The 71933-nt window shown below is 43.2% G+C and overlaps 1 protein-coding gene across 1 annotated transcript; it reads right to left on the reverse strand.

The window, feature by feature from the left end:
- Positions 1–427: 427 nt before the first annotated feature.
- F9 (coagulation factor IX) lies at positions 428–31948 on the reverse strand. The gene is made up of 8 exons (XM_081793575.1): positions 31687–31948; positions 25471–25634; positions 25245–25269; positions 20629–20742; positions 13770–13898; positions 10946–11184; positions 2053–2167; positions 428–1396 (listed from the first exon to the last, which is right to left on the reverse strand). Exons 1-8 carry the CDS (start codon positions 31772–31774, stop codon positions 849–851), a joined length of 1422 nt encoding a protein of 473 aa, XP_081649701.1. The 5' UTR covers positions 31775–31948; the 3' UTR covers positions 428–848.
- Positions 31949–71933: the final 39985 nt, after the last annotated feature.

A 71933-nucleotide genomic window follows, 5' to 3' on the forward strand; every position in this document is an offset into this window, starting at 1 on the left:
GCCCATGTAGGGAAAAGGAGAAAGGGAGGGGGCTGATTTGGGGATTAGGAAATGGAAGAGATAAAGGAAGCGGGAATAAGGGTACAGAAAAGGAATGGTGTTTCTGGTGAGTTTCACCCTGTCACCTGCTCCTGTGTTCTTCCTTCATGAGTGTGATGCTGGTCTTATCGTGAACTAGACCAAATATCCTGGATACAGATCTAATAAATTGTGACGTTTTGGTGGGAGAGGTAAGAATGCTCTGGAACATGGAATGCTGCCAAGGTGGAGAATCAGAGAGTTGCCCCAATGGAGGATGAAGAACTTAACTTTACAATGTTGTCAAGGGTTGGACCTGTAGAAATGGTCACAATTTCCTATCAAAGTATATTTCTGTAGTGATTACATTTTCTTTTTTTAAAAAAATGTTTAATGTTTATTTTTGAGAGAGAGAGAGAGAGAGAGAGAGACACTTTTTTAATGTTTATTTTTGAGAGAGAGAAAGAGAGCATGAGCAGCAGAGGGGCAGAGAAAGAGGGAGACACAGAACTCAAAGCAGGCTCCAGGCTCTGAGCTGTCAGCATGCAGCCCAACATGGGTCTTGAACTTGTGAACCATGAGATCATGACCTGAGCCGGAGTCGGAGGCTTAACCGACTGAGCCGCCCAGGTCCCCCTAGTGATTACATTTTCTAATTGACTTACTCTAGTAAAATAGGAATTCTAGTTAGATTTCTCCCCATAAAGAGAGACAGCAGTAGTCATAGAATGTATACAGTCAAATCTAAAGAGATAGGAAAGTGATTCATTAGTAAAGGACCCTGACCATTTTCAACCCCCAATATGTCAACCTTGGAAATACATTTTACTTTAAGTGAGTTTTGTCTTTTCTTTAATCCAGTTGACATACCGGGACACCTTGGTATATATTCCATATTTTCCTTTCATTGCACACTCTTCACCCCAGCTAATAATTCCAGTTAAGAAATTAATGCCTTCCACTTCGGTAACATGGGGTCCCCCGCTATCTCCCTGGCACGAATCTTTACCTCCCTCATGGAAGCCAGCACAGAACATGTTATTATAGATGGTGAACTTGGTGGACCTAAGGCATGTGGCTCGGTCAACAAGGGGGACTTTAAGGTACTGAAGAATGGTGGCCTGTCGCCCTTTGTTGAAGACTTTCCCCCAGCCACTCACGTAGCCATATCCAAATTTGAGGAAGGTGTTCGTGTATTCCCTGTCAGCAACGCAAATAGGTGTTACGTAGCTGTTTAGCGTTAAGGGCTCGTCCAGTTCCAGAAGGGCAATGTCATGGCTGTACTTATTAACAGATGCATTGTAGCTGTGGTGAAGAATAGTGCGAATCACGTTTCGCTTTTGCTCTGTATATTCCGTCTCCTCGGTGTTATGTTCACCTACGGAAAAGAAATTTCTCTTCAATCACAAAGAGTCTCTCCCGTAAAGAAGCAGATTTTCCAAGATTTTCGGCATCACTGAATTCACTGGTAGCCAAGTGTCAAAGATCCCAATCTTACATCGTTAGGATTTTGGTAACACGTAACGAGGGCCGATGCATACTTTCCAGACCCAGAACCCATTCAGGACCATCGTGGGCTTGTTAGTTGACCCAGGCTGATACAACTCTTACATCGTTCACGGATGATCAGGAATCTGCGTGTCACGAATTATCCTAGACCCTCCTACTTTCAAGTATTTTGACCCCCTGTTTGAGCACAGATAATATATTCATTTGCTCATTCGTTCAGATGTTAGCTGAAGGCTCGCTACATACAGGCTCCAAGATGAGTGATATGACGTGACTTTTGGGGAGGCTCAGTGAGCTGGAGAAATGCGCACCTCAATAAATAATTCTACACCTGTGAGGCGGGCGCTAACATAGGCACACCCAAGGAACAGTGGGGGGCTTGGTGGATGCAACAAGTTGGGTTCTGGAAATGTGTCTCCTCTAGCACTAGCCCAACTTATTTAGGAAAGCTCTTCTTAGACCTTAGGAAAGTACGATGCCGCATACAGTGATACCACAGATTGCTATCCTGTTTTGTTCATTTACCTGCAACAACAGTAATTTTAACATCCGGATTAATACAGTGGGCTGCGGTTACCACCCATTTTTCATTGATGATGGAACCTCCACAGAACGCATCAATTTTCCCTTTCAAAAGGACCTGTGGAAACAAAATTGTGAAACTCACTACATCATGTGCTTGATCTAGAACAAAATAAATTCAGGTGCTGTTTATAGGAGTGGGCGAAACGTTGGATTCTAGGTGCTGGCAGAACTGGAGCGTTTCTGGAAAGTGTCAGCTTTGCAGATGAGTGTTTCCAGAGCACGATCAAAAAAGCCATTTCTGCAACGGTCTCAAAGAGAATGTGCAATGAGAGCCGGGGGGAGCTCTAGACGAGGCAAATATGAGGGAACAGCTTCGGTGATTTGTGGCCCTTGGATGCCTTTTCCAGGTGAGTCAGATGCTCTGATGGCACACACATCGTTTCATGGGGATATGGCAGGTAAATTCAGAGATGCGCTGACTTGACTCCTCCAGATCCATTGTCGTTATTGGGTCTTCTGTCCCTGCGTGAGGAGCTCTTGCTAGAGGGTGGTTTGCAAGAGAAGAACTACTGATATTTCCATGAGGTCCTTTTTTTTTTTTAATGTTTATTTTTGAGAGAGAGGGAGAGAGAGACAGAACAGAGTGTGAGCAGGGGAGGGGCAGAGAGGGAGGAGACACAGAATCCGAAGCAGGCTCCAGGCTGCGAGCTGTCTGCACAGAGCCCAACGTGGGGCTCCAACGTACCAACCGCGAGATCATGACCTGAGATGAAGTCGGACGCTTAACCGACTGAGCCACCCGGGCGCCCCTCTGTGAGGTCTCTTTAAGTATGAATTGAGACCACTGGGCTCCATAACGGCAGTGCTTACAGCCATCCAGGCAGTGAGACACAGCAGGACACATGCACTCCTTCCCTTGTCCCCCTAGCCATATTCCACACCCCTTGGCTAGATATGCAAGCTGCCTCTGTCCTGAAAAGGTCTACTTAGCTGTGCTTGGGCAAAGTGGACAGAGGTGTTTGGGTGCCTGGTTTGAGCCTGGGCGTTATTAGACAAGAGGCCGATCCATTCTTTCATCTGTACGTTTATTGTATAATCAGAGTGGACAATGAATGTTTTTACCACCTCAATATCTAGATCAACTTGAAAAATTTCACTTCCATTGCACCCTGAGCCACCTGCTCAGGAAAAAAAAAAAAAAGCCGAGCAGTACAGACACTAGAGGGCGCACTGAACATTTGGAAAACCTTGTGCAAGTTGCTGAGTAACTCCTATGAACTCCTGCCCTTTTTCCTAAAGCACGTATTGTCCCAGGCATAAATCCGTTTCTAGACTAGAGAAAGGGAGTGGTCAGTCCCCTTAAGTGGGAGTCTGAGAAGGTCCTTGGCGCATGTTCTAGTGAAGATTCTTTTTGTCCCGAATTCAATTTACTGAACACCTACTAAGTCCTAGACACTGAAGCATTGGCCTCCCCCCCCCCCCCCCCACAGAGACCTATGGGGCTGACCCACTGCAAGCCTCTGACCCCTTTTACCATATTTTAGCTTTCTCTCTCATTCTAGCTGTTGCTTTTTAAACATTTATTTTATTTTAAATTCATTCATTTTGAGAGAGAGAAAGAGAGCGCATGGATGAGTGGGGGAGGGGCAGAGAGAGAGGGAATGAGAGAGAATCCCAGGCAGACTCCACACTGCAGGCCTGGAGCCCAACCCAGGGCTCGGCGGGGCTCAACGCAGGACTCAAACTCATGAACCATGAGATGATGACCTGAAGCCGAAATCAAGAGTTGGTGGATCAACTGACTGAGCTCAGTGGGGGGAGACGGACAGAGGGAGAGAGAGAATCTCAAACAGGTTCCACACTCAGCGTGGAGCCTGACGTGGGGCTGGATCCATGACCTGAGCCGAAATCAAGGGTGGGACGCTCAACAGACAGAGCCACCCAGGCAGGCCTAGCTGTTGCTTTTTATTTTGAAAAGTTGTAAAATATAGGAAAACTCACAGAATAATATAATAAACACCAGTGTAGCCACCACTCAGACTTAACCGTCTCCTTAATTTTTTTGAACATTTATCCATCGCTTCCTGTGGACGAATCATTGTGCTAAGTGTTTTACGTACGTTTAAAACAACACTTTATGGAGTGATATTAACATATCCATTTACAGATGACCTCACTCCCCTAAGGTTACTTAGGTTAGTTAGTGGTGAAGCTAGGATATAAACCCTAGTCTTCCTGGCTTTGTAATCGATGCTCCTAAGCACACAGTATGTCTCCAAGTGGGGTTAGTGGGCCAGTTGCAGTAGAATCACCTGGGATGTTTGTAAAATGCAGAATTTATTTTATTTTAAAAGTGCTCAGGGGCCCCTGGGTGGCTCAGTCGGTTGAGCGTCCGACTTCGGCTCAGGTCACGATCTCCCGGTTTGTGAGTTCGAGCCCCGCGTTGGACTCTGTGCTGACAGCTCAGAGCCTGGAGCCTGCTTCGGATTCTGCCTCCCTTTCTCTCTGCCCCTCTCCTGCTCACACTCTCTCACTCTCTCTCTCTCTCTCTCTCAAAAATAAATAAACATTAAAAACATTTTTTTAAGTGCTCAGTTCACCCCAGAGCTGACTACATAATTTGTGGGGCTCAGTGCAAAATGAAAATGTGGGGCCCCTTGTTCAAAGACCAGGAAAAAACATGCCATTGAAAACACTAACATACAAAACTCTTCTCTTTCTTCTGTGGTCTCTTGAGAGCTATCGTGGTGTTTTTAGTTTATTACTTAATGTCACACTTTCTCAGGTGTGGGGGATATTTGTTGGGAGAGTGCAGACACTAATGGGTGCCCAGGAGCCACACCCTGTGATTTAGCATGCAAGCACAAATGTCCCTGGCCGTCAGGTCCCCTCTCCCACCAGCCCCAAGGGAAGATAAGTCAATCTTCCCTTCTCACTGGCCCACTGCAGCGACCAGCAGCGGAGGGGGGATTCCCAAGGGATTACAGCTTCCATGCCAGGATGTGCTCGGTACCGGGAATGGAGGTGGGCAAGAAGCTTGCTCCCACCATTCACCCTCCAAATGTGCTGTGACAAACATCTGGTCCTCAGATGCTCTGTGGCCCTGACCCGTCCCCAAATGGCATAGAATGCGTGCACCCAACCTCAAGCCTCCCTGCGCCTGTGCAAGAGGAGGGTGACAATGGTAGCTGTTGGAGACGAGGACGGAAGTGTGCCAGCGTGCCACGGGTTGAGGGGTGGCAGTGGTCACTGGGCAGGGGGGACAGGGAGTGGGAGGGTCAAGAATCCATCCCCGGGAGGTGGGGAGAGGTTCCAAGTTCTCAGCGCAGGGCTGCTCCACTGTCTCATCAGACTTAAGTTACAAAATACAAAGCATTAAACTCCAAATTCAGGACCTTTCCAAAAGCAAGGCCCCACGCAAGTACACTGGTCACAAGCTCATGAAGCTGGCCCTGACCCCAAGGGATATTTTATCACTAAGCAAATTTGGGCAACACTGTCCTACACGGATCTGAATGGTCACATCTGAAGACACCTGTCTAGTAACTGGAGTTCTTTTCCTTTTTCTTTCTTTCTTTCTTTCTTTCTTCTTCTTCTTCTTCTTTTTTTTTTTTTTTTTTTTTTGCCAATCGCTAATTGGTATTAAAAATTTTAGCAAATATCTTTGCCAAGAAAAAGCCCTAAAATATATTTGCATTTAAAGATATTACATTGGTTTTGGAATGTTTACTTGGCTACCTCAGGATCACACTATCTAAATATGAGCTATTTGGGGATGAGCTGTCTGCTTGGCCAAGGACAAGTTCTAGTAAGACATCCCTTTGGCAAATGAAGGGGAAAATGGGAGAGCATGTGCTCTGAGCAAAGCATCCAAGTTCTGATCTGTCAAACATTTTCATGTTTGTCCAATCCTAAGAGGAGCCTGTTTTCTCTCTTTGTGACACATGCACAGAGGCACGCCCAACACCCCCACCTCCAGCCACAAAATACACATACACAGAATAATAGTCTAAATGTTCTGTCTAAAATAGTTTTGTGGGGCCAGGTGAGATTACATATGTCATCATCTTATTTCTCTTAACTGACACTTGAGCTAGGAAAACTAGAGGGTTACTTTTTCCAGGTGAAGATATGTCTATAGTCTTAGGACCTTCTTCTGAAACCTTTTCCCCAACCCTCCCCTCTTCCAATAAAAAAAAGAAAGAAAGAAAGAAAGAGAAAGTTCTGATTCATGCGTATGGTAACTGCATGCTGTCACGGGCGTGTGTCCTAATCAAATGGAAAGCATTGGGTGCGTGTAGGTAGCTGCACAGGTCAAGAGCTCGGGTACCTTTAAGGAAAGCTTCAGGTTAAGCTGAGGAAAGCCGAGACTGGGGAAAATGCAAAGACGGTTTAAAGATCGTTTAGGCCAAGAGCAGAAGAAAGAAAAGACAGAGTGTTTCTAAGACATTTTGCTGGTTGAAACGGTTGAATATTGGCAATTGCATATGAGACAACCTACTACAAAGGTCACTTGGTGCCCACTGTATTCCATTTTTTTTCAGTTTGGTAGAAAGATTTCCCAATTATTAAATGTCGAATAAATATGGCTCGGGTGCCCGGGTGGCTCAGTTGGTTGGGCGACAGACTCTTGGTTTCGGCTCAGGTCATCATCTCAGTTCATGAGTTGGAGCCCTCCGGGGCTCTGAGCACTGACAGCACAGAGCCTGCTTGGGATTCTCTCTCTCCCTCTCTCTCTCTCTCTTCCCCTCCCCATCTTGCTCTCTCTCTCAAAATAAATAAATGATCTTTAAAAAAGGGAATAAATATGACTACTACAGAGCTGAGGCCCATGATAAAACAGGAAATAGACCAGGTACTTCACATTCAAGGCCCAAAGCGGAAGAGGTGGGAGGAGCTCTTGGGGCAATTTTGCTCGGGCTCAGACTTGGCTGACAGGGTCAAGGGCGTGGGACCCAAACCAAAGTAAAGCTTTAGAAAGCAGAAACGTAGTGTTGCTTTCTCTCAAATCTCTCTTTTAAGCTGTTGATGAAGGTGATCTCGTAGTATTTCCCCTTTTTTCTCTAACGTTCAAAGGTTTTCATGGCTTCCCTCTGCAGCTGTAGGAAATTGGAGTCTTGTTTTAGTTCTCCACTCTAAGGATACAGTGACGCTAGGAAACATCCTTTCTGTTCCCATATAATGCACTTGACCCTCTAGCTTCCTCTCCGAGCTCACGGCCTCGCGTCTCCCACCGCAGCGAGTTTAGAGGTCCCGCACTCAGTCTGCGCCATTGGCCTTGGGTGGGGGCGGGGCTGGCTGCGCCGCCGGAGCCGGAGGGGCTTCTGGGAAGCGCCAGGCGCAGGGGGCACGTTCCGTGCAGCTTCGCCTCTCGCTCGGAAGCTGAAGTGAAAGCCCTCGAATAAAGGTAAGAACCCGACGCGGCCCCGCACGAGCTACGGGGAAGGTGAAGCTCACCTCTTAGGGTCTCAAGCCTGGATGGGGTGGCAGCGGTCCCCTGTCCTGCTCTAATCCCCCCACCGGGCGAGCCAAGGCCCTCAACGCTCTCCCCGCCGGTTTAGCAGGCCGGGGCCGTCCCCAGCGACGGAACAGCTCTTCCAGTTGACAATTCAACAAACATTTGTTCAACCGACGTTTCCTCCCAGAGCTGCTCAGCCCACGGCACCGACACTGGTTGGAAAGGGCTTTCTTAACCCAGCGTCAGAATCTGCCTGTCTGCCTGCCTGCCTGCCTGCCTGGGAGATTCACCCGTAAGCCCTCAAAGAAAAAGCCGTCTTCCCCTTTCCTCTGTGGTCCCTTAGCTCTCTCTTGCCGACCGCCAGCTTAAACCTTTTCCTTAGCCAACGAAACCTTTCCAGCTTGTTCGCACCATTCGTTACTCCAGATGAAAGCGACCTCCCTACGTTCTTCTTTGTGCGATGCGTTCACCCAAGTGGTCGTTTGTATCTCCCCCAGCCCCCTTTTCTGAAGCATGGGAATGTTGAATCCTGTCTAGGTGAGATCGCGAAACCGTTTCGTATCTCAGAGCCCTAGATCTACTGTTGTGGCCACTGAAACCCCAGCTGTGGCTTGCTTTCTCCTGATGCCTCGGCTGCAGCAGGTGTGTTTGCGGTCTTGCGTGCAAGCAAGTCAAGCGTTTCCACCTTGCAGATTAGCCGCGCCGTGGAGCTGGCGCGTCCGCACACGAGAGAGTCCGATTCGTTGCCTTTTCTGCTTAGTCTTTGTCTGCAAGTGACTTTTGGACCCTCAGTTTACCTCCTGGTTTTGAAAACCGGTAGCCTTTTGTGAGAAACTGGGTGGAGGTGGGTGTGGCGAGAGTGCTCTCGGGTGAAAAGGAACCAACGCAGGGGGGTTTTGGGGTCTTCTTTGGCTATGCTGCAGAGTAGCTCGGTTTTTCACCTTTGGAAAAGACTGAAACTTCGTGCTTTGTGCCTCTCCGGTCTGCAGTCCTACTTCATATGGATGACATAGGGAGTGACCATGTGCATGAGTGATCTTGAACTTTCCAGATGAGCTTAGCTAGGCTTGATAGGAAAGAGTCAACAGGTATACTAACTATGTAAGTGTGCAATGAGGAGGGTATGAAAAGATTTGAGATGATGTGTATCCTACCTTGTTCCTCACAGCCATCATCTAATAGTTTGTTCTGCTTAAAAGAAAAAAAAAATAGCTAGCGAGAGCAACTAAAATTTCTATTAGGAAAGACTTGCATTGATAAAATATTGGCAAGCATCTGGTTTAAGGGGGGTGGGTGGAGAATGGAGAGATTATGTGACTAAATTGACACTGTGTTACCCCCCCCCCCCCCCAGCTCTTATTTAAACGTGTTTGGCAGTTTCACTTCTGGGTTGACAAGGGGACAATGCTAAGCTCACTCACAATGTGTGCATCCTGAGACATATTTTTTTATCCTTTTTTGAAAATCTTTTTTTTTTTTTTTTTTTTTTTAAGAATAGTCACCTTGGGGGGCACCTGGGTGGCTCAGCCGGTTAAGTGTCTAACTTCAGCTCAGGTCATGATGTCACAGGTCGTGGGTTTGAGCCCCGTGTTGGGATCTTTGCTGATAGCTCAGAGCCTGGAGCCTGCTTTGGATTCTGTGTCTCCCTCTCTCTCTCTCTCTGCCTCTCCCCCACTCACTCTCTGTCTCTCTCAAAAATAAACAATCATTAAAAAAATTGAAAAAAAAAAAAAAAGAATAGTCATCTTGGCACTAACAAAACACCCCTGGGTTTGTGTATCCTCCAGCCTAGGGACGGCCTTATGTCCCACAACCCCAAGGAAGATCATTATTATAAAGTAGGGTCTTTTGTTCCAACCACCTATCCCTGGAAGTTGGATACGTATTGAGAAAGAGAATGCACAAGAGCACAAATAGTAAAATTAGATAGATTTAGATCCATGGACATTAAATAGAATGAAAGCATGATTAGAGTTGCTGGATCCAATAGGGGCTGTTCAAGGAAAGGTCAATGTAGAAGGTCAGTCTTATGAAGAGTCATGAAGGACGGTAAAGGAGTGGATGAGGGAAGAGATACTGGTAGGAGGCCTAAATTGGGGGTAGAGGGGGCGTAAAGGAACATGCGGTGTATTTTATTGACTGTAAGATCAAGTCCAACAGATATTCTTAAAAGCAAAGCCAAGGTAAAAGAACAGAAAATATAGTCTTGGTCGTGATGGTCCACCACCGTTCAGTACCATCGTCTGCAATGTCTGTCCAATACCTGCCTCCCAGGTATATGTTCAATATATTACACCCATCATATTGGAAAATGCTGAAGAATCCTGAATAGATACATAGTCTTAGAAAACTCCAGGGGTGTTAGACCTGGGATGATTACATGATCGTGGCTTAAACTGTTAACCGGTTTGATGATTGAAAAGTCTTTGAAGCTACTGGTTCCTGATGGCAAAAGTTCCAACCTCAGCAGAGAAAATATTTTGGAGTGAAGCATCCTTGAGATAGCCACAGAAGCATATAATTGTGGCTACTAGGGAGTTTTTAGACTATTATAAGCCATGTCCGATAGAACTTTCCATAACGATGGAAATGGTCTGTATCTGTGCTGTCCAGTACAGTCTAGCCACGTGTGGCTGTAGTGCACTTGAAATGTGGCAGTTGTGACTGAGATGAATTTTTAATTTTACTTAATGGTGTTTAGAGTTCAATAGCTACATGTGGTTAGTAGTTATGTTATTGGACAGCACAACTTTATATAAGGGCCAGCCTGGCTCCTTGCTTCTGGGGTGGGGTGGAGGGGGTGGGGTGGGGGGGCCTACTTCTTCTCTCAGATGGAATCACTTAGGCTTTAGCTGTAGGGTCAATTGCAAGTTTTGCTACAAATCTAGCTCTTGGACGTTGCCCCGGAAATGTGCACAGGTGATTCTGTGCTGGCACAGAAAACTGCTAACAAGTTTTCATGTGATTCTGATGCTGGCACACTTTGAGGCTTCGACCAAGCCCCTGTCACATACCCTAGTTCCAGTAACTCAGTTCTTGCCTTACTCCTTCCTACGTCAGTCCTTTTAAAAATGCCTTCGAAATCAGTGTCTCTAGACCTAGAGACTTTGTCTGGCCACTTCTCCCACGAGCGGAAGTAGCACCCTGAACCCCAAGGCGCACGACCTCACTCCCAGACCTTGTTGCATGTCTGGAATGCTGCTATGCTATTTCCGTGATGTCGGACTCTCCTTGACCTTGTGTGGTAGCTGTCCCTGGACTTCGCATTCACCAGCTCCCCACCAGTGAGGGCTTCTTCATATTGCTTAGCGCTGAAACTTGCCCAAACGCTTCCCTCACCCCAGTAGACCTGTCTGGTGTCCTAACGTGAGCCCCCACCTGGCCTGTCCCTTGCCCTCTGGGCTCCAGTTGTGACACACCATTAATATAGAGTACCTGCCAAGGGAATTGACCTGGTTTGGCGGTTTTTCCACCAACAATTCGAGTCAAGTCGTTCAATGGTTGGGTGACGTTATCCACATTTTTTTCAGCTTCGGTAGAGTTTTCATAGTCCGTAGTGGAATTTTCGTAGTCCGTAGTGGAATTTTCATAGTCCGTATTGAGAAAAAGCGTTTCGGCGCGGGTGTGCGTCGTAGAAATGTGTGGGATGGAAACTCTTCCGCATGGAAATGGCACTAGAAAAATGGAAAAAAAAAATTAGTGTTCTGATATTTCTCATTGGCAAGCAGAGCGTGTATTACAGAAATCGAGAATGAGGCCCATCCTTGTCACTTCTGAGAAGCAGGCCCATCAATATTTAAAAAATCTAATCAATGAATATAGTCTCAAACTAAAAGGTTAATTGCATTATTTTCATGGAAAGTTTTCAAACCCTTCATGAAAAGAACATTTGGCTCAGGAATCCATCATCTTTACGGAAATAGAATAGGTGTTCCAGAATCCAATTTTGTGAGAGTTTTATAAAGTCTCATGACTTTCTGTTGTGTTTCTTTTCTAAAAAGTCTCCGTCCCAAGGCCTGTCCCTAAATCGAATTCTGAGTGGTGCCGTGGAACTTTAACTTTAGAATTAGGTACTTGGGACCTCCGCTGCTTTTTGTGAACCAGGATTTCTTTTGTAGACTAGAATGCCTTCTAGACTCCAAGGTGGATTTAAGGATCTGCTGGGAAGAAATCATGATTTAATTATCTGGCTTGGTTAAGCATTAACCAAATAAATTGCTGGGGCACCTGCCTGGCTCAGTCAGAAGGGCATGTGACCCTTGATCTCGGGGTCATGAGCTTGAGCCCACAATGGGTGTAGAGATGACTTAAACTGAAAAAAAAAAAAAAAAAAAAACAAAAAAAAACAAAAAAACCTTTAACCAAAGAAATTGCTAATATGATTATCGCAGCCACATCCACCTGGGACCTAGCCACCCTTTTACCTTGGGTCAGTTTATTTCCTAAAGACAGGAAATCATGTACTGATACGTTGGGGACAACCAGAATGGAAATCTGTAGTCAAGCAAAGTCACCTCACATTTGATTTTCATTTCTCACGTTCCTTCTAGCCACATTCCTTATAACAGACATTTCTATAGCAACCAGCTGTAGCAAAGTATCATGAAGACAGCATGTGGTTGGGAAAACAGGAAATTAGTTCAAAATACTTATGTATAAATATAAATCAACAATGGCTGGAGAAAAAGGACCATTGCTATTGAAAGGCAGAAAAGCTCATTTTAGGTTTGGCCTACTTTGCTAAAGATAAGGCTATAATCAAATATAACACTGAATAGTAAGAGGTGGTTCTCAATTCTCTTTTTCCTTCTAACGTGGAAGGGCTTATGAGGGTTTAGCTACTATGCCATCTGTCTACACTGGAAGTTAGATTTTGAAGGCTTTTTTTTTCCCCCTGAATATAAATCATTTTATTTTTAAAACGACTTCAGATTTGAAGGTTAAAACATAGAGATACTCTCCTCTGGAGGTGAGCTAGCTGTGAAGCACTGTATGTGAAGAACCAGGCAGAAGACAGGTAGGTAGGTCCGTGAAGCATTAGAGACTGCCTTTCGTTTTAGTTGCAACAGCACGTATACCCTTGGCTTCTGGTCGTTTCTTTAATTTCCTCTGCCGGGTGCTTTGGTGAGATAGGTATCGAACCCAGTTACAGAGGATTGGTGCATGATTTAATGTACCAATTTAATATCAGGCTTTGAAAATGCAAAAGAAATTATATCTAGTTTGCTTCAAAAAGGCCCCTCATTTATCAACTATAACTGATCCTGCGGAGCCTACTTTTTTTTTATTTTTTCTTTAATCAAAGTTCCTCTTGCTTTCATGTTCAGAGGATAGCAATATGAGCGTGGAGTGGAGATGTTCTGAGTACCACCAGTCAGCTGTCAGCGTGGTGGCCCGGTCGACATGACTGGGAAACATTGTTTTGTTCACTGCTGTGGAGATGGACCGTGTGAGTCAGCCTGGCACAACTTGAAACAGATGGTCGTCAGAACCGTGCTGATGTCAAGCGCGTAAACTCCGCTCGAGACCCGAGGATGGGAAATGACTTTCTCAGAGTAAGCCAGCCACACCCTGGCAGAGTCCCGCGTTACATTCCCCGTTCCCTGTGCTAGAAGCCTATCGGCCCATCATTTGTGTACCTTTTTGTGGTCTGGGATTACTATATTAATTTGACTTGGTTAATTACAGATCTATAGAAATCATATAAATTGATTGCTTCATGATACAAAAGTCAGGAAAAAAGTGGGCACAGTGAAGAATTCAGACTGAATACAGTCCTAGAATTTCTATTTAAAATGACTATGCAATTTGGAAAATTGTCCCAGCTACTAATCTCTTCTGTGATCTCAAAGGAGAGGGGAGCCTGGGTGGCTCAGTCGGTTGAGCGTCAGACCTTGGCTCAGGTCATGATCTCACGGTTTGTGAGTTCAGGCCCCCACATCGGGCTCTCTGCTGTCAGCGTGGAGCCAGGTTCAGATCTCTCGGTCCCCACTTCTCTCTGCACCTCCCCCCCCCCCCCGCCGCCGCTCATGCGTGCGCGCTCTCTCTCCCTCTCCCACAAATAAAAGTGAACATTAAAAAATATATCAGGAAAAGAGTCCACCTATAATTAACAAAACACCAGAATTATTTAAAAAAAGAAACAAGTAGAGATTATAAAAGTACATAGGCCAGTTAAAATGCTGAAGGTTCAAATAGAGATTTGGAGAATGCATCCCCCTAGCTTACAGACGACAACAACACTTATTTAGATTTTGACCTGCTGGTTCACAGGACTTTTGGTCCTCCGCAAGTTGGTATCCGGTAGTACAGGAACAAACCACCTTGTTATCAGCATCCAATTTACAAAACTGCTTGCACCTGCCATTCTTAATGTTGCACGTTACATCTGAAAGAAAGCCACATCAAAAGTAATAGCGTCAGTTCACATGCATTTCTAAAAAGTACATGAAACTACTCACTCATGTGAAGGTCAGATCTAAGCAGGGGGCATTCATGGAGAGAAGCTTGGGAGCCTCAAGCTAAGCGTAGAAAGCAAGATAAAATTCTTAATAAGGCATCAAAAGGGCAGCAATATATTTGATTTGGCATAAAACTGAAGGTTTGGATATTCTGCTTTCACTAAATCTTGGACTGCAATTAAAAAAAAAATCTGTTTATTAGAGTATAGTCTACATTCAGAGAAATCCCCAAAACCTCGCGGTGAATTTTCACAAAGTGTGTCCACCTGTTTAAACACCCAACGGACCAATGCATAGGACGCGATCCACATCTCAGAAGCTCTCCTAATGCCGCCTTCTACTGCACCATTCCTCCTTTCCAAAGGCGCCATCCCCCCCAAATTCTAACAGTGAATTTTGCCTGTTCGTGAACTTTGTATCAGTAGAAGCTCGCAGTGTGCCCTCCTCTGTGTCTTTTCATTTAATACTTTGTGAGATTCATCCGTGTTCTTTGTACAGCAGTTCATCGACATGCTGTGTCGTATTCCATTGCGCGAATATTACTATCTTCATCCGTTTTACCGTTGATGAATATTCGAGTCGGGTTTCCAGTTTTTGCCCCTTACGTATAATGCCGTAATGAATGTGCTTATACGTATCTTTTGGTAATATGCGCACGAACACTGGATGTATACCTATGAGCGCAGTTATTGGATCATCTGTTCAGGTTTGGTAGACACTGCCAAGTGCGTTTTCTAAAATGTGCAAATTTAAATTCCCACCATCGGTGTGTGAGAGTTCCAGTTCTTAGACGTACGTAATGCAGGTTTCTTCTCCCACTCTGACTTGCGTTTTTGTCTCAGTGTGTTTTGCTGAATAGGAGTTCATGGTTTTAATAGAATCCAATTTATCTGAGCACACTTGAAGCTGGCCAAGGTGGGTATATATTAACACAGGAGAATGAAATTGGGTCCCTTAAGGTGGCTCCATGCCAAAGACATTATGTGTTGGCAAGGACGAGCGTTCTGGTGGCCCGCATTCTCTTGACTTTCCTGTACAGTCTCCCTTATTCATAGGAAGTGTTGTTCTTTGTTTCTTACAAAGCTTTTTGTCTTGGATTCTATTTTGTGTGAGATTAAGATTGCTTCACCGGCTTCTTTTTGTTAGCGTTTACCTAAAAATCTTTTTATATCCCTGTATTTTAGCCTCCTGGTGTAATTTTATTTTAGGTATCTCTCTTGTCAACAGCATACAATTCTATTTTTCACTCCAGCCTGAAAATCTGCCTTTAACCCCACTTCACATTCACGCTGATTTCGGGTATCTTTGGCTTATTCCTGCCATCTTAGTCGGTATTTTTTAATTACTGCGCTTCCCTTGGTTTCTTTTATGCGATCTCGACCACCGGAAGTAGCATGGTTCAGGGCTGGCTAGCCGAAACCCGCTGAGTTCATACACGCGGGCTCTGCCCTTGGGCCTATTTCTGTCTCTAGAGCAGCCCAGGAACACGCTGACTAGGAGATCCCTTCCCCCTTCCCTACCTGCTCAGCCACGTACAACAGAAACGCTCACTTGTGGGTACAGTTAGACCCTGGAAAGTTTGAAGGCGAGGGACTATACTAGACGCCTCCTGTGTACCACCTTCCTTCCTCTCAGCCTCGTGGGTGTCCTTTCCCAGCACTGAGGCCGTCAGCTCTGCCTTGACTTCTCCTGACCTCACACGGGTGCAGCCTTGAATTGCCTGGGCTCATAGCTGCACTACGGGCCTCTCCCTCTTACCTCGGCTCTTCCCTGTTGAGGCCGAGGCACGGGATGCTGTATGACCTCTCCAGGTGCCCCAGCACGTACAGCCTGGAGATGTGGGGGGAGTTAACACCCCCTCGACTAAACTTTTGACCACTGGGAGACAGGTGCTGATGGGCAAACTCCCGTCTTCTCCCCTCTCAGATGGACTAAGCCGAGGCCAGTTCTGTGGCTCCTTGGAAAACTGTCCCAAGAGATCCAGTAATCAGTTGCAGATGAGGAGGGATGACCCTTTCTATTATTGGTTCTCCTTTCCTCCCTGCCTCACCCCCCCACCCCCCATCCCTTACTCTTGTTCTCTAGGATTGCACACCTTAATAAGTAAGCTTGAGTCACAGACTCTTTTTTTTTTTTTTCTGGAAGAATCCAGTCTAGTAGAGTGACTATATGGTTTTGGAGTATATTATGGATTCTTGAGTGACAGATGTAAATTTTCAAATTTATTTTACATGGCTAGCATAGGTTAACGTAATAATTTGCTCGTGTTCCTTCCTGACACTTAAGGAATTAAGGGGAGGCAGGGGCGCCTGGGTGGCTCAGTCGGTTGAGTGTCTGACTCTCGATCTCAGCTTGGGTCTTGATTTCAGGGTCATGAGTTCAAGCCCTGTGTTGGGCTCCACATTGGGTGTGGAGCCTAAACAGGAATTAAGGGGAGGCAAATCAGCTGTTGCCAGGGAGGCAAAGGAACCAGCTTGAGCTTTAACCTTTGCTGCCAATAATCCACTAAGTGCATGATCCAAAAAGATGGCACTTGGTCCTTTGTATTTAGTTTTCAAAGACCTTTCTCCTCACTTGTGGTGATTACATCCCTGGCCCTTTTCATGTTTTTGGCTATCATTTTGTTGCTACAAAGCAATACTAAAGTGTTCAGCCAAGTCAAATACCACCTGTAGAAAGTGTTCAGTCAATATGACATTGGGGTAAGTCAACAGAGGTAGGTGGTAGGTGCTGTGGCCTAGTTTGGTTCGGGCCCCGCACAACGGGAATGAATGAACTCTGTGTGGTTTTCCCAATTCTGCTTCTGTGTCCTTGGCTAAGTGATTAGACCTGTCTACCGTTTTCCTCATCTGCCATTTTTCTTCATGGCTTGGGTTGTATGTGCAGTGGGGAGTGGTGCTGTCCAATCGGCAGTCTTTTGCTCTCAGGTAAAGGACTCAAGATTCTGGAAATAGAATAATAGCTCAAGGAGTTCCAGTGGAGACGTCCCTAGCCCAGGATCTAAGGAACCGTTACTATGGGGCTCATTCATCAGTGCTTTATTGAGCATTTAGATGTCAGGCACTGTGTTGGGTATGGGTTCTCCCTGGTCCCGAGGCTGGTCTCTGTGCCTCTAGACTATCTGTTGAGCCTCTCAACTCATCTGTTCTTTTCACTTCACGGTAGCACGAAGGCCTCTTTCTAATTTTCCTCACGCCTACTGCCAAAGTTATCCTGTTCGGCTTTCTTTTACTCTGCCGCCATCCCCCCTCATATATTCACTCTTGTGAAACCAAAGCTTGGACAAAAGATGTTCTATTTCACAAGGTTACCATAGCATATGCTCTTATTCAGCTAAACTCAAGGTGTTTTCTCCATCCCACAGAAATACTCAGTAAATGAGAGTGTGGTATCTATGATGTGTTCCCAGAGTGAAAAAAGTGTTTATGTTGCTTGTGATTTTGTTTTCCTCTCCATCCTTGCTTACTGTAGGTGGATGCCTCTTACACTCTTTAGGGGGGACAAGAGTGACCCAAGTTCTTACACACCTTGATCTATCTGGAAAGGCCTCAGATGTAATGTGTAAATGGGGACATATGGTGGTCATTATTCTAACCAAAGGGACACAACAGCCAATTAATTGTTACTCTTTTAACTAGAAAGCATGCCCTAAATGTTTGTACTCCTTTCTCTGGAGAGGAGCCTGATGAACAAGGGACAAAGCAAGTAACATGATCTTGACAATGGAAATCTCCCTTTTCCCCCCTCTGGAGACAAGGGTGAGGCAAGAAACTCGGGGCCTCGGTTCTCTTATAAACTGTGCCACTTAGCAGCCTTTGAGGTCAGTCTGTGGATCAGTTTGAAGTGACAGCTTAAATGGGAGTTTGTAAATGCTTTTGCTTTCCTCCGGTGTCTGAGATAAAGAGATTTTTGAGAGGATCCCCACTTTTTTTCTGAACCGACTGCGCCGAGAGGATTTTTCTAGACCTTGATCAGGCACGCTGGGGGAGATCGAGGCTCCCTAGGGGCCAGAGGTGGTGCAGCTGCAGAGCTGTGACCAAAGCAGAATGTGGGGGACCTGAGGCCTGAGACGGTGGCAGCTGTAGACTTAGCACTTCTGCTGTGTGGCCCGTTAGCTTCACGCAGGCGATGGAACGTGTTACGGAAGTTTTGTGCTTACGTTTACATTCCTCGGGGTGATTCTCCTCCACTAAACCGTCTTTGTTTTGTTTTATTTTATTTTTAAGTTTATTATTTATTTTGAGTGAGAGAGAGGGTGAGTGAGTGAGCTTGGGAAAGGGGGAGAGAGAGAATCCCAAGCAGGCTTTGCACCGTCAGCGCAGAGTCCGATATGGGGCTCGGACTCACGAACTGTGAGATCGTGACCGGAGCCGAAACCAAGAGTCGGATGCTCAACCGACTAAGCCACCCAGGCGCCCCCTAAAGTGTCTTTATTTTAAACTAAAGACATTTAGGGACACTTAACGCTAGATGCTATTTTTTTCAAATTGCTCCTTATTTTATTTTATTTTATTTTACTTTCTAAAGTAAGTTCTTGGCCCAACGTGGGGTTGGAACTCAAGACCAAAAGTTGCATGCTCTACTGACGGGGCCAGCCAGGCACCTCACTAACCACTATTTTCAATTATACTTTACTACAGTGTGCCCTTCATTTTTAACAGAGACTAATTGAGTCATTCATTCCCTCAGCTCCAATGGTTATATTATTTAAGCTGATAATGAGTAACTACTGCAAAGATTTCCGTACGTTTCCACAATAGCAGGATCAGATTTATCTAGGTAAGTCTGAATTTGAAATTAGAACCTTCCCAATGAAAGCGCTGCTGAGATCGTGAACCACACCCACAGGGATCGGGAGGCTTTGCCCCCACGCTGGGAAATCTGAGGGGTGGGGGTCCAAGCCAGGGCTGTCCGCCTGCATCCACTCTTTTCTTCTCACATGTTTTTGCCCGGCCACCTTTTCCTTTTCTTATCTTCTTTTCTTTTTTATCTTCTAGCTCTCAAAGGAAGATGATCACTGGAGTTCTCTGTAGTGCTGAAAAGATTCCTAAACGACATTACAGGCGACTTTTTTTTTCTTTCCTTTCTCTGCAGGACAATTGCAGCTGGTGACTTTCATTTTGTTTTATACCTTTTTCATCTGTCTGGCAGGTGGATGGCTAGAAAGTCTTAATAGACTCCTGCTAATTTTCTGCTCTTTGCCCCTAGTCACGTAGGCTGTGCTGTTAAATTCTTTCCTTAGGATTGCATCTCCATTCTTCCAGAGTTTCAGAGTAGAAAGAGGATCTGTCATTAGCGTGGTCTTTCACAACCATAATACCAGTAATCTTGCATCCAGAGATAATAAGCAAGTAGGAGAGGACTTTGGGATTTAATGCTCCAATTGCCAAAACCTCAGCAAAAAAAAAAAAAAAAAAGAAAAAAGAAAAAAATTCTAGACTACAAGGAGGAAAGACGCGCAGTGCTCATAGGTTTGCTATGTAACTCTTTCAGTGTGATCCATGTGGTCAGATTCGGGAGCGAGCTCTGATTTTTGTCAACAAATGTAACATGCGAAGCGGTTCGTATGTGCCAAAAAGCACCTGTTTTAGGGAGAATTGGCCTCCCCGTATCTCAATTCTGTACTTAATTGACTGCCGCGGCCTATGTTGATAACAGTTTAGTCATGAGCGCAAACAATTTTATGGGTTCGGTTTTCTTTGCGTTTTGTGGCCAGTAGTTAGAAGCATGGGTTTTGGTCAAACTGAAGTTCAAGTTCTGGTTCAACCATTTATTGCCTCTATGATTTTGAGCCGTTTGAGCCGTAGTTTCCTCATCTGCATAGAATGGGGATAATAATGGGACTGACCGCATATGGTTGCATTGAGGGATAATAGCAAGGGGGGAGCATCATGACCACATAAGATTAGCTACCAAATATTGCTCTTGCCGTAGTTTCTTGAGCTCATCCGAGAAACTGTGACTACAGACAAACTGAATGTTTATAAGGTTTGGAAGTATATGACTCATACCCTGGAATATTATTCGGCCTTTTTAAAAAAGGAAACCCTGTCCTATGTGACAGCATGGATGAACCCGGAGCACATTATGCTAAATGAAAGAGGCCAGTCACAGAAGGACAAATACTGCCTGATTCTGCTTATCTGAGGTGTCTAAAAATAGTCAAACACAAACAGAGACTACAATTGTGCCTGCCAGGCGCTGAGGGAAGGGGAAAATGGGGAGCTGCTGTTCAGTGGGTATGAAGTTGGAGTTCTGCAAGCTGAGTGAGTTCTAGAGATGTGCTTGCAGTACAGCACGGTGTCTAGTTCTTTACTGCAAAAAGAGCACGTTTTTCAGAGAAACTTCTACATAAATATTACATTTTCCAGTTTCATCTGGTTCCACAGGCAAACATGGAACCATGAGTAATCAAAAAAGAGTTACTTACCGGGGCGCCTGGGTGGCTCAGTCAGTTAAGCGTGTGACTTCGGTTCCGGTCGTGATCTCATAGCTCGTGCGTGGGTTCAAGCCCCGCGCCGGGCTCTGTGCTGCCAGCTCAGAGCCCGGATCCTGCTTCGGATTCTGTGTCTCCCTCTCTCTCTGCCCCTCCCTGCTCGCGTTCTGTCTGTGTGTCTCTCTCAAAAATAAATAAACGTTAAGAAAAAAGTTACTTACCTAACTCACAGTTCTTCCCTTCAAATCCAGTCTGACACCAGCATTCATAGGAATTAATGTCATCCTTGCATATGCCGCCATTCAAACAGGGATTGGACTCACATTGATCTCCATCTTTGAGATAGGTTAAGATAAAGTTGCGTTAGCACATAAACCACTTAGAATGCCTCCTTGCACAGACTCGTGGGGAGGGGAGCCTGATTTTAGGGTCAGGACTGCTGATGCTGCTCCTTGTGGGATGACCCTGTCTTCCTGAGTTTCTAAAAACAACCCAAACAAAGGTTCCCCGGCTAATACCGTCCTAGGAAATTGCTCTGGGGCAGCCATGCTCATAGTTGATGCAACCCAAGGGACGAGGAAGAGGGGGAAGAAGGTCTGAGGTTAGAAACGGACTGTGCGAGCATAGAGAGAGAAGGGTTTTCATTCCTTTCTTGTAGAACGATGGCAAGTGAATTCTAAATCAAGTGACATCACTTCAACCATTATTATCTCTGTGTCATTCAGGGCCCACTATCAAAGGTCTTGCCGAACACGCCGAGCATGGTAGCATATGGTATTTGCACTCAAGGAACCGGCAGCCTAAGCTTGGAGCAAATGCATCTACTTCCTTGTGTTATCATTTCACTTTTTGTAAAAAATTGTAGCAGGCAGTAGTGGTTCAAAACCTTGGAAGAGATGCCGGGAGCATCTCTCGCTGCTTAAAGATATTCTGCTGTCTGTGAAGTGGTCCCAAACGGTCTAGGTCAAGTGAGAAGCAGCTTTTATTTATTTATCTCTTTTTAAGTTTTTTAAAGTGGTAATTCTTTACATTTAAAAACAAATTAAAAAAATATTTTTTATTACGTTTATTTATTTTTGATAGAGACAGAGCACAAGTTAGGGGAGGGACAGAGAGAGAGGGAGACACAGAACCCGAAGCAGTCTCCAGGCTCCGAGCTGTCAGCTCAGAGCCCGACGTGGGGCTCGAACCCACGAGCCGCGAGATCATGACCTGAGCCGAAGTTGGACGCTCGACCGACTGAGCCACCCAGGTGCCCCTAAAACCAAATTTTTAAGTTTCTATTTTCATTTCAGTCAGTCGACATAGAGCATCCTATCGGTTTCAGGTGAGAAACAACTTTTAATACAAAGAATTAAAAACGAAAAGGTCTGAAAAGAGCTGAAGATCTGCTTTATTTATGTTGCGATGGGCTGTGTGTCCTGTCCGCCCTTCCTGAAGTTTGTACCTTCCCAGCGTCCTCGAGAGCCTTTGAAGACACCGGTGGAAAGAAAACAGGAGGAAAGAATCGGCAAGAGGGGAAGGGTCAGGATGAGAAGGGAGCCTTTCAGTCTGGTTTCTGAACGCTCCGGCTCCATCCACACTTCTAAGGAAGCTTCAGGAGAAAGGGATGAATAGAACCAGAGGGGAGACGGGTACACGCTTTGAGCTAAGAGAAACAGCCCGGAAGAAAACAATAGGAGCTAGATCTGCAAGAGGAAGAGGTAAAAGCTGACATCAGAATGAAAGAAGGAAGAAGAGGGCAGCAAAAGAGGCATTTCTCGTTGTCAGTCATACTCAAGAGCCAAACTCCCTGCCACCTAGCCTGTCCGTGTGCCTGCCCTAGGGAGTACGGCGGCGCATCTGTCGTGCTCCCGGTCACTGTGTATCCGGGTCCCGTCGACCCGGGGTTCCTCTCCCTTTCTCAGAAATAGTCCCTTCTCTGGGAAGGCTGCTTGCCGTAAAGATTAGACCTTGTCCCCTCTGCCCCTTGATCCAATGTGCTTTTGCACAGCTAGTTCAATTTGTTCCAATGCTCTGAAAACAAAATACGTTATCTCTGGGTTATTATTATTGATGTTCGAACCGGTCTAAAAAACGAGCTACGTTTGCGCTTTATATTACAGACCAACGGGTCTGAATTATTTAGGATGTTTCACTGAAAGGGTCTGGGCTTGCAGCCAGCGACGCAGCAACTCATTTGCTGAGACATATCTTTAAACCGAGTGTCATTTTATCCTGCATTTAGTCCTCCTTCGGGTGCTGGCCTGCGTGTACCCTGGGCTCGGGCAAAGCCACGGACGGCAGGGGTCAAAGACAACAAGGGACAAGATCTTGCCACGCGAGAGATTCCCGTTTAAGGCTACTAGGTGGTGGTTTAATGAATAACTGCATTCAGAGTTCAAGGCCGGGAGGGGTGATTGCGAAAGAGAAGGGCTTGCACGTTAGGGAATTTGGGTTCTTTTCCGGGCTCTGTGCCCACCCCCGCCCCAGCTGGGTGACCTTTAGGCAAGTCTCTTAGCCTCCCTAAGCCTCAGCGTCCTCCGTAAAATGAGGCGAATACTGCTTTGCTCACAGGGTCGGTGTGAGGCACCCACAGTGCTTGACCCACGCTAGCTAATGTGCTCGGACATCTTTCTGCTCCAACCGGGCCCTGTCCGGGGAGAGTTGATAGCAGAGAATAAAGCAGGCGAGTGAGGGCCCTGCGCCCCGCAGTGTGTAAAAGCCCGCCCGGTGAGAAATAGCATCGGCTGTTTCTTGCTGCAAGTGAAAGACTTAGGCATGGCGTTTTGGTTTTCTTTTTGCTTTTTTGTTCTTGTTTTTGGCGGACAGAGCGGTAGGGACAGAGTCGCGCCTCTGATGTTTCCGAGATAATCTTGGCCCCGGATACAGTAAACAGTGCGGCCTGTGGCCTAGAAGGCAGGGGCCCGGCTTCAAAATGCGGTGTGGTGCTTGCGAGGTTTGGGCCAACCCTGCTGGGGGGTGGGGTGAGCAAAGAAGCGGTTGTGGGGGTTTAAGTACAGCCAGGGGTTGGGGGGGGGGGAAGGGAAGTAGAAATTGATTTGCTTTAAAAATTTCTCACAGGGCACCTGGTGGCTCAGTCGGTGAAGTGTCTGACTCTTGGTTTCGACTCAGATCTCATGGCGTGTGCGTCCAAGCCCCACGTCAGGCTCTGTGCTGACAGCGCAGAGCCTGCTCGGGATTCTCTCTTTCTCCCCCTCTCTCTCTGCCCCTTCAGCGCTCGCTCTGTCTCTCTCAAAATAAATAAATAAATAAACTTAAAAAACTACATGTCCCAAGGGGCACTTGGCTGGCTCAAGTCAGTGGAGCATGCGACTCTTGATCTCCGGGTTGTGGGTTCGAGCCTCACGTTGGGTTGTAGAGATTACTTAAGAATAGAATCTTGAGAAAAATAAAAATGTATCACAAGATTTAAAGTTGTAAATATAATAGAAACGGAGAATAAAAAGACTTCTTTGCGCTAACTGCAGGGGAATTACCTGAGGAGAGAATTGCCACGGTCGCATTCATTACTAACAAGGAAAGGCAAAGCGAATGTAATAGAGTGCACCTCGTCCGTCCTTCCTCACGATTTAAAAACAAAAGTGGACGGGGCACCTGGCTGGCTCAGCCAGTTAGATCACGTGTCCCTTGATCTCAGGGTTGTGGGTTCAAGCCCCATGTCGGGTGTAGAGACTACTTAGAAAATCATCTTAAAAAATAAAAACAAAAGCGGAGACATTATGAGTTACCAGCCTATGAATAAGTCTAATAGTGTCCCCAGAATAGCAACTGGAAAATAGAACTAGATCTCAAAGTGTTGGAAACTCCGCGAATTTGCTCTCTAGGTTTTATCCGTGCAGACAGATACGCCAACCTGTGGGGCTCACGCTACTTCAGAATCCTGCTGCCGGATTCTACGTGAGTTTGCGAAGCTTAGTTGTCACGAAAGTTTGGCTTTTCCTCTTTTTGGTCGACCCATTCAACAAATATTTACTCAGCGCTTCTGTACCGGGAGTACGTCAGTAAACAAAACACTTGGACGCCCCCGCCAACGGGAAGCTTACATTCTCACGAGGTGGGGAAAATAGATAATAAGTGGCACAAATAAGAACATTATATGTTACCTCAGATGGTGAAAAGCACTACGAAAAATAATAGAGCCGGATGCGGTTGCTAGGTGATGGGGTTAGGGGGAGGCAGCTGAAATACTAATAGATGATCAGGGTGGGCTTCATGGAGATGGAGCCGAAAGAGGGGAGGGAGCGCCCCTAGGGGAGCCTGGCGGAAGAGAACCTGGCACCGTAAAGGAACAGCCGCATCAAAGGCCAAAGCCAAAGCATTCCCACAGCATTTCCGGGGTGTGCAGGGAGCCGCAGGGAGGCCAGGATGGCTGGGGAACACCCCCCCTCTCCCCCCTACTTCCCCCTGTGTGTGAGGAGGTGAGCAGGAGGAGAGGGTCCCAGGGCCAGTGGAAAGGGAGGGCCGGGACCATCACGGGGAGCCTTGGGGGCCATCACAAGGAGGAGGACTTGTACTAGACAATACACATCTCAGTCCGTCAGCATTCTCACATTCTCTGCTGAAGACTGCGAACTCTGATTCAGTCCCCAGACACAGGGACCTGAGTTTCCTCCTTCCGGCCGCCATGTTTTGAAAGCCCTGGGGAGGAGTGAGCTTATCTGCCAGCTGATCCCTCCCATGCTGGCACAAACCTGTCACGAATCACCGTTGGGTCTTGAGTAAAAGAGTCGGACCCTTTGGACGGAGTCTAATATACTGTCTGTTTACACAGAGAAAAGAAACGTAGTTCTCAAATGTTTCGTGTCCCAGCCAGAGGAAAAAATTAATTGCTTACCGACATACTGCTTCCAAAATTCAGTCTATAAAGAAAAAGAGGACAAGTTAATGGCAGTACTTAAAATGTTTTGGATTTGATTGCTTCCCTTCTGTAACATTTGTCACACATCTATGTGTGTAGCTATTTAAAAATTTCAGAGAGACGGTTCTTTTTTTTCTTCTTCTTTTTCTTTTTAGGTTTTCTGTTCTTAGCATCTGAAGTATGTTACGTGGAAAATACTCACGGTTTTTTCAGTGTTTTCAAAAACTTCTCGTGCTTCTTCAAAGCTACACTTTTCTTCCATACATTCTCTCTCAAGGTTCCCTTGAACAAACTCTTCCAGTTTGCCTGAATTATACCTCTTGGGCCGGCTCAGAACTTTCGTGGCATCTTCATGATCAAGAAAAACTGCAATTTAAAAGAACTGTTCTTTAGCTTTAGGAAAAAGAAAACATCGTGAAAATTAAATACACCTCTGAAGAAGGGCTTTGTTTTTAATCCAAGGAATCCCAAAGCCAATTTATCTTTGGGGCCTAGAGCCAAAAATCTATGATGTCCTCACAGCACCGTATACACACGGAGCTTTAGGAATTAAAATTCAATTTGGCTTTTAGTCAAGAGAGCTCCAGTAATGAACGGTCAGGTTTTCAATTGTATTTGGATTTACTTTGGATGAAAAAAGGAAGTTCTCAAATAAGCAGTTAACTTCACACTTTGTCATCATTTGAAAATAGCTAATTGCAGATCCGCGCAAGGTGATCCATCACCCTGGCCTGGCTGTGTTTTCAGGATGCGGTTGCCCAAATGACTCTGCAGCAAATTTCTCTGGGAAAAACAGAAGCCTGATTGTGGGCCCGCTGCACGTGCAACCCCAGTGTCTCTCACTAGGTGTTAAAGAAAAACCATTGCACTAATTTGTTTATTTCCAGACTCACAACACCATCGGTTGGCACGTGTTACGGGAATTACAGTGACAAGTCTGTCTCTGGGATTCAGGATGTGCCTGCCTGTGGGGCAGTCCTGAACTCTGGAGGACTGAGGTCTCTAACCTATTTGTCTCCTTCCCTCCCTCCCTCCCCACACTCACTCACTCACTCACTCTCTCTCTGTCTCTTTGTCTCTGTCTCTCTAGATAGATATAGAAAACATATCCATCTCTATCATTTTTTTTAAAGTTTATTTATTTATTTTGAGAGTGAGATAAGGTGCGAGCAGGGGAGGGGCAGGGAGGGAAGGAGAGACAGCATCCCAAGCAGGCTCTGTGCTGTGAGCACGGAGCCCGATGCCGGGCTCCGACTCCCAAACCGTGCCATCACGACCGGAGCTGGAATCGGATGCTTAACCGACTGAGACACCCAGGTGCCCCTCCATGTCTGTTATTAATAACAGGAACTCGAGAAGTTGCCAGAGTTGTTCCTTTCTTCGAGGGACCGATCCCATGTCAACAGGACCAAGTGCTTACAAGATGAACTTTCCAGGCATTTTGGGACTGCTTGCTCATGAATTCAAAGAAAAAAAGAACGAACGAAAGAAAGAGAAAGAAAGAAAAAGAAAGAAACATCAACTAAACCATATTCCCTTAGTTTCCCTGCAGCTGGTCACTTTACGGACACTTCTAGTCGCTCGGCAACCTCGCTTTTTCTGTGGCTCTGCGAGTCCTCTGGGGCGTCGCTTGTTTTCCTGGATGCAGCAGACTCTTCCTCTCCAACCCTTGCCAACTTTCTCGGTTCCCTTCGCTCCCTCTTCCGTGCCGCGGGATCCTGCGGTTCCCCGCCGCCAGATCAGTGCGACCACCTGCCCGTCTTGCCCTCCGAGGCAGCCCGGGCGCCGTGGGAGAAAGCCACGCGCTGCCGCCACCCAGCCTTGCCCAGCGGGCCCTCTTCTCTGCCTGGCGATCCGTTTGCTTGGCCCCGGGCTCCCCTACCATGGCCTCTGGGTCTGCGTCCAATTTCAGCCTGGGCCGGGCGGAGAAACAGGGGTTTGCAGCCAGGTCCGACCCACCCGGATGTGAGTCCTGTGTCGACCACCCGTCGGCCGGGGGGACGCCAGGCGAGTGACGTGAGCGCCGAAGCTTTACCTCGGCCGAGTGCAAAATGGGTACGGCGGTCGTACAATAGGAACATTGAGCTCACGGTGTTGTGGGACCGGGATGGGTGAGCGGATACGCGTGTGCAGCACGTGGCGGACGCGGGCTCTGCCCTCTTTCTCCCCGCTCCTCTCGTGCTGGCCTGCCTTCCTGTTTCTCAATTCCCTTTGTAGCTCCTTGGTGCCCTTTTCTGGGGCTCTTTCCCTTCTTTGCTCCCATGCGTATCCTGAAATGACTCCTGTCGGGATCGGTGGTGACCTCCTGAAGGGTAACTTTGAGTCCACGCATTTCTTGACCGCCCCGTAACATTTCTAATGCTTCGTCTCTCTTACTTCGCGGTTCTCTTTCCACGAGGCCGCCCCATTCTGGTTCTTCTCTTTGCTGTAACTCCTGTTACTCATCCACCACTCGAATCAATTCACTCCCCTTTGCCTGCCTGCCCCTTAATGTCCGAGTTCTCCCAGGTTCCTGCCCTGCGCTTTTCATGCCATTCGACTCTACCAGGTACCCGAGGCATCTGGGGCATAGAACTTAAGGAGACACTCTCTCTCGGTGCGTGCAAGTACATTTATGCTCTGTGTGCCTTGATTGCCTCACCCTAGTCCAGCCCTGACTCTTTCAACACTATTTTCTTTTTCTTTTTTTAAAGTTTATTTCTTTTGAGAGCGAGAGAGAGAGAGACTCCCAAGTAGGTCCCGTGCTTTTAGCGTGGAGCCCGACGTGGGGCTCGAACCTACGAACTATGAGATCATGACCTGAGCTGAAACCGAGAGCCGGCTACTTAGCCGGCTACTTAACCGACTGAGCCCCCCAGGCGCCCCTCAACACCGTTTTCTGAGCACTCACCGCAGTCAGGCACTGTGCTCGATACCACATTATCCGTGCTCCCTCCCTGGATCCTCACACACGGTTGTAAGTGCGGTTTCTACAACGGTGGGCTCCGTTTTTTGGTTTTTTTTTTTGCATTTTAATTTTTTTTGATGTTTTTTTATTATTGAGAAACAGAGCATGAGCCTGAGAGGGGCAGAGAGAAGGGGAGCCACAGAATCCGAAGCAGGCTCCAGGCCCTGAGCCGTCAGCACAGAGCCCGACGCGGGGCTCGAACTCACGGACCGCGAGATCGTGACCTGAGCCGAAGTCGGACGCTTAACCGACTGAGCCACCCAGGCACCCCGGCAACGGTGGGCTCCAAATAGCCATCTCTAGTCAGATATATCTTCTGAATTCCAGATCATCTTCCCAGCTCCCTAACTGTACATTGTCATGCGACGAGTCGGAGCTGATGATTATCTAATGCTTCTGCAGTGCTGGACGTGACGCTCTGTGCTTTGCAGCCATCATTTCATTCCATCGTCACAGCAGCCCCATGAGATTGATCCCGACATCTCATTTTTGTAAAGGAGGAAAATGGAGGTTCACAGAGGTTTAAGTAATTGGCCCCGGGTAACACACTGAAGTGTCAGAACCAGGGTTTAGACTTTGGCAGTCAGACTGCCCGGTCCACGCTCGGAGGTACCGCTCCGTGTCCTGGAATCACATCAGACGCCCCAGATGTGTACTCCACACTTGTCTGAACCTGTTCCCCTTCCACAGCCAGAGGGGTAAAAGCCCTGTCCTTTCTACGTCCTGGATGTCACTTGATTCCCTTTCCTTCTTCTCTGCACAACTAATGTCCAGGCTCCGGCCCCTCATGCCTTCCCAGGATGATTGCAGTGGCCTCAAGACGGTCACCCCATGTCTCGCCACCCCTTCCTCCAACAGTTCACTAGAATGTTGCCAGACTCATGATAGGTGATGGCGCCTAAAGAGTGCCCTTGTCGCGGTGAGCACCAAGTAATGTATAGAATTGCTGAATCACTATATTGTACACCTGAAACTAATGTAACGCTCTATGTTAACTACACGGGAATGAAAATAAAAAATGCAATAAGAAAAAAATGATAAAAATGTTGCCAGACCGAGCATTCTAGATCAGCCATCATCAGCGCCATTCACGTTTCCACGTCCGTTGACCCGACAGTTGGGCTCTGTTGTCCAAACTCCTTAGTTTCAGGCCTTTGTTATCTGGTGACCTGACCCTGTCTAGCTATCCTACCTCGCTTGTCATATTTAATATTCAAAACACCCTGAGTTCCTGAAAGACCTCACATTCTTTGTGGATCGGGATCTTTGCACGGGAGTGAGTCTCTTCGCGTAGGATGCCCTAGATCAGACATTAAAGGACAGTGAACCTACTCTCTTTTAAGACCCAGCCCCAAATACTGTCTCTGTGCCGAGTGTTTCCCCAGTTAATATATCCCTTTGTGCTCCTGGTACACATGTTGTCACGTTACATTGAAATCTCTCACCTGACCTCACGATACTTCAGGTCAAAGAGAGAGTCCAGATGATCCCTGCGCCCCTAATACCTCACCCCAGCACCTGGCACCGTGGTCACTCAGTCTTGTGAAGTTCTGCAAAGCATACGGACCGAGGCTGTCTTTCTTTCTTTCTTTCATTTCATGCATTCGTTCTGAATTGAAGACCCCTTCAGTCCGTATACGTTACAAAATCGAATTAGTTCTGCAGAACGGGTTTGATTTCAAAATTCTAAACTGATGCAAATAATGCCTAATGGCAGCAGCCATGAAAATGTAACATCTCCGTAAGCCATTCATAGAAACAGCTCTTAGAAGCCAGTGACCGCTTAACAGCAGAAGAGAGCGCTGCATTAGAACTGTCCATCCTTTGGGAAATTCCCTCGGCTCTCTCCTCCAGGGCCTGTTATCTCTGACTGCAGTGACTCCAGAATCACACTGCCTTTCTACACAATTGTTTGACGGTCATATATTTAGCCTCTCTTCAGGTTTATCTCTTCTAGCCATTATTTCCCCAGCTCTGAAATCCTACTCCCCGTCCCCGCTCCATACCTATCCTTTTTTCTCCCCCAACATCTGAGGTCTTCAAGGGAGCAGTAGCCTTCCAGAAACCTCCGTTATCTCACCACTTATCTTGAAGGAAGGGCTTGGATCTTCTGTGGTCCTAGATCTCACACTGATGAGCTACGTGTAAAGACTTAGCCTTATGTCCCACTTGGTGAATTTTCCAGCTAAATTTCTTCACCGTACCCACTTTGCCAGTTTGATTTAACCTTTGCCTTCTCGTACCATCATCTCTGCATTTCAGTGTGCCATCATGTCTGGAGTGGGAAGCACGGGGCCAGTCTGCTTTCCGGGGACCCTTGGGGTTGGCACCCTGATCCCGGCACTGTCAGCTGCTAGATTTGATTATAGTGGGTTGACAAGTAAGGGTGATAAATGCTTCCTGTGAGAACACGCCGTTTGCCTAAATGGGGTAATTCCTCCCCTGTGTGCCTGCCTTTGGGAAGTGCATAAAGTCACTGAAGTTGAGGGGCGCCTGGGTGGCTCAGTCTGGGTGACTTCGGCTCAGGTCATGATCTCACGGTCCATGAGTTCGGGTCCCGCGTCGGGCTCTGTGCTGGCAGCTCGGAGCCTAGAGCCTGCTTCCGATTCTGGGCTCCCTCTCTCTCTGTCCCTCCCCTGCTTGCACGCAATCTCTATCTGTCTGTCTCTCTCTCAAAAGTAAATAGACATTAAAAAAAATTTAAAAAGTCACTGAAGTTGTGAAAAAACCAAGCGATATGCATCGCATTCACTCTGTTCCCACTCCTTATGTCAGCCTTGGACTCGTTTTGCTCAAGTGAGTATTGGGTTTCCCCCCGTATTAACTCCGAGATGTTTAGAAGCAGAGACAAAAGAATTTCTCCTAATCCATGAAAAAGTTTAGGGATAAATAACAACTTAGTAACGAAGACTTCCTTTTAAGTAACACTTCAAATTGAAAGTGTATGCGTTTATGGATATTTAAAGCCACAAGCCTGCCGCATTTTATAGTTCTAACATTTTGAACTGTACCAGATATCTTAAAAATCAGGCTCTTTCTGTAAATAAAACCATTGTGGCTTTCATGTGTCCCGTTTTGATCTCAAAGTGGTGAGTAAAAAAAAAAAACAAACCACATGACAGAGTTAATGTGTTTCATATTCTGCTGTGTCCTGGTTAAAACGTTTTCCCACTTTTACTTTTCTTTAACCCAGGAGATGACTGTTTTCAAAGCAAATTTACCTGGTCAAATCATAGGCCTACCAGTGTCCGTTAAAAAAGAAAAAAGTACCATAGGCATTGTGAATCTAGTTTTCGCAGTTAAGAAGACACAGCTACTAGAGAACCGGCACCTACCAACTCACATGCTGATGACTGGGATCTTAAACGTTGCTGTCAAATCCTGTAATCACTGTTTAGTGGAAAAGATAGCACCAGACATTTCTATATCTAAAAGACAAGCATACAGTGTATCTTGAAAAAGGAAACCAACCTGTACAGTCAGCACCGAGTAGATATCCTAAAAGGCAGATGGTGATGAGGCCCGGTGGTTCTGCCATGATCATGTTCAGGCACTGCATAACCTTTGCCGACAGATTGTGCAAGTAGCAAGGTTGACCAATTGTTCCAAAGTACAAGCTGAGCTGTATTTACTTCTGGGAAACAGTGTCCGTCTCCCCCAGTGGGTCTTTGGGCGATTTCCAGTGGCTTCTTGGGTTAAGTGAAGAGTATAGGCAGTGTCAATCTTTAAACTTCACCTCTGATTCTGTGGACTTCTACCGCAGTGGCTGATGGGAGACTGAAGCAGGAAATGACACATCATTAGAATGGGGTGGGGGGGGGGGTGGTGCAGCGGGTACAATGGCTGGAGTGGCCGTGGCAGCAAACTTCATCGGTGGGATCCATGTTTATCCTCGTCAGGGAGCACTAATGGCATATGGTTTAAAAGTAAAGAGAGACAACGAAGTCATTTGGTTACCTACCTTAAAACTCACTGCTCAACATACGTTGGGCCGCTTGGTAGATTCTTAGTATGTTCCTTCTCACGACGACTCAACTTCCTTGTGCCATGTACCCAAATGGTGAAACGTAAGGACCCTACTCAGAACACACGTATGTATGAGTGTGTATGTGTGCATATATACTTACATATTTCTATGATACGATGGACGAGTAGTAGTATATAATAGTTTGTGTTAATATGTCCTACCACTTCACATACAATACAAAACATCGACGTATACCAACGTTTACCTATCATTCTTCGTGCTGTTGTTGTGATACATTTTATTTGTACATGTTATAAACTCTACGTGATATGATTCTGCTTTAAGCAGTCAGCCTTTCAAAGAAATTTAAAAATGAGAAGAAGTAGTTTCTATTTAGCCACATATTTACCATTATGAAATTCATTTCTTTGTTTAGATCCAAGTTATAATTTTTCATCACTTTGAATACTCCAACAATTTTGATAGTATAGGGCTTCTTATGATGAATTTTCCCCGCTTTCGTTTGAAAATGTCTCCATTTTACCTTCATTAAAAAAAATGTTTTTTGAAGTTTATTTATTTTTGAGAGAGACAGAGACAGAATATGAGTGGGTCAGGGGCAGAGAGAGAGGGAGACACAGAATCCGAAGCAGGCTCCAGGCTCCGAGCTATCAGCACAGAGCCTGACGCGGGGCTCGAACCCACCAGCTGTGAGATCACGACCTGAGCCGAAGTCAGACGCTCAACTGACTGAGCCACCCAGGTACCCTTAGGGTCACAGGAAATTGTAAAAACAGTTCAGCGAGGTCTCGTATACCTTTCACCCAGTTACTCCCAATGTTTATATCTCACATAAATGTAGTATAACATCAAAATCAGGTAATGGATGTTGGCATAATGTGTGTGTGTAATTCTACGTAATTTTATCATGCGTAGATTTATGTAACCACCATTGCGGTCCGGGTACAGAACAGTTCTATCACCACAAAGATCTCTCTTGTGCTACTATTTTGTAATCACACCCACCTCCTTCCTCCCAATTATTCCTAACCCCTGGCACTACTAATCAGTTTTCAGTCTCTGTAATGAGAATGTTGTATAAATAGTCACAGAGTATGTGAGCTTTTGAGACTGGCGTTTTTCATTGAGCACAGCGCCTTTGAGATGCATCTAGGTTGCTACATGTTTCAATAGTCGGTTCCTTTTTGTTGTTGAGAAGTATTCCATGATGTGGATGTACCACAAATTGTTTATTCACCTACTGAGGAACATTTCGATTGTTTCCAGGTTTTGCTATCGTAATAATGTGCTATAAACTTAAATGTACAGTTTTCTGTGTGGATGTAACTTTTTAATTTCCCTGGAATAAATGCCCAGCAATGCAATTTCTGGGTCATATGGTATGTTTAAGCTAAAGTTGAATGTTAAGCTTTTAAATACACTGCCACACTGGGGCGCTTGGGTGGCCCAGTCAGTTAAGCGGCTGACTTCGGCCTAGGTCACGATCTCGCGATTCGTTGAGTTCTAGCCCTGTGTCGGGCCCTGTACCGACAGCTGGGATCCTGGAGCCTGCTTTGGATTCTGTGTCTCCCTCCCTCTCAGCCCCTCCCCTGCTCATGCTCTGTCTCTGTCTCTCAAAAATAAATAAATGTTAAATAAACTGCTATACTGTTTTCCAAAATAGATGTGCCACGTCTACATTCCCACCAACAATGGGTGAATGATCCAGTTTCTGGGCATCCTTGCCAGCATTTGGTATTGTCACTGTTTTTTTTGTTTTTTGTTTTTTTTACTTTAGACACTTTCATAGGCATGTTGTGATAGCTCACTGTGTTTTAATTTGCATTTCCCTAATGGTTCATGATGTTGAACACCTTATAACTTACTATCTGTATATCCTCTTCAGTGAAATGTATGTTCATTGTTTGATTTCTTGTTCAATTTTTAAAAAAATGTAAACATGAGTCCTTTCTCAGATGCATGGTTTGCAAATACTGTGTCTAAGACCGTTGCTTATCTTTCCATCCTCGTAACTGAGTCGCACAGCCAAAGTTTTAAATTTTGATGTAGCGCAATTTAACATTTTTTAACGACCATACCTTTAGTGTCGCATTTAGAACTCTTCCACTAACATGAATCTTGAAGTTTTTTTTTTTTCCCATTAAAAATATTGTATAGTTTTACGCTTTAGATTTATTCTGGTGTTCCATTTTGAGTTAATGTTCTGGTGTTCCATTTTGAGTTAATGTTTCTAATGTATGAGGTTTAGGTTGATTTTTTTTTTTTTTTTTTTGCCTGTGGGTGTCTGATTCCTCTAGCACCATTTCTTAAAAAGAGAATCCTTGCTTGTTGAATAGCTTGTGCGTTTTGTTGTTTTTTTTTTTTCACAAATCAGTTGAATATCTTGTTTTGGGTCGATTTCTAGGTTCCCTCTTCCGTTTGATTGGCGTATGTGTGCCTTCCTCTGCCAACGCCACCTGTCTTCATTACTAAAGCTGTCTAGTAAGCTTTTATATCAGGGAGAGTGATTTCTCCCACGTTTGGATTGTGTGGCAAGATTATTTTGTTGCAGGGTGGGGGGGGGGGGTTACCAAATTACTTTATTTCAAGGAGTGGTACAAATGAAAGAAGTAGATGTTTTGGTACAACTTGGAGAAAAGGTAAACGTAACCCCAACACGCACGCACTGCCCCGCTGACCTGGGAGGTCACCCTTGAGGCAATGGGAAGACAGCATAAGGCGTAGCTCTCCTTATCACTGTTTCCCAAGGTGTGCTTGTCATAGACACTTGGCCCTGCCAGATTCCAGAGCCCCCCGTCTCGCCCAGGTTGATTATGTGGTCGCCGACTTCTCCGGTGAATTTCACCTGCTCGTTCACGTAATGCGTCTCCGTGAAGTCCCTCGGACAGGGTCGTTTTTATGAGTGGCCAGTTCGTGCAGTTCCAGGGGTGAGTGATTCACGCTCTTCTCCAAATGTAATGCACACTCTATTCGCAGTCATATCAGGGTCTGGTTCCTTGATACCCTGAAGGAAGATTCGGGCACCTGGTTGGTTTTGCAGCTTCATCAGTTTCTTGGCATGTTCCCTCTCCTCGTGCGATTGGCAAAGAAAACGTTTGGCAGAGTTCTTCAAGGCCACGCCTTTGCGGTCAAAGTAGTAAGGCGTGTTAGGTAGACGGGGGAGGCGTAGAGCTCCAGGTTGCTGTGGTGGTTGAGGGTGGCCTCTGAGTCCTGGTGGTAGTTCTGGCACACCCCTGAGGGGGAGGCGGTCGTCAGGGCGGTGGCCGAGGATGGCCAAGGACAGGGTGCGTGGCTGCGTGGTGCTGGAGTGGCTTCGGGGGCGGTGGGGAGGTTCACGGGCACCGTGAGATGGCAGAGGGCTGGCTCTGAGCGGAGAGCTGGGGTGGGGGACGAGCGCTGGGCTCTGCCAACATACTATTGAAACAGGAAACTGCAGGGGCTCCTGGGTGGCTCAGTCGGTTAAGCGTCCGACTTTGGCTCAGGTCATGATCTCACAGTCTGTGAGTTCGAGCCCTGCGTCGGGCTCTGTGCTGACAGCTCAGAGCCTGGAGCCCGTTTCAGATTCTGTGTCTCCCTCTCTCTCTGCCCCTCCCCTGTTCATGCTCTGTCTCTCTCTGTCTCAAAAATAAATAAACGTTAAAAAAAAAAAAAAAAAGAAACACAAAACTGCAGTGACTCACAGTGGAGACTGAGTATTTTGAGGCAAGATTATTTGAATTATTCTAGGGCCCATAACTTTCTATATACATTTAAAAATAACCTGTAGCTACAAAAAACTCTTGCTGGGATTTTGATAGGGATTCCATTAAACCTGTGTGTGTATTTGGAGGAATTTACATCTTCACTCTGTTGAGTTTTCCAGCCCCTGGACATGGTATGGACACGTATGTCCATTTCTTTAGATCTTTGATTTCTTTCATCAGCATTTTGTAATTGTTAGCATACAGGTCTTCTATATCAACTTATCCTTGAACAAGACACTTTGAACTGCATAGGTCTGCTTATGTGCAGTTTTTTTTTTTTTTTAGTAGACCCACAATATTACATTAGTTTCAGGTGTGCACCATAGCGATTTGACGAGTTTATACATTATGCTGTGTTCAATTCAAGTGAAGTTACCATATTTCCTGATATGTTGCCGTCACGGTACCGTTGACTGTATTCCGTACGTTGTGCCTTTTATTCCCATGACTTATTCATTCCATAACTAGAAGTCTGTATCTCCTACTCTCCTTTACCCATTTTGCCCAACCCCAAACCTCCTCCTCTCTGGCAACCATCAGTTTGTTCTCTGTATTTATAGGTCTGATGTTGCTTTCTGTCTATTCTTTTTTTTTTTTTTTTTTTTTTTTAGGTTTCCCTTATGAGTGAAATAATATGGTATTTGTCTTTCTCTGTCTCACTTATTTCACTTAGCATAATAGCCTCTAGGTCCATCCACGTTGTCTCAAATGGCACAATCTCATCCTTTTTTATGGTGGCATCATATTCCATCATACAGATGGCCACATCTTCCTTATCCATTTGTCTATTGAAGGACACTTAGATTGCTTCCGTATCTTGGCTATTGTAAATAACGCTTCAGTAAACATAGGGGTACATATACCTTTTCAAATTAGTGTTTTCGTCTCCTTTCGGTAAATACACAATAGTGCAATTATTGGGTCGTATCATATTTCTGTTTTTAATTTTTTGAGGGTCCTCCACACTGTTATCCATATTGAGTCTGTCAATCTACATTCTCACCAACAGTTCCTTTTCCTTTAAATCCTTGCCAAAACTTGTCGTTTCTTGTCTTTTTGAGTTTTGGCCATTCTAAGACAGGTAAAGTGATATCTCATTTTTTTTTTTTTTAAGTAGATTCTAAGTAGACTCCTGGCATGACCTGACTTGAGCTCATGACCCTGAGATCAAGACCTGAGCTAAGATCAAGAGTCGGATGCTTAATTGACTGAGCCACCCCAGGCGCCCCTCATTGTGGTTTTTGATTTGCATTTCTCTGATGATTAGTGATGTCGAGCATCTCTCCACGTGTATGTTGGCCCTCTGTACGTCTTCCTTGAAAAAATGTCTATTCCAGTCCTCTGCCCAGTTTTTAATCAGATTTTTTTCATGTTGAGTATAAGTTCTTTATATATCATAGATATTAACACCTTGTCAGATACATCATTTGCAATATCCTCTCCCATTCAGTAGGTTGTCAGTAGTTTTTGTTTTCTTGATGGTTTCCTTTGATGTGCAAAAGCTTTTTATTTTGAAGTAGTCTCAGTAATTACATTTTGCTTTTGTTTTCCTTGCCTAAGGAGACGCATCTAGAAAAATGTTGCTGTGGCCAGTGTTAGAGAAATTACTGACTGTTCTCTTGTAGCATTCTTATGGTTTCAGGTCTCACATTTAAGTCTTTTTTACAAGCTTATTTATTTTTGACAGAGAAGGAAGGAAGGGGCAGAGAGAGAGGGCGAGAGAGAGAATCCCAAGTAGGCTCTGCCCTGGCAGAGCCTGACATGGGGCCTGAACTCATGAACCAGGAAATCATGACCTGAGCCAAAATCTAGAGTCGGATACTTAACCAACTGAGCCATTCAGGTGCCTGTAGGTGTTTAATCCATTTTGAGTTTATTTTTGTGTAGGGTGTTAAAAGGTGGTCTAGTTTCGTTTAGGTGTAGCTGTCCAGTTTTCCCAGCACAGTTTATTGCAGATACTGTCTTTTCTCCATTGTATATTCTTGCCTCTTCTGTTGTAGTTTTTTAAAAACTTTATTTATTTATTTTGAGAGAAAGAGAATGAGTGGGGGAGGGGTAGAGAGAGAGGAAGACAGAGGATCTGAAGTGGTGCTTGAACTCATGAACCATGCGATCAGGACCTGAGTCCAAGTCAGACGCTTAACCGACTGAGCCACCAGGCGCCCCTCCTCTGTCATAGACTAATTGACCATATAATTGTGGGTTTATTTTGAAGCTCTTTATTCTTTTCCATTGATCTGTGTCTGTTTTTTTTTTTTGCCAGGACCATACTGTTTTGATTACTACAGCTTTGTAGTATATCTTGAAATCTGAGAGTGTAATACCTCCAGCCTTGTTCTTCTGTCTCCAGATTGCTTTGACTCTTTGGGATCTTTTGTGGTTCCATACAAATTTTGGTATTATTTGTTCTAGGTAGGTGAAAAATGCTATTGGTGTTTTCATAGAGATTGCATTGAATCTGCAGACTGGTTTGGGTAATATGGACATTTTAACAATTGCCAATATTCTCCCAATCCATGGTGGACTATCTTTCCATTTGTTTGCATCATCTTCAGTTTCTTTCCTCAGTGTTTTATAGTTTTCTGAGTTACAGGTCTTTCGCCTCTTTGGTTAAGTTTATTTCTAAGTATTTTCTTCTTTTTAGTGCAATTGTAAATGGTGGTGTTTTCTTAATGTCTCTTTCTGCTACTTTGTTATACGTGGATTTTTTTTATAGTACTTTAAATATATTTTCTTTTTTATGACTTGCTTATTTAAAAAAAAATTTTTTTAACGTTTATTCGTTTTTTTGATAGAGACAGAGAGTGAGTGGGGGTGGGACAGAGAGAGAGGGAGACACAGAATCTGAAGCAGGCTCCATCCAGGCTCTGACCTGACAGCACAGAGCCTGACGCGGGGCTCAAACTCACAGACTGTGAGATCATGACCTGAGCTGAAGTCGAACGCTTAACCGACTGAGCCACCCAGGCGCCCCTTTTATGATTTGCTTATTAATATTTTCTTTCCTTTAGCTTATTTTGTTGTAAGAATACAATATGTAAGATAACATACACAATATGTGTTATCCCACTGCTTATGTTGTTGGTAAGGCTTCCAGTCAACAGGTTATTGGTAGTTAAGTTTTGGGGGACTCAAAAGTTATACAAGGATTTTGATTACTACAGCTTTGTAGTATATCTTGAAATCTGGGATTGTGATACCTCCAGCCTTGTTGTTCTTTCTCAAGATTGTTTTGGCTATTTAGGGTTGGCTCCCCTAAGCCCTGTGTTGTCAAGGATCAACTGTACATGTTTTGGTAGGTGTAAATCTATGTATTTCATTTTATTTAGAGTAATTTTAAATATTGCATTTTTAATATCTGGCTTTGCATATTCATTCTTAGCAAACAGGAATGCAGTTTATTTTTGCACATTAATTTTGTATCTTCTGACCTTGATGAAATCACTCCTGGTTCTAGGAGTTTATTTTTCTTTTTGTAGATTGCTTGACGTGTTCTATGATAAAATCTGCAATTTCATATTATTTGCAGAGTTATAATTTTGTTTCTTCATTTCCAGTCTGTATGCCTATGTATATATACATACATACATCTATATCTATATCTATATCTATATCTATATCTGTATCTATATCTCCTACTGTAATTGCTAGAACTCTCAGTACTGTGTTAAATCACAGTGGTGAGAAAAAATCCTTATCTTGGGGCACCTGGGTAGCTCAGTGGGTTAAGCATCCGACTCTTGGTTTTGGTTCGGGTCATCATCTCACAATTGATGGGTTTGAGCCTCCCATTGGGCTCAGGGCTAGCAGCACAGAGCCTGCTTGGGATTCTCTGTCTCCCTTTCTCTCTGCCCCTCCGTCACTCGCATGCACTCTTGTGCGTGTGCTCACTCTCTCTCAAAAATAGACAGATACTGTATATTTTCACTCTTATGTGGATCCTGAGAAACTTAACAGAAGACCATGGGGGAGGGGAAGGAGGAAAAAAAAGTTAGAGAGGGAGGGAGGCAAACCATAAGAGACTAAAACTGAGAACAAACTGAGGGTTGATGGGCGGGTGGGGGAGAGGGGAAAGTGGGTGATGGGCACGGAGGAGGGCACCTGTTGGGATGAGCGCTGGGTGTTGTATGGAAACCAATTTGACAATAAATTTCCTATTAAAAATATATAAATAAATAAAAATTAAAATAAATAAATAAACTTTAAAAAATTTAAAAAAAAATCCTTATCTTAAACCAAGAAACAGATTGTTAACTGTAGAGAACACACTGATGGCTACCAGAGGGAGGAAGGGGGGGTGGGTGAAATAGGTGATGAGGATTAAAGAGTACGCTTATCATGATGAACACTGACTAATATGTAGAATTATTGAATCACTGTATTGTACACCTGAAACTAATAAAGCACTATGTTAACTATACTGAAATTAAAATGAAAAGGCTTTAATTAAAAAAAAATCTTTGTCTTATTCCTGATCTTAATGGGGAAGTATTCAGTCTTTCTACAATAAGTACAATGTGAGATGTAGGCTTTTTCTAGATGTTCTTTATTGAGTTGAGGGTAATACTCCTCTTTCCTGAGCCAAGATTTTTTTTTTTTAAATCCTGAATGTGTACTGGATTTTGTCATACTTTCTGTCAGTTGATAGGATCATAGCATTTTCCTTTTTTATCTTGTTGATAATGTGGATTATAGTGATTGACTATCAAATGCTGAACCAGCCTTGTATACCTAGGAAAATCCCACTTGGTCATGAGATATATCTATATATCTATATCTATATATCTATATATATAAAACATATATGTTATATATGTATATATATGTATAGACACATATATATATGTATATACATATATATATATCTACACATATGATAGATTTAGTTGACTATTGTTGAGGATTTTTGCATGTAATTTCATTAATGATATTGGTCTTTTCTTTTTTTGTACTTTGGTTTTGGTTTATGGTAATAATGGCCTCCTAAAATGAGTTGGGAAATGCTTCCTCATTTGTATGTTCTGGAACAGTTTATGTTCCGGCATGAATGCATTCTTTGTATGTTTGGTAGAATTCGCCAGTGAAGCAGTGTGGTTCTGGAGAATTCTTTTTGGGGAACTTTTTGATTACAAATTCAGTTTCTTTCGTGGTGGTAAGGCTATTCAGCTTGCTCATCTTGTTTGAGTTTTGCTGGTTTGTTGTTTTCAAGGAATTTGTCTATTTCTTTAACTTGTTGAATTTATGGGCATAAAGTTGTTTGTAGTATTGTGTTCCCTTATTATTTTTGACGGTCGCGGGATCGGTAGTAGCAGACTCTATTTTATTCCTGATAGTGGTGATTTGTTCTCTTTTTCTCTTCTCAGTGTTGCTACAGGTTTATCAACTTTACTGATTTTTCCAAAGAACCACCTTTTTGTTTAATTAATTTTCTCTATTGTTTTGCTGTTAATTTCGTTGATCCCTGCTCTGATACTTAGTATTTCCTTCCTTCTGCTCGCTTTGTTTTCTTCTTCCTTGTGTTTTCTTGAGATAGGAAAGTAGATTGTTTACTTGAAATCTTTCATTGGAATGTGATCATTACTGCTATAAATTTCTCTCTTGGCACTGCCTTGGCTGCATCCCCCCAAGTTGATGTGTTACATGTTTTTTTTTTTATTCAGTTTGTTGTACTTTTGCATTTCCCTTGAGACTCCCTCTTTGACACACGGCTTACTTAAAAGGGAGCTGTTTGGTTCTCATGTGTTTAGATATTTTCCTGTTGGCTTTCTCTTACTGATGTCTAGCTTGATTCCATTATTGTCAGAGAATACGCTGTATAATTTAAAGTTTTAAAATTTGTTTTATGGCCGAGAATATGGCCTATATTTGTAGATATTCCACGGTTCTTGAAAAAACTGGGTATTCTGCTGTTGGGTGGAGTGTTCTTTGCATGTCAGTTAACTCCTGTCGGTTGAGTGTGGTGTTCATGTGATCTGTGTTGCTGATTTTTTGTCTAGCACTCCTGTCGCTTGCTTGGAGGTGGGTGTTGAAGTCCTCAACTATAATTTTGGATTTGCCAACTAATCTTTTCAGCTTGATCAGTTTTAGCTTCATGTGTTTTGAGGCTCTGCCTTTTGGTGTACACATTTAGGATCTTTATGATTTCCTGGTGGATTAATCCTTTTAGCATTGAATGTCCTTCTTTACTGCCAGGTTTTCCTTTGCTCTGATGTTTCCTTTCTTTTCTTTTTTTTAAGTAAACTCTTCTCCCAACGTGGGACTCGAACTCATGACCCTGGGATCAAGAGTCCCATGCTTTAGCAACTGAGCCACCCGGGCACCCTATTTAGAATTTTTACGTGTATCTTATTGTGTCATTGTTGTAGCTGTTGCTCCGGGTTTCACAATATGCATATGTGACTTATTATAGTCTACTGGCATTGGCGTTTTAATACTTCAAATGAAGTATGAAGCCTTGCCTTGATTTTGGTTCCTTCTCCTTCCCCACTTTCAAATGTCATTGCCTTGATAGTCAGATGATATTAGTTCTTTTGTTTTAAATATCAAACATGATTTGTGAAACTCATGAGGAGAGGGATAAGCCTAATGAATATGTATGTATGCTGTTTCCATTGCTTCATCTTTCTATCCGTTGCTTCCCATCCAATTCTTTTATCGTCTGCTTCTCTTTTAAAAACTTCCTTTATGGTCTTCAAGCTGTACTACAAAGGCGTAATCATCAAGACGGTATGGTGCTGGTACAAGAACAGACACTCAGATCAAGGGAACAGAATAGAGAACCCAGAAATGGACCCACAAACGTATGGCCAACTCATCTTTGACAAAGCAGGAAAGAATATCCAATGGAATAAACACAGTCTCTTCAGCAAGTGGTGCTGGGAAAACTGGATAGCGACACGCAGAAGAAGGAACATGGACCACTTTCTTACACCAGACACAAAAATAAACTCAAAATGGATGAAAGACCTAAACATAAGAAAGGAAAGCCATCAGAATCCTCGAGGAGAAAGCAGGCAAAAACCTCTTTGACCTCGGCCGCAGCAACTTCTTACTCAACACGTCTCTGGAGACAAGGGAAAGAAAAGCAAAAATGAACTATTTGGGACCTCATCAAAATAAAGAGCTTCTGCACAGCGAGGAAACAATCAGCAAAACTAAAAGGCACCTGACAGAATGGGAGAAGATATTTGCAAACGACATATCAGATAAAAGGGTTTATGTCCAAAACCTATAAAGAACTTATCAAACTCAACACCCAAAAAAACAAATAATCCAGTGAAGAAATGGGCAAAAGACATGAATAGACACTTCTCCAAAGAAGACATCCAGATGGCCAACTGACACATGAAAAAATGCTCAACAGTCTCATCACCAGGGAAATACAAATCAAAACCACAATGAGATACCACCTCACACCGGTCAGAATGGCTCACATTAACAACTCAGGCAACAACAGGTGTTGATGAGGATGTGGAGAAAGAGGATCTCTTTTGCATTGTTGGTGGGAATGCAAACTGGTGCAGCCACTCTGGAAAACCAGTATGGAGGTTCCTCAAAAAATTAAAAATAGAAATAGCCTACAACCCAGCAATTGCACTACTAGGCATTTATCTAAGGGATACAGTTACGCTGTTTCGAAGGGGCACAGGCACCCCCATGTTTATAGCAGCACTATCGACAATAGCCAAAGTATGGAAAGATCCCAAATGTCCATCGATGGATGAATGCATAAAGAAGTGGTATATATATTCAATGGAGTATTACTCGGCAATCAAAAAGAATGAAATCTTGCCGTTTGCATCTACGTGGATGGAACTGGAGGGTATTATGCTAAGCGAGATTAGTCAGAGAAAGACAAACATCATATGACTTCACTCATATGAGGACTTTAAGAGACAAAACAGATGAACATAAGGGAAGGGAAACAAAAATAATATAAAAACAGGGAGGGGGACAAAACAGAAGAGACTCATAAATATGGAGAATAAACAGAGCGTTACTGGAGGGGTCGTGGGAGGGGGGATGGGCTAAATGGGGAAGGGGCATTAAGGAATCTACTCCTGAAATCATTGTTGCACTAGATGCTAACTAACTTGGATATAAATGAAAAAAATAAATGAAAATTAAAAAAAAATCAAGTTCACCTAAAGAGTATGTATAAATAAGTAAATACATACATACATACATACTTGATGTAGCCATTTTTTAAAGATAGGTCTCCTGATACTAAAGTCTTTCCATTTTCCTTTGTCTGACAATGATGTTACCACTTCTTTCCTGAAGGATAATTTCACTATATAGAATATAGACATAGATATAGAATTTGTGGTTGACATTTCTTTTCCAGGACTTGAAAAAATGTTGCGCCATTTCCTTCTGGCCTCCGTGTTTCAGAGGAGAAGTCTACTGTCATTCAAATTGCCCCTGTTCTGTAGATAATGTGCCAAAAAACCCTGGCAGCCATCAAGATTTTTTGTTCGTCTTTAGCTCTCAGAAGTTTAGTTGTGATGTATTTTGGCGTGAGTTCCTTTGGCTTTGTACTGTTTGGGGTTCATTCAACATCTTGAATCTGTAACTTTTCTTCTTTTGCCAAAATTGGGAGAATTTCAGCTATTGTATCTTTGGCCCCACTTTCTTTTTCCTCTGCATCTGGGATTCTGATGACATGAATGTTGCATCTATTTTATTGTCCTAGAGGTCTCTGAGTCTCTCTTCATTAGTCTGTATTTTCTCTCTTATCAAGTAAATTCTGTTCAGTGTTTGGTGAGTTCTACTGCATTCTCTTTGAATTTGCTGAGTCTGTCCTCTGTCATCTCCACTGTGCTGTTGAACCCATCTGGAGATGTGTTTTTTTTGTTTTTGGTTTATTGTGTTTTTCTTTAGCTTTATAATTTCCATTTTCTTCTTTTTTTTATAACCTCTACTTTTTTGCTGAGGTTTTCTAATTAGAAAATTTAAAATTAAAAAATATTTTTTTTAATGTTTGTTTATTTTTTGAGAGAGAGAGACAGACAGAGCATGAACAGGGAAGGGGCAGAGAGAGAGGGAGACACAGAATATGAAGCAGACTCCAGGCTCCGAGCTGTCAGCACAGAGCCCGATCATGACGTGAGCCGAAGTCAGACGCTTAACCATCTGAGACACCCAGGCACCCCGAGGTTTTCTACTTTTTAAAATTTTTTTGAGCTAATCTGTATTTGGCTGTTGAAACGTTTTTATGATGGCTGCTTTAATATTCTTGTCAGATAATTTCAACCTGTGATTCATTTCAGTGTTGTTATCACTTGATTGTCTTTTCTTTTTTAATTTTTTTAATGTTTATTGATTTTTGAGAGAGAGGGAGAGAGAGACAGAGCTCGAGAAGGGAAGGGCCAGAGAGAGAGGGAGACACAGAATCTGAAGCGGGCTCCAGGCTCCGAGCTGTCAGCACAGAGCCCGACGCGGGGCTCGGACTCACTAATCGCGAGATCATGACCTGAGCCAAAGTCGGACCCTTAACCGACTGAGCCACCCAGGCGCCCCTTGATTGTCTTTTCTTATTCAAGTTGTGATTTTCCTGGTTCTTTGTGTAATGATTGGTTTTCATTTGTTTTCTGGACCTTTTATCCAGTATGTTAGTAGACTCTGGGTCCTGTTCAGTAGGCAGTCAGCTGTTAGGCCTAGCCCACATGTTCTGGTTAATTTTTCTGGGCTGTGATTCCAATGCCAATTTAACATTCAGATCTTTTGTAATATTATTTTGGTAATTAAAGTTCCAAGTCAGTTGGTGTTATAATATAGAGATTATCTGGGTGGGCCTGACTCAATCAGGTATGTCCTTTAAAAGCAGAGAGTTTTCTCTAGTTGCTACCAAAAGGAGAAGTCATATTCAAAGTACATGACAGATTCAATGAAGTGTTCGTAGCTTTGAAGATTTGTGGGGGTGCGGGTGCATGTGGAAGGACCAAAGAGTGTTCTCTAGGTAGGAGCTGGGAGCCATTTCTGGCTGAGACCCAGCAAGAAATCAGGGATTTCTGGGGCGCCTGGGTGGCTTAGTTGGTTAAGCATCTGACTCTTGATTTTGGCTCAGGTCATGATCTCTTGGTTTGTGAGACTGAGCCCTGTGTCAGACTCCATGCTGACAGCATGGAGCCTGCTTGGGGCTCGCTCGTGCGCTCTCTCTCTCTCTCTCTCTCTCCCTCTCCCTCTCCCCCCCCCCCGCCCCTCCCCTGGTTGTGCTCTGTCTCTCTCAAAATAAATAAATAAATTTGAAAAAGAAATCAGGGATTTCAGTCCTATAGCCAAATGAAATTTAATTCTGTCAACAACCTTAATGCATCTGAAAGTGGATTATGCCCTAGAGCCTTCAGATAGGAGCCTAGTTGGCTGACACCTTGACTTTGGCCTTGTGAGACTTGAGATTGCTTGTACTTACTTCTGTTTACTGAACTGTGATATAACAAAGGGATATTGTTTTAAGCCACTAAGTTTATGGCAGTTTGTTTTGTGACAATAGAAAACTAACACTCCATCATTAGTATTTCATTTGTGATAAACATTGCTTTTCATGAAGTCCTTTTTGAACTATTGGTACCTCTGGGAGGGTAAACATTCCATTTTGAGAACATTAATTTGAGTTTATAAAAGCTTTATCGTTTTAGCTTTTATTTTTTAGTGTATGATATATCTTTTTTTTAAATTTTTTTTTTAACGTTTCTTTATTTTTGAGAGAGACAGAGACAGAATGTGAGTGGGTTAGGAGCAGAGAGAGAGGGAGACACAGAATCCGAAGAAGGCTCCAGGCTCCGAGCTGTCAGCACAGAGCCCGACGCGGGGCTCGAACTCACCAGCTGTGAGATCATGACCTGAGCTTAAGTCGGACGCTCAACCGACTGAGCCACCCAGGCGCCCCGTGATACATCTTTTTTAAAAAAAAGATTTTATTTTTAATCTCTACACCCAGCATGAGGCTTGAGCTCACAACCCTGAGATCAAGAATCGCATGCTCTGCTGACTAATCCAGCCAGGTGCCCCTATGATATATCTTGAAAAGATTTTGTGTATGAAGTGAGGTTAATATTTCAGGTTAATTTTTTGTTCTTTACAAATAGGGATTTTTGGGGCACCTGGCTGGCTCAGATAGTTAAGCGTCCAACTTTGGCCCAGGTCATGATCTCACGGTTTGTGAGTTCAAGCCCCACGTTGGGCTCTGTGCTGACAGCTCAGAGCCTGGAGCCTGCTTCTGATTCTGTGTCTCCCTCTCTCTCTGCCCCTCCCCTGCTTGCATTCTCTCTCTCTTTCTCTCTCTCAAAAATAAACGTTAAAATTTAAAAAAAAATGTATTTTTTTCCAGTACTATTGATTGAGAAGACTCTCTTTTCCCCCTTCTTATTATCTTGTTACCTTTGTCAGAAATCAGTTGACTCTGTACATGAGTTTGTTATTGAGCTGTCAATTCTGTTTGCATATATTTGAATGTATACAAATGCGTGTGTATTACATATCTCATTGCTTTTCTTAAATTTTTTAATTCAGTGCCTTCATATTAAGATTCATTTTTATTTCTATGCTCTTATCTGGTCTGATGCTTCCAACTGTTGCCCGATGTGCATATACCATATTTTTTCCCTAACATCTCTCCGAGGTATTGACATCTAGGTGGCTCAAAACACCTTACTTCCGGATACTGCCACAACCCCTCTGGAATAATGGGATAATTTATTTGGGATGTATATTCAGGAGCAGAATGTCTGGGTCTTAGGATAGACATATTCCTGATCTAATTGCTGCCAGATTTTTCTTCATCTTGGCTCCACCAATCTACACCCTTACCAGCAGTGCGTGTAGATTTCTATACTGCATATTGATGCCAATTCTTGGCATTATTCTCCGTTATAATTTTTGATAGTTTAATAGAGAAAGTGCTATCTTATTGTTTTAATTGGTGTTTTCCTTATTCCTGTGAATTAGAACATATCTCTTTGTGCTTTTCAGACTGTTGGGTTTCCTCTTTTCTCAATCGCCTGCTTATAATCATTGCCCACTTTTGTACTAGAATTATAAAATTGAAGGCTTTTCCGAACGTTCGAGATATTAATCCATTATCAGCTTTAGACATTGCAAATAATGTTTTCCATTCCGTCACGTGTCAACTGACTTTGTGATTCTCTTATGCTTTGTTGAATTGAAGTCCTCAATTTGAATTTATTAATTTCATCAGTTTTTGTTTTATAATCTCTGGGTTTTTTTTAAGGTTTGTTTGAGACATAGTTCCTTGCCCCCGGGTCATAAAACTATTCTTTTACATTTTTATACTAACTTTATAGCTTTGTCTTTCGCATCTAAACTTCTAATCTTTAAGTCGACAATTTGATAACAGGATTGATGAACGTATAGGGAAAGTATACTCACATATACTATTGGTAGGAATAGAGTTCTGGAGGTCATTTAGGCCTTTTCAGAAGCCTCAAAAATGCGTATTTTTGACATAGAAATTAAGGAGATAATTATAAATGTAAAAAAAAAAACCGGTCTCAAAGGATATATTTTGCAGTTATTGTGATAGCGAACTATTGAAAACAATCCAAATATCCAACAATGAGAATTTTGGTACCAATTAAACAATTGACTGTTGAGCTATTAACATCATGTAGTTTGCCAGAATAGCCAAAACGGTAGGGAGTTGCTGTTTAACAGGTATGAAGTTTTAGTTATGCATGATGAACAAGTCCTAGAGTTCTGCTCTATATTGTTATGCCTATAATTAAAATAAATAAATAAAAGGAACAAAGTTGGAGAACTTGTGCTTCCTCTTTTAAAAATTTACTACAAGGCTATAGTAATCAAGACAATGTAGTACTGGCATAAGGATAGACAGACTGTATTAGTTTCCTATTACTGCTGTAACAAATTGCCACAATTTCAGTGGCTCTAAAAAAAATTTATTATGCTTTTGGAGGTCACGAATTCAAAATCAGTCTCACGAGGCTAAAGTCAAAGTGTTTTTTGGGGCTGGTTGTGTCTGTAAGCTCAGAGAGGCCAATTTATTTCCTTGGCGTTTTCAGCTTCTAGAGCCTGCCTACATTACTGGCTCATAGCTCCTTCCTTGTGTTAATTTCGGTCTCTTGTTTCCATAGTCATTGCCTCCTACTGACTATGATCCTATTGTCTGTCTCTTACAGGGATCCTTGTAATTACATTATGCCAACTAGATTCCTATGAAATCTTCCCATCTCAAGATCTTAATTACATCTGCTCTATAAGGCAACATATTCATAGTTTCTGGGGATTAGGATGTGGGCATATTTTGGGGGCCACTATTCAGCCTCCCGTACAGAACAGTGGATTAGAACTGAGAGTCCATAAATTCTCAAATTTATGGTTATTGATTTTGACAGGGGTATCAAGACAATTCAGTGGGTCAAAGAACGGTCTTTTTAACAAATGGTGCTAGGGCAATTGGATATGCACATGCAAAAGAATGAATCCCTGCCTTGTGTTATATAAAAAAAAACAACTCAAAAATGGATCATAGAACTAAATGTAAGAATGAAAATTACAAAACTCTTAGAAGAAAACTTCGGCATAAATTTTCATGAAACTGTATTAGGCAATAGTTTCTCAGGACACCTGAAGCATACGTGCACAAAAACAAAGGAAACAATTGACAAACTGAATCTCATCAAAATTTTTGCATCAGAAGGCACTAGCAGAGAATGAAGGTACAACCTACAGGGGCACCTGGGTGACTCAGTGGCTGAGCATCTGATGCTTGATTTCAGCCCAGGTCACAATCCCAGGGTAGCGGGATCAAGCCCGTGTTGGGGTCCATGCTGAGTGTGGAGCTTGCTTGAAGTTCTCCCTCCCTCCCTCCCTCTCCCTGTCCCTCTCCCTCTCCCTGTCCCTCTCCCTCTCCCTCTCCCTCTCCCTCTCCCTCTCTCCCTCTCCCTCTCTCCCTCTCCCTCTCTCTCTCTCTCTCTCCCCCTCTCCCTCTCTCTCTCTCCCTCTCTCTCTCCCTCTCCCTCCCTCTCTCTCTCCCTCTCCCTCCCTCTCTCTCTCCCTCTCCCTCCCTCTCTCTCTCTCTCTCTCTCTCCCCCCGCCCCTCCACTTCATGTTCTCTCTCTGTCTCAAAAACTACAACACACAGGAGAAAAATTTTGCAAATTATATTTGATAAGGGACTTTTTATTTTATTTATTTTTTTAAATGTTTGTTTATTCTTGAGAGAGAGAAAGAACATGAGCAGGGGAGGGGTAGAGAGAGAGGGAAACACAGAATCTGAAGCAGGTTCTAGGCTCCGAACTGTCAGCACAGAGCCTGATGCACAGCTCAAATTTACGAACCACGAGATTATGACCTGAGCTGAAGTCGGATACTTAACTGACTGAGCCACCCAGGCACCCTGATAAGGGACTTTTTAAGCAGCATATATAAATAATTTTTACAATTCAGCAATAAAAATACAACCCAATTTAAAATTGGCAAAATATCTGATCAGATATTTCTGCAAAGAAGATATTACAAGTGACCAGAAAACACGTGAAAAGACGTTCACATTAGTCATTAGGGAAATGCAAATCAAAACTGCAATTAAAAATTTTTTTTTTCAAAACCACAATTAGAGACTACTTAAAACCCACTAGGATGGCTATAATCAACAAAATGGAAAATAAATTCAGGGAAGATGTGGAGAAATTGGAATCCTCATACATCGCTCTTGATGATGTAATATGGTGCAGCTGCTGTGGAAAATAATTTGTTGATTTCTGAAGAAGTTAGAGTTCTACTTGTAGGTATGTACTGGAGAGAAATGAAAACTTATGCCCACACAAAAGCATGTACGTAAATGTTAATGGCAGTGTTATTCATAATAGCAAAAAAGTGGAAACAACTCAAGTACCCATCAACATGTGAATGGATAAGCCAACTATGGTATAGCCCTGTGAGAGAATATTATTCAGCCATAAATGGGAGTTAGGGACTGATCCATGCAACGACTTGGATGAATCTTGAAAACTTTGTGCCAACTGACAGAAGCCTGTCACAAAAGGCCACGTTTTGTATGATTCCATTTATATGAAATGTCCAGAATAGGTAAATCCATAGAGACAGAAAGTAGATTAGTTGGTTACTGAGGGCTTTGGAACGGGCTTGAGGGGAAACGGGCTGGGTACAGAGTTTCTTTTGGTGGTGATTAAAATGTTTTAAAATTAATTTTACATGGTTCCACAACTCTGTGAATGTAATAAAAACCATTAAATTGTATACTTTCTTTAGTCATATACTTGGATTCCTTTCTCTGTTTTTCTCTGTTCTTTGCATATCTGTAACCAGTTTCTGATTTTTGTTTTCCATTAGATTTATGTATAACGTCTTATACATATATCAGTCAATATTAGGTTGATGGTTGTTTGTGTCTGATTTTACTCTCATCCTTTCCCCACATTTTAGGTATATGGTGTCATACTTTATACTTTTTGTGTGTGTGAATCCCCTGACTGATTTTTATAGGTACTTATTTTAACTGCTTTTGTGCTTCCTACTTTTCTTGCTCCTATTTGCGATCTTTCCTTTCCACTCAAAGAATCCCCTTTAGCATTTCTTGTAGGGCTGCTTTAGTGGTGATGAATTCCTTGAATTTTTGTTTGCATGGGAAACTTATTATCTTTCCTATTCTGAATGATAGCCTTGCTGGATAGACTATTCTTGGTTGCAAGTTTTTTTTTTTCTTTCAGCATTTTGTATGTATCATGCCACTCCCATCAGACCTACAGAGTTTCTGGTGAAAAATCAGCTGATAGCCTTATGGGGTTTCCCTTGTATGCACCTGTTTTCTCTTGTTGCTTTTAAATTTCTCTTATCACACACAAAAAAATAAATTTCTCTTATCACTACCTTTTACTGTTTCAATTACTATGTCTTGGTGTGGACCTCCTTGAGTTGATTTTGTTGGGCCCTTTCCGTGCCTCCCAGATCTGGATTTTTCTTTCATTCCCCGCATTCAGGAAGTTGTCAGCTATTATTTCTTCAAATTCTTCAACTTATTTTTCTGCCACCTTTTCTCTCTCTTCTCCTCGATCCCTATAATGCATATTTTATTTTCGATGTTTTTCATTTATTCGATGTTTTTTCATTTATTATCTTTTTTTCTATTATTCAGCTTAATTGCTTTCCATTCCTCTGTCCTCCAGTTTGCCGATCCATTCTTTTGCTTCCTCTAGTCTACTGTTTTTTCTCTCTAGTGTATTTTTCATTTCAGTTTTTGAGTTCTTCATCTCTGATTGTTTTTTTTTTTTTTAATCTTTTCTGGCTCTTTTTTGAAGGTCTCACTGAAGTCTTCTACTCTTTTCTCAACTCCAGTGCGTGTCTTTAACAGCATTAGTTTAAATGTCAGGCATATGCCTTATCTCCATTTTGTTTAACTATCTTGCTGTGATTTTTGTCCCGTTCTTTCATTTGGGACCTGTTTGTTGTGCTGTCTCTTTAAGGGTGGGGACTCAGTTTCCTCTCACCCTCTTGGCTCTCCCAGAGCTAAGCCAGCTGATTTTCAAAGTTCCAGGTGTTAAGCTCTGCTGATTATAAGAACTCATGAAATTACGCCCCTCTGGTATTCAAAGCCAAATGTTACAGGGATTCATCTTCCTCGTGTGGGTTCCCCGTGCCTAGGTTGCCTTGTGTGCGGGTCTGTTTCTTTTTCCTGCGGGTCTGTCCCTCCCTCCTGTGGAGAGTCCCATGGATCCGTTTAGCCTCTGACTGCGTCTCCACCCTTGCTACCCTCTTCGATGTGGCCTCTTCTCCACATTTAGCTGCGGAGGGTCTGTTCTGCCAGTCTTCAGGTTTTGTGGGTTATTTACACTGATGTGGGTGTTATCTAAGTGTATTCTTGGGACAAGGGTGAGCTTAGGATCCTCCTACTCAACCATCTTCTCTGGAAGTCGATTACCCCAAAGTTTTCAAACTGTATTTTGCTTGGGCTAGGTTGTAGGTTTTTATTTTTCCTTTTTCCTTGTTTATAATTTAATTTTTTTTTGTAATGAGCATGCATTTTTTTAAGAATAAAACTCCTGAAGCTTATGTCCTCAGTTACAGCGGTGCTCATGAAGTAGAAAAGTCCATAAAATCTCAGCTTTTCCCCTCTCACCTCTGCTCTGGAGCCATTGGGAGGGGAGATAAACTTTGCATCATTGATATGACAGAATGAACCAGCTTCTTTCCTACAGCGCATTGGAAGAATTGAGGGGATAAGAGGCACACTGTGGTGTTCCTATTTGTTTTGAGGTAAACCCTCAGAACAGCAGGCATATCCACAATCAAATGTAAGCACCCAAAACACCTAAAGCTGGATGGAAATTAATTTTAAAACGCCTGTTATTTTCCGATGAAATTCCCCACATCTTTGTTAATTTGCATTAGTACAAGTGACATATTATTTGGCATTTGTTTGTAAGTTGTTTCATTTTGTATATTTGGTGTCTCTGAGCAGCTTGGGAGTTTTTCAAGGGCATGGGATCTTGGCTTTTATTCCTGTTCTTCTCTCCTAGAGCCCAGTAATGGTGCTTTGCACCCAGCAAGGACACAGCCCATGGAAAATGAAATGGCTATGTTGGCAGAAACCGGGAGACTTTAATCAACTATCCCTACTATCTATTTGTAGCCAGAAAGGGTTTTTGTTTTTTATTCTAAACTTTTGGGGGGGGGGGTTGCAGAGGAAGAGGGAGAGAAAGAATCTTAAGCAGGCTCCACACCCAGCATGGAACCTGACTCAGGGCTCGATCTCACAACTGTGAGATCATGACCTTGGCTGAAATCAAGAGTTGGATGCTTAACTGCCCGAGCCACCCAGGCGCCCCTGTGTATTTTATTCTAAAACTAAAGTTTTTATTTTTGGCAAGGGGTCCTCACCATCTAACTGTCTTTTAATTAACAAATGAAATGCCCTTTTGGCATATGTTTTAGAGCGAGTCTATCTTGTAATATTAGAAATTTATTTTTGTGCAACAGGTTACCACAAACTTAATGGCTTAAAACAACACGCACTTATTATTTCAAAGTTTTTGTGGGTCGGAAGTCTAGGCCTACCTTAGCTGGGTCCTCTTTGTGGGGTCTTATGAGGTGATTGTCAAGGTTCCAAGTGTGCCGTGTAGTCATTTGGAGACTGAACTGGGGAAGAATCTGCTTTCATGTTCACTCAGGTGATTGCGGTTCAGTCTCCTGGGGTTTTGAAGACAGAGGGCCCCTTGGCCTTAGGTTGAGTGGCAGCTGCCGTCAGGTCATAGAGGCCACCCCCGGTTCCTTCCTATGTAGGTTTCCCCAATATGGCCACTTACTTTAAGCCAGCAAGGAGTCTCTGAAGCCAGGCCGCTAACAAAATGAAGTTTGTACAGTGTAACCTAATCACAGGAGTAACGTCTCATCACTTTGGCCATTTGTATTATTTAGAAACAAGTCACGTGTCCCAGCCATGGTCTGGATGAAGGTGTTAGATGAGAAGGTGGACACTAAGAGGAGGGCATCATGGAGATCCTTATGATTTATTTGCCAGCCATACTTTGTGAATTATTTTAATTTTTTAAATGTTCATTTATTTTTGAGAGACTGTGTGTGTGCGTGCTCACACGTGAGTGGGGTAGGGGTGGGGGACAGAGGATCCCAAGCAGGCTGACAGCAGAGAGCCTAACGTGGGGCTCAAACTCATGAACTGTGAGATCATGACCTGAGCCAAAGTTGGACACTTAACCAACTGAGCCACCCAGATGTCCCTGTGATTTATTATATTTATATTTATATTTATATCTATATTTATATTTATATTTATATTTATATTTATATTTATATTTATTATTTATATTTATTTATATTTTAGAGACAGAGCATGAGCAGAGGAGGGGCAGAGAGAGAGAGGGAGACACAGAATCCAAAGCAGGCTCCAGACTTTGGGCTGTCAGCACAGAGCCCGATGTGGGGCTCGAACTTATGCACCGTGAGATCATGACCCGAGCTGACGTCGGCTGCTTAACCGACTGAGCCACCCAGGCGCCGCCCTACCCCCCGTGATTTATTTTAAAGTACATGCCAGAAATGTATGCTGTGCTAGGTTAGACATTTTATGATCATTTTATGTATTTTTAAATAACTGAGGTATTTGATTTCCTGTAACCACACTCGCAGCTGAAGTACACGAGTCTGTGCTTAGTTGGTAGTCCAGAAAGCTCCATTTCAGTGACTTGTCAGGCAACATTTCCTAGGACTTGCCGATGGTAAAGACCAAAGCTCAGTTGTGGGAACCATATTTATGGAGAACTGCGTACAAATTATGTCATCTACCCATTCCTACGGAAAGGCTACAGCTTTTCTCTAAGCCAGACCTTTGCGGATCTGCCTCCCTGGGTTCGATCACGCTGCCTCCCTCTAGAAGTGCTTTGGCGGGACTGTGCTTTGGCCTGAAATCAGCAGCCTGTAGCGAGCGATCCAATAGGAAACAGCCCTGTGAAAGGTGTTACTACAGATGCTGTAATGTCATGTCTGGTCTTGACACCAGGAATACTTGGGCTTCTCTTGTCTGCCTTATTTCCTGGAGGCATTGTAGATCACGTAACTACTTTTCTTCCTTCACACTCGCCGATTTTGTAGCTTGCTGTTAGCAAGTCTTCCAGACTTTCAGTAGACATTTTGCGTACTAACTTTACTCCTGGCTTTGTTTTTACCTTTCTGCCTTTTTTTTTTTTTTCTTAAACCTGGCCCTGATTTCTTTACCTTTTATCTTAGTTACAGTTTTTACTTTATCACGAAATAGAAAATAAAGTATATCATGTTATATATCTAGTAAGCTACCTAAACTTCTACATATAGTAAGCTACCTGTTGGTAACGAGGAGTATAGACAACTCGTTTGAATGTCACAGAAGTCTCAAGGTGAACATTGTGGCTGTGCCCATAGAAGCCAAAGCATTTTTCTTTTTTAAGTTAAAAAAAATTATTTGTTAAAATTTTTTTTAAATTTATTTTGAGAGGGAGCAAGTGAGCACGTGCCAGGGGAGGGGCAGGGAGAGCGAGAATCCCAGGCAGATTCCATGCCATCCCCAAAGAGCCTAACTTGGGGCTCAATCTCAAGAGTCGGACGTGTAACTGACTGAGCCACCCAGGTGCCCCCAAAGTATTTTTCTTAAATGGAAGGGCAGATGTCATGCTGAGCCTTTTGAACCTACACAAGCTACTGGTATGTTCAGTAGTGAGTCAGAAAGATTGTTCTTTTGTGGCAGTCACTTGCCTTGGCTAATGGGGGTGCCAGTCTAAACGGCTAGGTGCAGAAGAGTTAGCAGGCATTAAGTTGTGGTACTGGGGGCTGATCTTAAAAGAAACTAGAACTGTACAATGCAAGGAGAAGGGGTGAAAACAGAGACGTGGAGGGACCCTAACGGGAATGTTTATTCCTCAGCAATCTTACTTGCTGTAGGGCCGCCTAGGTGGCTCAGTCGGTTAAGCATTCGACTTCGGCTCAGATCATGATCCCACGGTTCGTGAGTTTGAGCCCCGCATCAGGCTCCGTGCCGACAGCTCAGAGCCTGAGCCTGCTTCAGATTCTGTGTCTTCTTCTCTCAATCTGCCCCTCCCCTCCTTACGTTCTGCCTCTCTCTCTCTCTCTCAAAAATAAAACACTTAAAAAATTAAAAAAAAAAAAAGAATCTTATTTGCCCTCGAGTTCAGGCTTTTTGTAGGGATGATTCTTATAGTGTTGGTCCCCCTCTCTCAGTCATCCCTGTCAGTCCAGGCCTGTACACAAGCCACGGTCAAACAGGTTTGGGAAGCTGTACACAGAGGCAGTGTATGGGCAGGATTTTCTATGGGGCCAGATTGATCGAAAAGGGTGCTATCGTGCAAGTTATCGGCCTATGCGAGAGGGAGAGAGGATAGAAACGTTCGGTCAGAAGGGAAGCCAAGTTTGTACGGATGAGATTATCTGTCCATCCGAGAGGGTGATTTAAAGTTGGAATGGCCAGGGGGCCCTGGTTCAGTCAGTTAAGCATCCAACCCTTGATTTCGGGTCAGGTCGTGATCTCACTATTTGTGAGATCGAGCTCTGTATCAGGCTGTGCGCTGATCGCGGGGAGCCTGCCTGGGAATCTGTCTCGCTCTCTCTCTCGCTGCCCCTCCCTTGTGCTCTCCCTTTCTCTCTCTCAAAATAAATAACCTTAAAAAAAAAGTTGGGGTGGTGAGGGGCCAGTGGAAAAGAAGTGAGAGTGAGGAAAAAGGTATGGATTGAGCGCAGGGGGGCAGTTGAGGAAATGAGTTCGTGCACACTGGGAATGTGTCAGACTGTGGCAGGGCCAGCTTGTTAAAGCACTCTAAACGGCTGTGCCCTGTTTCTTCCTGGGAAAAGGCCAATTAAAAACTTTCTAGGAGTCGACAGTTGTGGCACGTTACCATTAAGATGGAGTTAGCCATTAAATTAATTTCTGACTCTGCTTGCCTGCCATCTGCATGGTCTCTCTGTGGCCAAAATGGAGCCTCAAAAAATGGTTTGTTCAAATGTCACCATATGCTTTCTTCCAGTAATCCTGACCCTAGAGAAGAACTGTTGAAGCAGTTATCATTGTCAAGTAAATAAAACTGAGAAATAATACCACATTCAAATAAAAATAGCACTTTTTTCAGGACTAACATTGGAGAAAGCAAAGCTAAAAAAAAGAAATCTTTCCAATTTCTTTCCATTCCCTGACTTCTTTCAAGATGCCTGACATCATTCCTATTGCATGGAACTGTCACTAGGATTTAAGGGGTTAGTGTATACGATTTGTTTGGTTTAGTTTTTAAATTTAAGGAGTGATAAGGTGATATAAAAATTCTTTTGCCCATTCCTTATTAAAATATAAAGCAAGAAGGAAGCCTATCACTGAACACCTATTAGGTGCCAGGATCTTTTATACACTGACCCCTTAAATCCTAGGGACAGTTCCAGGCAATAGGAATGATGTTTGTTACGGATGGGGGAAATTGACACTCTGTAGTCACACAGGTTCTGTAGCTTGTCCAAGGTCACACAGATGTGAATTGGGGGAGCCACAATTCAAATCCAGAACTTCCTCATTTCAGAACCCTGTGGCTAGCTACTATGTTGGCACCTACCTCTTAGAGCTGTCAGGATTAAATAAGACAATCAGTGTAAGGTACTCAGCAGAGTAATATACATAAATAGCTCAATAAAGGGAAACTGCCGAGTAATATACATAAATAGCTCAATAAAGGGAAACTGCCATAACCACCACCACCAGCAGCAGCACTGTTCTGCTTTCCAAGTAGTTGAGATTTGCTAGAATACGCGATGTGTGAACAACTCGCTACGGAGTCTGAATCATTAAGATGTATTTAACCATGTCAGTGATACTCCCTGAACGTGAACCATATACCAGAGGTTTTTCTCGCGTTCTTATTCTCTTTTCATCCCAACGACATTGTAATGCTGGTAGTTCGGCTCTCCATACTTTACATAAGGCAGACTGGGCCTGAGAGTGATGAGGCAACTTGCTGAAAGTCACATCTAGAAAATGGTAGAATCTGAACTTGGCTCCAGGTTTGTCTAATTCCCAAGCCTGAGCTTTTTGTGCTGCACCTGCGTGCCTCTCTATAAGTCCAAATCACTGCGATTATTTCTGTACCAACCCGCAGTTGTACTGTACAAATAGTACCCTCCGTGTATTAGGCCATAATTTATGTGAATCCGTTCACAGATCCCACTAAAGAGGGTTGGGTTGTGATCACAAATTTCCAAGGACCATAATAACTTTTGTTGCGACTGACTGATTTGTTCAGTTTTTCTGAAATGTGACATCATCAGTTGAAAGAAATCTGGGAGCGTTAAATGCTCTGATTAAGTCTTTGTGATTCACGAGTTCTGATCTCTGTGGCTTCAAAATGGCTCAGAGGATGGTTCAGAATTTAATGCAGACCCAGCTCTCAGAGCATGCCTCGGGTTCAAAGGGATCCATCAAAGGGTGGCCCTGAGAAACGCCCCCATTACACTTTCACGGTCGAGATAACTCGGAGTTTTGAATAGTGCAGCCTGTGAAAGGGAAACCGTTACAATCGACTCATAAAGAAGAACTTTTGAGTAAAAACAGTTGGTGACTATCCTTTTCTTCACCAAAGCCTATGGAATGAGAATGATGATTAAATATGCAAAGAATACTAAAAGTAATTAACAGACTGCTCTGTATTGTAGAGGTTGAAAAAAACAATGACTGAACATAGTGTTGGAGCACCTGAGTTACTAGGTGTGAGACTTCTCCTCCCAGGTTTGTTTAAGCCATCCACAAAATAAATAACCCTCATGCTGCAGTGTATCTGGGAAATAATTACTGCTGTCAGATGAGCTCTTGGTCAGCAAGACAAGCCAGCATGCTCAGAAGATGAGGGCCCAAAGAGCCAGCCTGCGCAGAGCTGGGCCAGAGAATCTCACGCCAAAGATGATGATCTCTAGGGGCGTTGCCGGTACAATTTCATCTTCTCCTTTTCACTTCGCTCTGCGCTTTGCCTGGCTCGGGGAGAGAAAGCCTCCAGAATTATTCCTCCGTCGGTTTCCCCTGAAACACTCTCTTGCATTTCTGCAAGAGAAGCAGACACAAGAAGTCATGGGGGGGATGTGTTAGGGATCCTTGTGCCGATTTTTAGAGATGAATTTGTGTTGCAGGGTATAACGGTGGGGCAGAGAATTCTTCCATTTCCATATATCACATTCTGCAGGGAAACCGTATTGTTTCCCTCAGTTCAATAAACTGCTGAGTATTCTCGCTGCCCAGAGACAACTCTGGTTGTCAGTCTCTGCCTTCTCCATACTGGAGCCTATGGACTCAGCCCCAACCAGCCCTGAGGGAGAAGGGATGTTAAGAAGTCCCATCCTCACCGTTAGATGACGTCTGGACCTACTTCTGTTAACACGTTTATATCCATTATGCCTGAGGTGAACACCTCCTCCCCCAACCAGGCCGTATGGCTGGGCTGGTGCCTCATTTTCCCCCACCTAGCCCACCGGTTCTCCACTCTCCCATAACCACCTACTGAGCTATATTCTCCGGTACCCATTCTCCCCCTGGAACCTGGAGCTGGTGGCCCTTGTAATCGCAGCGGCTCATCACTTCTCAGCCTTTTGGCGAAGATCAGGTGTAAGCTTAGCTGCTCACTTTCCAATTCTGAAATACTGACCAGTGCTGCCAGCTGCCTGGGCCTAGGGACACTGGCCCCTCTGGAGAGTCCTAGCTCCCCGTGAGCCTTTGGGTTATGTAGAGTGGACCGTTGACTACTTTGTTCAGAGACCGGACCTTTGCCTGTTTACAGCTTTCTTCCCCACTGGCTCACCCCTGTCTGAACTTACACTGCTTTTACATCACTGTGCATCGATGGATACTTGACCATCTCCGTGATGTGACGGAGGCGTTTTAGTATCATGGAAAGGACAGGAAAAGAGCGATTTAAAAAAATTTGTTTTAATGTTTATTTTTGAGAGAGAGAGAGAGAGAGAGAGAGAGCGCATGAGCAGGGGAGGGGCAGAGAGAGAAGGAGACACAGAATCCGAAGCAGGCTCCAGGCTCCGAGCTATCAGCACGGAGCCCCATGCGGGGCTCGAACTCACGAACTGTGAGATCATGACCTGAGCCGAAGTCGGCCGCTTAACCGACTGAGCCACCCAGGCGCCCCGAGAGTGATTTTTCTAATTATGCTTAGCAACCGTCTTTAAGGACCTTTTGTGTGGGTGGAAACAGCTTCTCTTACGTATCATCTACTGAGAGGTCTCATAACTTTGGGTGCGTCTGTGAATTCAAGGCAGACTGTTGGGGCAGCAGACAGAGGTGCAAGCTGCAGCTCCGTTACTGTGTAGGACCTTGGGAAAGACGCATCACTCTACTGGATCTTAGCTTCCTCATCCATAAAAATGGTGGTGATAATGGATACATATATCTCACGATACTGGCGAGATTAACGAAAGATGGGATGTGAAAATGTTTTGGGAACTCCACTGTGTCCTGTGGAAGTGAACCTGCCACTAGAACTTCATAAACTGTTCCTCGCACGCGAAGAAACGTGTCAGGGTATCAGCACATCTAGTGACTGAAAAGTCTGACCACCAACTGGTGCTCGTTAAGTAGTACAGTTTCGTAGCTTCAGGTGTAGGTTTGTGACAGTGCTTAGAAGATCCAAGATGATGCATTTGATTGCAGTCCCAGTTTGAGGAGGCAGCATGTGGTCGCGGAAAGAGCATGGGCTTTAGAGTTAGAAAACCTGGGTTCAAATCTCCGCTTAGCTATTTAAGGACTAGGGGAACTTGGGCAATTTAAGCCATCTCTTTGAATCTCAGTTTCATCACGATAACACTACCCCCACGCTGTTGGTTTTTTTAAAAAGCCAATCGGACAGTCTTTGTCCTGTTGACTGGAACATTTAGCGCACTTAGAGTTAATGTATTTGTGATTATATTTGGGATTAAATTTTTCATTTTATTGTCTAGGGTTCTTGGTCCTTTTCTTCTTTGTCTTTCAGTTAAGCATTTTTAACCTTTCTGTTGTTTTTCGTTTAGCAGTCAGAAAGTTGTGCACTCTTTCTATTCATTTAGATGTTACCCTATAAATTATGACATAAATAAATAACATATCAAAGTCTAAAGTGAGTCAAAGCCTTTATCCTACTCCTAGATATTAGAAGAATTTTGGAACATATTTGTATTTTGTTTTCCCCTCTGCACCTTAAGCTTAAATGTTTTATTGCCTGGAATTTAAAGTCTCTGTTTCACTTCTCTTTTTAATTCCAACAGATGCTATTATTGTTGCTTTTATAGTCAATATTCATTTATATTTGCCCACATTTTTAAACAAAGTGTATTTATCTATTTTGAGAGAGAGAGTGTGTGTGCCAGGAAGGGGCAGAGAGAAGGCAAGACAGAATCCCAAGCTTGATGTGGGGCTTGAACTCGTGAACTGTGAGATCATGACCTGAGCCGAGATCAAGAGTCTGATGCTCAGCCAACGGAGCCACCCAGGCAGCCCTGACCACATTTTTAGTACTTTCCTTATGCTTCATTTTTTTTTTTCCCACAACTCAGATATTCCATCTGGTATATTTTCTTTTGGCTTTAAATAAATCTTTTACACTTTATTAGAAAAAATATAGGCTAATGATGCATATTATGATTATTACCATTATTACATTGCCTATAATTGTCTCTATTTTGCATGAATTCTTGAAAAGTATGTTTGTGGAGTATAGAATTCTAGGCTAACGGTTACTTTTGTTCGGCACATTGAAATAGTAGACTGTCTTCTGGCTTCTGTCGTTGGTATTGAGAGGTCAGCTGTTTATTGGTTATTCCTTTGAAGTTAATCTTTATTTCTTGGCTACTTTTCCTTTTTTTAAGTAGGCTCTATGCCCAACATGTGACTTGAACTCACGACCCTGAGATCAAGAGTTGCGTGCTCTACCAACTGAGCCAACCAGGCACCCCTCTGGGCTACTTCTTTTTTTTTTTTAACATTTATTTATTATTGAGAGACAGAGAGACACAGTGCATGAGCAGGGGAGGGGCAGAGAGAGGGGGAGACACAGAATCTGAAGTAGGCTCCGGGCTCCGAGCTGTCAGCACAGAGCCCGACGTAGGGCTCCGACTCACAAACCGCGAGATCATGACCTGAGCTGAAGTCGGTCGCCCAACCGACTGAGCCACCCAGGCGCCCCCACTCTGGGCTACTTTTAAGGTTGATTGAGTCTCTCTTTCATACACACATAACCTCTTCTGTTCCCCCCACTCAACTCTGTCTCAGCTCGGTTTCATTATGACATATCTAGGCATGGATTTCTTTTCCTTTATCCTGCTTGGAATTCACTGGACCTTTTGAATCAGAATTTGTGTCATTCTTTTGCCTGTGGTGACTATATAATTTATTCGCCCAAGCAGGACTCTGCTGAGAGTGGAAGGAGGTGACATTAAGTTTTAAGCTGGGGTTAACAAGCCTACGTTAGGGCTGTCACAAGGAAACAGGTATATCTGGTCACCATACCTCTGTCCCTCTAGTCATTTTATGCTTACTGTTGACAGGGCATGTCTTTTCCTTGTCATTTACTTTTGACCTTTCAGTGTGTTCATAGTTTGTCTCCTGTTGGCAGCATATGGTTCAATTTTGCTTTTTTATCCATTCTAACAATCTGTTCCTTAAAAAAATTTTTTTAATGTTTATTTTTGAGAGAGAGAGAGAGAGAGAGAGGGAGGGAGGAAGGGAGAGAGAGAGAGAGAGAGAGAGAGAGAGAGAGAGAAAGAGAACAAGCAGGGGAGGGGCAGAGAGAGCAGGAGACACAGAATCCGAAGCAGGCTCCAGGCTCTGAGCTGTCGCCACAGAGCCCAGCACGGGGCTTGAACTCACAAACCGTGAAATCATGACCTGAGCTGAAGTCAGATACTTAACTGACTGAGCCAGCAGGTGCCCCAATAATCTGTTCCTTTTAATTCAAGTACTTATACTATTACTGTTTAATGTAATTCTTGATATGGTTGGATTTAAGTTTACCATTTTATTGTTTTCTGCTTGTCTCTTCTGTTTTGTTGTTGTTGTTCCTGTCCTGTTTTCTCCCTCATTTTGATTATTTGAATATATTTTTGTATTCTCTTTAATCTATTGGCTTTTAAAAATAAAGTTTATTTATTTTGAGAGAGAGCACACACATGTGTACATGCATGAGCAAGGGAGTGGCAGAGAGAAAGGAGAGAGAGAATCCCAAGCAGACTCCGCACAGCGGAGAGCCAGATGCAGGGCTTGAACCCACGAACTGCGAGGTCATGACCTGAGCTAAATTCAAGAGTTGCGCGCGCTTAGCCGACTGAGCCACCCAGGTGCCCCAATCTGTTGGCTTTTTAGCTGTAATAGTTTGTATTAGTTTTATTGGTTGCACCAGCAATTAAAATATACATTTCAAAACTTCACTAGTCTATTTAGAATTAATTTTGTGCCATTTCATGTAAAATGTAGAAAATTTTTAACTATATAGTTTCCCTTTAATTCCCACTCTCGTCCTTTATAATTGTCCTACGTGTTAAATCCACCTACGTTGAAAATCAAACAAGAAAATGTGACTCTTTTTCTTCAAATAGGCATATGCACCTTAAAGAGCTTGAGAAGCACATCATTTCTAATGCTTTTCATTTGTTGTTGAGGATTCGTTCAAGCCTCTCTCTAGTACTGTTCCCCTGCAGTCTAATAAACCCCGCAATGTATTTCCTTAGTTTTCCTTTTGCTGAAAATGTACGTCTTTCCCCTTTATTCCCGGTGGATGTTTTCACTGGACATGGAATTCTGGGTGGCTTTTTTTTTTCTTTCTTCATTTTCAATATGCTATTCCACTATCTTCTCTTCTTCATATTTTCTGATGACTAAATCTATAGTCATCCCATATTTACTGTCATCAGATAAATGCAAGTTAAAATCACTGTATAGGACCTGTAGCTTCTTTTTTAAACGGCTTTTTTTTTTCTTTTTAGTTTATTTATTTTTTGAGATAGGGAGAGTGAGCAGGAGAGGGTCAGAGACAGAGGGAGAAGGAGAATCCCAAGCAGGCTTTGCACTGTCAGTGCAGGGCCCGACGTGCAGCTTGAACTCACAAACCGTGAGATCATGACCCGAGCTGAAATCGAAGGCCAGCTGCTTAACTGACTGAGCCACCCAGGTGCCCCTCTTTTTTTTTTTTTTTTTTAATATTTATTTATTATTTTTGAGAGAGAGGGCACCTGATCATGGGCAGGAGAGGGGCAGAGAGAGACAGGGGCAGAGGATCTGAAGTGGGCTCTGTGCTGACAGCAGAGAGCCCAACACGGGGCTCCAGCTCACAAACTGGGAGATCATGACCTGAGCTGAAGTCAGGTAGTTAGCCGATTGAGCCACCCAAGGAGCCCCAGGACCTGTAGCTTCTGATATGGTGGTATAATCCCTCAACAGACCAGTCTCCCCCTGGTAGCTCCATTTGACAAAATATGCAAATAACCACCTGAGGATTCTGATGAAAAAAGGAAGGCACACAAACTGGAGGAGAGCTGAAACTCGGGAAGCGTTGGGGACGGGTGTGAGTTTTGTGGTTTTTGTGACCTTGCCTCAAGGGCAGGCATCGGTGAGGGCGGGCAGCGAATGCAGCTTCAACTCAGAAATGGTGCTTTCTGGTTAGGAGGACCAGGGAAAGAGAGCCAGGCCACCGGGACTACAGAGTCAGGGATAATTCCCAGAGGGGAGGGCGTTGGGGAGAGGGCCCTCCTAATCCTGTATATAAATACCATCAAAGTTTCAGGCAGACCCCTGAGCCACACAGGTACAGAATACACTCAGAGGAGCAGAGCAAAAGCAGAAAGACTTGATCTAATGTTTCAACCACAGTCACCCACGGATCATGACTCTTTTATTTGTATTGTATAATTTCCATTCAGTTAAAGGTTTTGAATTTCTCTTTCTGTTATTTCTATTCTAATTCTGTTCTGGTTAGAAAACCTATTCTGGATGGTTTCATTATTTTAAAATATGTTGAGGCTTTCTTCAAGGCTCAGCATAGAGTAGATTTTAATAACTGTTCCATGTGCCCTTGAAAAAATGTGAATTCTGGCTTTTTTGGATGCAGAGCTCCATAAATGAGTATTACATCAAGTTTCTTAATTGTGCTCTTTAGAACTTTTTTATGTATAATGCTTTTTTTTTTGTCTGTCCTCAGCCATGAAGATAGATGGGTTAGTATTCTTTTATGATCATGGGGTAGCGTATTTCTCTTGTTTTCTCAGCTTTTTCACTTTGTGTCATATACTTAGAAGCCATGTTATGCGTATGCAGTTTTAGGATAGTGATAATCTTCTTATTGATGATTTTGGCCTCTTTATCATCATAAAGATATTAAAGAGCTATTGACTTGTTTATCACTACAAAATGTAGCTCTGTCTCCAGTTAATGCTTATTGCCTTAATATTTACTTTGCCTGATATTAGTGTAGTTATGCCAACCGTCTTTTGGTTACTGTTTGAATGATGTATTTTTTTGATCCTTTTACTTTAGACCTTTCTGTGTCCTCGTATTTTTTAGAAAGTGGTTTTTGTAAGCATGTTACAGTTACTTAAAAAAAAAAACAACCCATAACAGCTTTACTGAGATATAATTTACATACTATAATGTTCATGATTATAACTGTGCAGTTCAATGGTTTTTAGCACATCCAGAGTTGTCAAACCATCACCACTAATTTTAGAGCATTTTCATCACCCCAAAAAGAAACTCTGCAGCCATTACTCTCTTGTAATTCTCTCTTCACCCCAAGACCCGAGAAAATATTAAGCCTCTTTCTGTCCCTAGGGATTTGCCTAAGGAGAATATTTCAATAAATGGAATCATACGAAATGTGGTCTTTTGTGTTTGGCTTCTTTCAGTTAGCATGAGGTTTATAAGGTTCGTTCGTATCGTACCATTTATTTATATGCTTTTTAATGTTTGTTTTTGAGAGAGAGAGAGACAGAGCCTGAGCAGGGGAGGCACAAAGAGAGGGAGACACAGAATCCGAAGCAGGCTCTGGGCTCTGAGCTGTCAGCACAGAGCCCGATGCAGGGCTCCAACCCGTGAACTGTGAGATCATGACCGGAGCCGAAGTCGGACACTTAACTGACTGAGCCACCCAGGCATCCCACATATCGTACCATTTATTAATTTTTCATTCCTTTTTATGGTTGAAAAATAACCCATTGTATGTATATACCAAATTTTTTATCTGCTTGTTAGTTGATCGACATTTCAGTTGTTTCCACTCTTTGGCTATCCTAAATGATGCTGCTATGAACATTCACATAAAGGTTTTGTGTGGACATATGTTTTCAGTTTTTTGGGGCATATACTTAGGAGTGGGATTGATGGGTTGTATGGTAACTTTAAATTTCATATGAAGAACTGTCAAACTGTTGGGCTCCCAGTTCTGTTCCACTGATTTATGTCTATTTTTATGTCAGTATCACAATGTCTTAATTGCCATAGCTTTGTAGTAAAATTTGAAATGAAGAAGAATGAGTCCTCCAACTTTGTTCTTTTTTATAATTCGTGTGGTTATTCTAGATCCCTTGCATTCTCATTGACTGGATTGTCAGTTTCTATACAAAAGCCAGCTGCAATTTTGATAGGAATTGCGTTGAATTTGTCGATACATTTGGAAAGTATTGCCATCGCGACAATATTAAGTGTTCCGCTCTATGAACTTGGGATGTCTTTGCATTTATTCAGGTCTTCTTTAATTTCTTTCAACAATGCTCTGTAGTTTTCAGTGTGCAAGTCTTGCACTCCTTTTGAAAAATTTATTCCTCAACATTTTATTCTTTTTGATACTATTGTAAGTGGAATTGTTCTCTTAATTTCAGAATGTGCATTGGTAGTATATAGAAGCACAATTGATTTTTTTTAATTTTAATGTTCTTTTTTAAATTTACATCCAAGTTAGTTAGCATCTAGTGCAACAATGATTTCAGGAGTAGATTCCTTAATGCCCCTTCCCCATTTAGCCCATCTCCCCTCCCACAACCCCTCCAGTAACCCGGTAACCCTCTGTTTGTTCTCCATATTTATGAGTCTCTTATGTTTTGTCTCCCTCCCTGTTTTTATATTATTTTTGTTTCCCTTCCCTTATGTTCATCTGTTTTGTCTCTTAAAGTCTTCATATGGGGGCGCCTGGGTGGCTCAGTCGGTTAAGCGTCCGACTTCAGCTCAGGTCACGATCTCACGGTCCGTGAGTTCGAGCCCCGCGTCGGGCTCTGGGCTGATGGCTCAGAGCCTGGAGCCTGCTTCCGATTCTGTGTCTCCCTCTCTCTCTGCCCCTCCCCCGTTCATGCTCTGTCTCTCTCTGTCTCAAAAATAAATAAATGTTAAAAAAAAATAAAGTCCTCATATGAGTGAAGTCATATGATATTTGTCTTTCTCTAAGTTCGCTTAGCATAATACCCTCCAGTTCCATCCACATAGTTGCAAATGGCAAGATTTCATTCTTTTTGATTGCCGAGTAATACTCCATTGTGTATATATACCACATCTTCTTTATCCATTCAGCCATTGATGGACATTTGGGCTCTTTCCATACTTTGGCTATTGTCAATAGTGCTGCTATAAACATGGGGGTGCATGTGTCCCTTCGAAACAGCACACCTGTATCCCATGGATAAATGCCTAGTAGTGCAATTGCTGGGTTGTAGGCTAGTTCTATTTTTAGTTTTTTGAGGAACCTCCATCCTGTTTTCCAGAGTGGCCGCACCAGCTTGCATTCCCACCAGCAATGCAAAAGAGATCCTCTTTCTCCGCATCCTTGCCAACATCTGTTGTTGCCTGAGTTGTTAATATTAGCCATTCTGACAGGTGTGAGATGGTATCTCATTGTGGTTTTGATTTGTATTTCCTTGATGATGAGACTGTTGAGCATTTTTTCATGTGTCAGTTGGCCATCTGGATGTCTTCTTTGGAGAAGTGTCTATTCATGTCTTTTGCCCATTTCTTCACTGGATTATTTGTTTTTTGGGTGTTGAGTTTGATAAGTTCTTTATAGGTTTTAGACACCCTTTTATCTGAAATGTCGTTTGCAGATATCTTCTCCCATTCTGTCAGGTGCCTTTTAGTTTTGCTGATTGTTTCCTTCGCTGTGCAGAAGCTTTTTATTTTGATGAGGTCCCAATAGTTCATTTTTGCTTTTCTTTCCCTTGTCTCCAGAGATGTGTTGAGTAAGAAGTTGCTGCGGCCAAGGTCAAAGAGGTTTTTGCCTGCTTTCTCCTCGAGGATTCTGATGGCTTCCTGTCTTATGTTTAGGTCTTTCATCCATTTTGAGTTTATTTTTGTGTCTGGTGTAAGAAAGTGGTCCATGTTCCTTCTTCTGCGTGTCACTATCCAGTTTTCCCAGCACCACTTGCTGAAGAGACTGTGTTTGTTCCATTGGATATTCTTTCCTGCTTTGTCAAAGATGAGTTGGCCATACGTTTGTGGGTCCATTTCTGGGTTCTCTATTCTGTTCCATTGATCTGAGTGTCTTTTTTTGTGTCATTGATTTTTGTATATTAATCTTGAACCTGCAACTTTGCTGAACTCACTTATTCTAATAGTCTTTGGGGGGGTGGCAGGGTTCTTTAGGAATTTAAGATAGTGTCATCATCTGCAAATAGAGATAGTTTTATTTCTTCTTTTCTAACTTGGCACATTTTATTTCATTTTCTCGCCTAATTACATCTTTGTCTTGTTCCTGATGTTAGGAGGGGAAATGTATGATGTTAGCTGTAGGTTTTTCATAGATGTCCTTTTTTAGGTTGAGAAAGTTCTTTTCTGTTTCTAATGTGTTGAGTGTTTTCATCAGGAAAGGGTGTCAGATACTTTTTTTTTTTTGCATCTATTAGGATGATCATGTAACTTTTGTCCTTTATTATATTAATCAATTAATATGGTTTATTACATTGATTTTCATGTTTTTTATTAAGTATTTGTCTTAATTCCAGTTAACATATGGTATTCTATTAGTTTCAGGTGTACAATACAGTGATTCAACACGTCCATACATCACATTGTGTAATTTTCATAGGTTAAATCACCTAGAATTCCAAAGATAAATCCCTTATGGTCATGGTTTATAGTCCTTTTTATGTCACTGAACTTACTCTGCTAGTATGTCATTGAGAATCTTGGCATCTATATTCATAAGACATACCAGTTTGTAGCCTTATTTTATTGTGATGTCTTCAATTTTAGTAGCAGTGTATATAGTTGTGTTTTGGTTTTGGTTTTGGTTTGTTTATCTTGTCTGGTTTTCTAGCCTTAGTCTTTTACTTGGAACAGTTAACCCCTTTACATTTATTGTAATTACTGACATGACTGAGTTTGTATATATCATGTTAATATTCATTTCCTTCTTGACCCATCCATTTTGTTACTTTTGTCATCCTTTCTTTCTTTTGGATTAATATAAAAATGTATTGTGCTGTTTTTTTCTTAAAATTTGTTGTACATTTTTTGGCTATTCTGATAGTGGTTATTCTAAAGATTATAACATGCGTTTTGAATTATTTCATTGGAATACAAATTATTTGGCATAATCCACATAACCTTAGGGCTTTGGAGCCTATAAATTCTGTTTACTGCTCTGTTACTGTTATTATTTTGTTATTAATATTCTTTTTTTAATTTTTGATTTTTAATTTTTTTACTGTCAGAGAGTGCAAGTGGGGAAGAGGGGTAGAGGGAGAGAGAGAATCTTTAGCAGTTTCCACACTTAGGGCAAAGCCTCAAGTGGGGCTCGATCCCATGACCCTGGGATCATGACTGAGCCAAAATCAAGAATCAGACATTCAACCGCCTGAGCTACCCAGATGCCTCTTGTTATTAATATTCTTGTCAATAACAAGATATTCAATGTGAATTCTACAAGGCAGTATTATTACTTTGTGAAGTCAATGCTTATTTATATTTGCCCACATATAAGTCCATTCTTTTTTTAAAAAGTTTGTTTAAGAGAGAGAGAGATAGAATGTGAGCAGGGTGGTGGTGAGGGGGCAGATAGAGAGGGGGAGAGAGAATCCCAAGAAGGCTCTGTGCTATCAGTGCAGAGCCTGATGTAGGACTTGATCCCATGAACTGTGAGATCATGACCTGAGCCAAAATCAGGAGTCAGATGCTTAACCACCTGAGCCACCCAGGCACCCCCATATTAGTCCATTCTTGTGTTCTTTATTCCTTCTTGCATTTCTCCATTCTTTCTGGGATGCTTTTCCTCTGTCTCAAGAACTCCCCTTATTTATTTAGTGTAGGGCTTGAAATGGTTGTATACATTTTAGATGTGCTTTTAGGGTCATTTAGTCAGTTGTTACTGAAGCTCTCTCAGGCATTTTTTTTTAATTTAATTTTTTTAATCTTTATTTATTTTGAGAGAGAGACAGAGTGTGAGCAGGGGAGGAGCTGAGGGGAGGGAAACACAGAATCCGAAGCAGGCTCCAGGCCCTGAGCTGTCAGCACAGAGCCTGACACAGGGTTCGAACTCACGAACCGTGAGATCATGACCTGAGCCGAAGTCGGATGCCCAACCAACCAAGCCACCCAGGTGCCCCCTCAGGCATTTAAAATATGAGTTTTGTAATGTATCCACATTTAATTATCACAGCAAGAGTATTTATTTACTGTAATATATCATATTCTACCTGGAAGCAGAAGTTGTGAGATTATTTTTCAACATCTGTTTCTTTCTTTCTTTTTTTCCTTTTTTCTTTTTTTAAAATAGGCTCCAATATCAACGTGGGGCTTGAACTCATGACCCCAAGGTCAAGAGTCACATGCTCTACTGACTAAGTCAGCAGGCACCCCTAAATATCTGTTTCTTAAACTTGATTAAAATCTACCTGGAGGTAGGAATGCTGTCTGGTGTGCTTAGTTTGGGTTGTCTGCCATTTATAAGTTATTGGTGAATAAATTAATGAATGAGTGAGATAATGTCTATAAACTGCTGCTCAGATAGTAGATATTTGATAAACTAAGTGCTACTTCTCTCTCCTAACTCCTTGATTCCTGTCCACTATATATCATACTAGGGTGGGACCGAAAATTTGCACCTATTATCAGTTATTTTTGCCTACCTTTGAACAGAGAGCAAAGAGAATGGAATAGAATATTTATAGATAGATATTAATAATAGAATATTCTATTTGAATAGAGCAAGTACAAGCATCAGGGAAGACTACGGAGCGGGGATGTTGAGGTACAACTGACTGACCTTAACTTCTATAGGTTTGGGGCGATTTGGGTGGCTCAGTCGGTTAAGTGTTTGACTTCAGCTCAGGTCATGATCTCGCGGTTCGTGAGTTCGAGCCCCACGTCGGACCCTGTGCTAACAGCTCAGAGCCTGGAGCCTGCTTCGGATTCTGTATCTCCATCTCTCTCTGACCCTTTCCTGCTCGTGCTCTGTCTCTCTCTGTCTCTCTCTCTCTCTCTCTCTCAAACATAAATAAACATTAAAAAA

The sequence above is a fragment of the Panthera onca genome, chromosome X, assembly GCF_046562875.1.
Source record: "Panthera onca isolate mPanOnc1 chromosome X, mPanOnc1 haplotype 2, whole genome shotgun sequence".
Taxonomy (NCBI): Eukaryota; Metazoa; Chordata; class Mammalia; order Carnivora; family Felidae; genus Panthera; species Panthera onca.

Bases quoted from the DNA above. Each gene is read 5' to 3' on its own strand.
- F9 (XM_081793575.1), bottom strand. From the start codon at position 31,774: ATGCAGTGCCTGAACATGATCATGGCAGAACCACCGGGCCTCATCACC. The intron at 25,635-31,686 runs GTTGGTTTCCTT...TTTAAATTGCAG, and splicing joins ACTCGGTGCTGACTGTACAG to TTTTTCTTGATCATGAAGAT. The intron at 25,270-25,470 runs GTGAGTATTTTC...TTTTCTTTATAG, and splicing joins TTGAAAACACTGAAAAAACC to ACTGAATTTTGGAAGCAGTA.